The 67,062-nt window shown below is 39.5% G+C and overlaps 2 protein-coding genes across 4 annotated transcripts; one reads left to right on the top strand and one right to left on the bottom strand.

The window, feature by feature from the left end:
- Positions 1-6,811: 6,811 nt before the first annotated feature.
- WDR48 (WD repeat domain 48) lies at positions 6,812-35,505 on the top strand. The gene is made up of 19 exons (XM_055707852.1): positions 6,812-6,901; positions 14,833-14,973; positions 15,303-15,381; positions 15,661-15,743; positions 15,859-15,988; positions 19,335-19,423; positions 20,303-20,404; positions 20,757-20,981; positions 22,390-22,464; positions 22,793-22,895; positions 23,217-23,314; positions 25,154-25,261; positions 25,649-25,745; positions 26,268-26,363; positions 29,290-29,395; positions 30,970-31,057; positions 31,594-31,670; positions 32,705-32,897; positions 33,517-35,505. The coding sequence occupies exons 1-19, from the start codon at positions 6,854-6,856 to the stop codon at positions 33,610-33,612; spliced, it is 2,034 nt and encodes a 677-aa protein (XP_055563827.1). The 5' UTR covers positions 6,812-6,853; the 3' UTR covers positions 33,613-35,505.
- A 3,931-nt stretch (positions 35,506-39,436) lies between these two features.
- On the bottom strand, positions 39,437-50,199 carry GORASP1 (golgi reassembly stacking protein 1). 3 transcript variants are annotated; one of them, XM_055707853.1, is made up of 9 exons: positions 50,030-50,199; positions 47,362-47,442; positions 46,072-46,275; positions 45,315-45,401; positions 44,821-44,951; positions 44,118-44,259; positions 43,457-43,601; positions 42,944-43,099; positions 39,437-41,272 (listed from the first exon to the last, which is right to left on the bottom strand). In XM_055707853.1, the coding sequence occupies exons 1-9, from the start codon at positions 50,090-50,092 to the stop codon at positions 40,989-40,991; spliced, it is 1,293 nt and encodes a 430-aa protein (XP_055563828.1). In that variant the 5' UTR covers positions 50,093-50,199; the 3' UTR covers positions 39,437-40,988. The 3 variants fall into 3 exon arrangements, with proteins under 3 accessions (XP_055563828.1, XP_027665668.1, XP_027665667.1); XM_027809867.2 differs by lacking the exon at positions 50,030-50,199 and adding an exon at positions 49,386-49,754; XM_027809866.2 differs by lacking the exon at positions 50,030-50,199 and adding an exon at positions 47,533-47,807.
- Positions 50,200-67,062: the final 16,863 nt, after the last annotated feature.

Below are 67,062 nucleotides of genomic sequence, written 5' to 3'. Positions count from 1 at the left end.
AGAGTTGCACTCCTCCTGCCCTTTTTGCACACTGTAGTATCTACAATCAGAAAAGAGGAAGGCATGGAAAACATTTTTATCCATAGCTGTTAAAAGAAAACCTTAGGACTTGCAATTAAGAGCAAAACATTTACATAAGTCACTTTTCTTGTGTTACTACGTAAAATTTACTTTCTTCTATTAGGAAGGCTGTTTCTTAAAGCAAGGGGTAGGGGGACAGAAAACTATCTTCATACTAAGAACACTTTTTTCTTCCCAGTTCCATTTGTTATTCCTCAGTATAATGAAGAAAAAGAAAAAAAAAGGCAAAAAAAAAAAAAGCGCTGAAATTTAACAACAAAAAGATAATGTTCATTATAGAAACGACCAACTCTGTTAATTTAGTCACCATTTTCTTGACCTGGATCTGTCTCTTCCATTAACTGCAAACTACAGCACTCTTCTTTTTCCTTTTTATTGCCAGAGCACAGGAAAAATATTTTTCTTGGTAGCATAAGTACATCACCATTAGTCTAATGACTAAGAGTGTGCAGATGTCAGGAGCTGAAAAACCAGATTTTTGCATAATTGAACATATCTTGTGACTGTTTCGTAACTCTAAACACTAGATGCTGCTTTAAATTACTGATCAGATAAATATGGTCATTAGAGACACCAAGGTATTTGACAGTTCATGCACATTGCATGATCCTCAAATTCTATCCAGCTGCCTCATCTGCTAGCTTCTATCTACTGAGAAATATTCTGTGGTATAATCTTAGAAATCTCTGTCTCCTATATCCAGTGGGGTAACAGACACAATTTGTGCTCCCATCTTAGAGGGAGAAGGGTTCATAAAAGTTTTCTCTTCCTATTTCTCCCATTTATAGGAATGAGACTATCTAAGTTTCTAACAAAATCAGCATGATTTCGCTACGTGATTGGGACCTTCCCTCAATAGCTCACTGACCAGGGAATCCCTACTATATGTGAGAAGTCTGAAATTCAGATCACTGGAAACCTAATCCTTCTCACTACATCCCCCTTTAAAATAATCTGTATCTTTAAGATACTATGCTTATAATTGGCTAAAATTACAAGATGGACATAAGATACTACATGGATACAAGAGGGAATGGAACTTAAATTTCAAATAAATAAGTCACTATCAGCAACTACGTATCTGTAAATCTAATTCTGAAATTTGTCTAGCCTCTCTATGTATTATTCACACACTCTATGTATTATGCACAGAAAGTTTGAGTTTAAAGGTGTTTTAGAGAGAAAACACACCTTTATCAAAAACTCAATGGAAATATCAACATCACGTTACTTTCAGACTAAAAACATCGAGTAACTTCAACCATCATAATTGGAAATTACTCAAGCCTGAGAACAGTATTTCATCTTTTCAAGAAACAGATCCTGCAAAACAAAATCATACAATACATAACTAGATCACGTCATCCACTGATGAAGAATTCTATTGAATTTGATATAAAGTACCTTTTGACTGTTTGAACTTAGGTTAAAACTCTCACACAGACAAATTACGACACTTAATTACGGAGCTTACTGCATCTTCTGGTTGTGGTTCACTGCCCAATAGCTGACACTGACTAGAAGGGATTCTGAAACAAATAGTGATGCCGATGATCCTCCATTAGAACCAGGAAACGTAAACCACCAATTCACACAGAAAACCCCACAAAACACAGAAAATTCAACTGTGCACGTAACAGCAGATAGGTATGAACAGAGACATCAAAATAGTCACCTGAAGGCAAAATCTCCATCTCTGGAAAGCAGGAAATGGAAAACATGTCAGATGGAGCACAGGTATGATATATTTTTAGTTTCCTTAAAGATAGCAACACCATAGGAATAGAGGATATCTCTTTTCGGCATAATAAAAATAAACACAAATCATAAGCACGGCACAAAGCTGGTATTAACAGAAATCAGCTGTTATTTTTGCCTCCCTAGCACATAACGTGAAAGAAGTTTTCCAAGTAACTTCTGAGTTAAAAATAAACAGTTTCTCCTCATTAATGCAACTTTCTGAAATCTGGTAAGCCTGCATAAGTGATAGCATAACAGACCAAATTTCTCAATACAAAATCCCAGTTCTTCTACATTAAGAATCTGATTTTCTCTTAAGCCCTCAGATGTGCACATCGCCCTGGAGCAACAGTGCTACATACAAATGATCAGAGCACAAACCACATGGTACCTTTGCCTCTGCTTGAAACAGATTCATCACTGATCAGTGCCTGGGAAAACTGTTCTGCTTTTGGTGCAAAGGCCCTTCAGCCAGCCTTCTGTGGGACAGCCACGGGACAGCAGCACGGAACCCTCAGATATAAGTGCACAAGTACAGTCCCTCGATGAGCCCTGGCATTTGTTGAGGCACTGGTGCCAAATACAACAAAACCCAAAGTATACTTTCTGTTCTGTGTATAAATCTTGAGTCTTTTGGGGAAATAAGTTTGTGAGTTCAAAAGGAAGCCAAGCTAATCAAAACCGTCTTGCTTATGTCTTTCAGGTAAATATCTTTGAAAAATGTGGTACCGGATAAAACAGCAAATTCAGCAATGGTTTCCATCGCAGTCAGTCATTCAGATAAGGAGACCTGACTTGATCACATCATAAGGACTTACAGATGAATGAGAGCTTTATTAGTGGATGGCCCTTCAACAAACAAAAGCTGAAGCTGAAACAAATCAAATGTGGAATAAAAAGTGGCACACAAATTTAACAGGATGGACAATTAATTACTGAAACAATTTGTTAACACTTGTGGCCTTCTCAAATACTCAAAATCATGTGTTTGGTTACATCAGACCTTTCTTTTCTAATTCCCACCAAGCTCTATATACATACATACACGGTTTGAGAACTGGTAGCAGATTTTCATAGAACAATATTTCTTGGTAACATGCAATTGGAGAAGTAAACCAATTATTAACCCTGATGCTTACAGCTCATAAATGATATTTCTTACAAGTTTATGTAATGGAGGCAGTTCATTGCTCAGCAATAAAATTTCATACTCCTTGGTAATTCAAGCATTTGCATCAGATACACTTGCAAGGAAAATTATTTGCAGAGATTTCTGTTTACTACAGCTTCAACTTCAGAGAATTTGTGATTCTGCCTCCTACTTGTAACCTAAAGTGGCATACAAGGAGTGGCATGCCCACAATTTGGGAAACACTATAACCTCTGACATATCACATCAAGAGCTACCTCTAAATAATGCATACACGTTTATTATGATGCAAACCCAAATGCATCCTTCATGGGTTGAATTAATTTAGCTGCTAGCCAGAAGCTTCAGGATTCTCCTTAATTTCAAGACCTAGATGAGATTCCAGGAATATCTTCTAAAATATCATACCCCCAGAACATCGGTAACATGGGACAGCCAGCAAAAAGAAAAATAGTGGGGAAATACATCTTGTGTGTTACACTCGGAATGCAGAATAACTAAATATTACATATACAATAAAACCAAAACCAACACAGAGAGAAACTATTTTATTATACAAAACATCTAAAGGCATAAGACTGTCACAGAAAAAATGAGGAGCTCTGGCTAATAAGTATCTCCAAGATAAACTAAAGGTGTACCCCAATCTCCCTTAAAAAAGAATCTAACAGTGTCAAGTACATGATGTATTTATCAAGATAATAATTCATATCATTGCCATTTGCCTTTTTTATGCTGCACAATAAGAAATTACACGGACATGAAATTTGGTCTTGGGTAAATAGCTAATTGGCTTTACAGAATAACAGGAAATAGCTTTTATGGTAAGTACACATTAAACGCATTGTTACACAAAGTAGCTTTCGGCCTAATGACCTAATGTACACTGAGTAAGTCTGAAAATTAGCTCAGTGCCTGAAGTTCAAGTTACTCCATCTGTTTCTTCTTAGTATTCTGAAAAACAGTATTAGTACTTTTGAAGCACTTTATATTTCTCAAAGGTAAGATGCTAAGAGCATGCAAAATTTTGCTACTACATTCAATCCAAAACCTTCATATGCAGTGAATCCTAGTGCTTCACTATTCTCACTGCTAAAAAAAAGGTTTTTCTTCTGTTTCATCTGAATTTCTTGAACTGCAATCTCAGCCTGTTACTTCTTGTTTCACTCATCACAGGCATGAAAGTGAATTTGTTCCACATTTCTTCTTAGTTATTTGAAAACTGCTATCATGCTTTCTTTCATCTACTGTAGACAAAATCCATCTGAAATTTACATTGGAATTCACACTTCTCAGACTCTAAATCATTCTTAGAGTGTATTTCTAAATCCTTTTAACATTTTCTTTGAATGGTGTGACTATCAAACCTCACAAACATGGAATGGAGGAGCAGACAGGAAGCTGGGAAATTCTATAGTGTTCTTGAACCTACTATTATACAGGAAATATCTTTATGCTCTTATTACAATAATTATTCACCCAACGCTTACATTCTGGGCATTTCCATCCTTACTTCTCTCCTCTCAACATCCTGGCTTCACTCCTGAGACCTGATCGGTTCTCCACCACTTCCTTTTTGGCTCAACAGCTGTTCACTCATGCTAGTATTCTCAGAAATTCACAATTTAGCCAAAGATGATCAGATTTTCATGGCAATTGAAAAATAGCCTCTAGGCTCATACAGACATCATGTTCCTTCTCTTCCAAAACCAAAATCAAACAGCTAACATTATAAACTGGATCATCTTACCATTTCCCTAAAATGACACCTGATGAAAGGCTGAAAGGTTTATGCGTGACAAAGAAGATCTTACCTACAATATTTTTTGAATAATATTGGCTGTAGCTTAGGCTTGATATACATACACACAGAAACCAGAAAATCATCGCTGTTATAATACCCATACTTTTAGCAACCTTCAGTAAATACCGTCTTTGTTGGACTAGGCGATCTCCAGAGATCCCTTCCAACCACAATGATTCTGTGATACAAAAGGATCACTGTGCTTTTTTGCTCCTTAAAGTAATGAATTGTTGATATGAAAGGTTGAAGAGACCCAGTATTATATGAATAAAAGCAACTATCCACAAAAAGGGCTTTGATGCACAGAAAAAAAAAAGAGGAAAAGCAATTTTAAAATTGCATAATAATGTACAAATCAAAGGTTCTCTGTCCATAAACAAATTAAATTTTATATCAAATGTAATGTACAAAAGATGATGACTTCCCTGGAAGACACAATATTAATTTTACTAAATGATTAATCCATTGGTGATTATGGATAATGAAATGATGATTAGGGTTTACGAATTAAATTATGTCATTTTATCAAAGAATAACATTGAAGTAATATAGTAATTACAATATATTTAAGAGAAAACAAGAAAAGACTTTAAAGTATGCATGAAAATTATTGTGTTATGAAAATAAGTTGTCAACTTTTTATTGGACTAATGCACACTGAAATGTAGTGAGGCACTTTGCTCAGTATTTACGTATGGAGAAAACTTCATGCTGCCTCATTCTTCTCCAGTCCAGGAACCAATAAACGTTATGCATGACAGTATCTGAAGGACTTTGACAATTACCATTAGCCTGAAGGCAGTACACAACTAAACCATGAACAAAAAGGCCTTAATTTTCTTTTTAAAAATAAATGACATTTATTTAAGAAGAAACACATTTCACATTTGTCTTAGGAGATGCCTTAAATCATAGCTTCCCACTGCTGTAGCAAGATAAAATAGTAGAAATAGAGCAGTTAAGGAAGGGCTTTGGTGAAGGTGTATCTCATTTCAGAATCATACCCTTGACTTGCAATTCTGATGAGGACATTGTGCATTCAGCAGTGCTAGAAAACATGATCTGGATCAAAATCAGCAAAGTTTAAATTAGCCCAACTTGCCGTTATGTCTCATGGTTGCAGCCAGCATTGGAACAAGAATGTGAATACATAAATGTCTTTTTTTCTTATCCATTTACACTTCTTTTTTTCTCTCTCAGTATTTTTCCCCCACTAATTAACCATTAGCACCTTCTACCCTAATGAAGTAACCAGTGTAGGTGTGCCAAGATGACAGCACTGTTCACTGCTTCACACAGGTCCTCGGCCACAACACGGTCACTGTTGCAGCCAAACACTTTTTGCGTTCGCTGTTAAAAGTGCCAAAGAGATATTTCGGAGTTGCAGAGGGAAGCATCTCTGGGAAACAGTATTACATTTTAGGCCATCGTACGATCATTTTCAGGAATCCTTTTTCATTAGACAGAATAATACAACGTTCCCTGGGGAAGGCAGCAGAGCCGTTGCCACCTGCTCAGTGGGTCCTCAGACCGGGTCAAGGCAGGGTTGCTTTCCAGCACGTCCCCCACCACAGGCTCATAAAATAACGGTGGTGAACTTGGACACCCTAAAGGGCGTATGTAAAGCCCCCAGCCCCTCAGAAGCACTGCCTCCAGCACCTCACAGCCTTCGAGCTGGGGCGTCTCAGCGCTGGCGCGCAGCACCAGCCTTACGGGAACGCCTCAGCCCTTCGCGGAGCCCTCCAGAGCGGCCTCACCCCGCGGGTCTGGGGCCTCCCGCGGGACAACACAGCCCTCGAGGTACTGCAAGGACACCCGTGAGCTGTAATGCAGACAAGGAGACAGCCACAGCCCTTCAGTGAGAAGCCTACTGGCAACCCGCCCTGCCGACAACATGGCGGAGAGCAAGCACAAGGCGGAAGCGCTCGCCCCGCCCCCTCCGGCCGTTGTCCTGGCAACGCCCCGGACCGTGACGGTCCCCGCCCCGCCTCGCTGCGCGGGCTCGCAGCGGGAAGGGGGAGGGACTTCCGGGCCGGCTTGCCCTCCTCGGAAATGACATCAGAGTGTCAACATGCAAGATGGCGGCCCATCATCGGCAGAACACGGCGGGGCGGCGGAAAGTGCAGGTGAGGGCGAAATAGTGGCCCGGGGGGGGCTGCGGGGGGTGCGCGGCGGTGCTCCGGCAGGGCTGGACCGTGGCGCGGCCCGGCAGGAGGAGGACGGGTGGCGGCGGCGAGGCGGAGCGCGGCCCGGGAGAGGGGCGGTGGCGGGGGTGGGGTCAGCGGGTGGGGGTGGCGGGGTGCGGCGGGAGGGCGCCGGGCCAGGGTGGGCTCTTCTCAGGGACGCTGCCTCCCGGCTCCGGGGCGCTGTGGCAACGGCTGCTCTCGGCTGGGGTGGGGGCAGGTGTTGGGGGTTTCTATGGCAACACGGTCGCCGCCTTCCCTTTCCCAACAGCACTGAGGTGACGGGGAGACACCCCGCGCACCCCGGGTGGCGCTGCCCACCGCCGCTAACACCTGTGGCGGAGCGAGTGGCTGCCCTTGGCTCCGCCGCCCGGGGGGAAGAGGGGCTGCTCTCTGCCGAGCGGGGCCGGGCTCCCCAGACCGGAGGAGGCAGCGCTGAGCCACCCCGCCCGCCTGCCCCGTCCAGCTCCGGTCAGGGTTCCTCACGGGAAGGCCGTGGCCTGGACCGTCTGGTGGGTGTAAACCTTCGCAGCTCACCTGAGAGACCATCACGCTTCGTGGTGTGGGCTCATATGTAGCTATAAGTACGCGCTTGTGGCCTTGGCGGAGATTGGAATTATTGAAATGCATGTACGAAGTCAAGAGTCTTTACCAGTAAAAGTCATGCAGTGGTTTTATTATGGTCCTCAAATTTTTGTTCTTCTTTGTGATAGTACCAGCACATTTTTACAGGTTTCACTGTGGGAAAAGATTTAATGCTTTATCAACGTGCATGGCTTGCCTACCTCTAGTGGCAAGCGCAAGTTTTGGCTGTATCTATCCACTGTGAGCAAAAGAAATACTGATTAACCCTGTAATAGGACTAGTATCCTTCCAAACAGAGGTTGGTTCAGGTTTTGAACCTGTTTTTTGCATTTTATCACGCAGAGGAAATGTGCATTTCTTTGTAGCCTTTAGTGGGTTTCATGGTTAAGGTAAGCTCTCAAGCAGTACTGTATTAAGAATTCCTTTGCCCTACCAAAAAAAACCTCTGACACTCTTTAAAATACAAAGAATCCAAAATTTAATATCCCTTTATTGACTTCATTGCCTGTGCCATAAACAAGTTTTTGCAGGTTGCTCTCCTAAGGAGGGGGATTTTATCATAACTACATTTTTCTTTGATGTAGTCCTTTTTATTCATGAAGTATCATTTCCCTGACAGCAACATGCATCAAAGAGTACATTGTTTCCTTTTTTACTGCTACATTCCTTTTCCAAACATTACTTAGCTCAAAAGTTTGTTTTTACAGGTGGTTTTGTGCTGGTTAATGATGTTGTCTTTTCCACTTCCATTGTGTTACATGATCTTTGTTTTTGTTTTGGGTTTGTTTTTTTTTACTTCACTTACTGCTGCAATGGTCTGTGTCTCAGCCTGTACATTCTAAGTCTGTAGAGAACAGCTTTGGTTATAGTATAAGCATATCTAAACCTTGAGTAGAAGCTAGGTATTTTCTTGCACTCATACTATTTCACCTGTTTGGCCAGGGCCTGGATTTTGTTCATGTATTGGAATTCTAAATGGCTGTTTTATCTGTCAGCCGCTAATGGAAAGTTAAAACCACTAGTGATTTATTTTGCTTCCCAATGGCTGAGCATTTAGGGTGCTGCTACATGAAGCTTTTGGGGGGTTGGGGTGGGTGGAGAAATTTCTCTCAAAGCTATGAGGCTAGGAGAAGAAGCTTTTTAAAAAAATACCTCTCGGGCATGGAGGACCTTGATTCCTTACATGGCAGGAGAGCTGACTGAAGTTTATGGAAAACAGAACTGTTATTATCTTGGATGCACCTGTTTTACTGGTATGGAGAACTATCCAAAAAAGTCAGGTTAAGGTGCTTCTGCATATAATTGTATGTTTGTAAGGGTTTAATCAGATAGATGGTTTAGGCCTCAAAATAAATTCCATGCATAAAAAAAGGGAAGAAGTTTAATTATTTAAATGTAAGTCAGGCATTTGAAATGTCTAGTGGCAAGCTGTTGGTGTTTCTTAAGCTTACCTATGCCCGTCTGAAGGCTGCAGTAGTGAGGTTGTCTGTTTTGGGAAGGGAATGGGGATGCAAAGGTGTGTCAGATACTGCTGTGTGGTGAGGAACATTTGGCCATATGCTGTAGCTTTCCGATATGTTACTGTGAATTAAGGTAAGATGAAGCCAATTTTCAGCAGGTGGCTTAAAGTAGCTGCTCTTGAGGGGCTGCGCTGTATCTGCTCTCCCAGACTTGCTGCCTGGCCAGAATATATTCGCCCCCTCACTCAGAACATGGGAATTTTGCCAAAAATGATTTGGATCACCATCTTTCTTACAAAATTACTGACGGATTTTAAACTTTAAGTCTTGTACAGAATAAGATCTTTTTCCACTGGCTTTGTCATGTTTGTGCACTAACACTGCATTATGACAGCAAGTTTAAAGTGGTGGAACAAAAAACCTTTACATTTAGAAAATATTTCAGCTACTGATTTTGTTAATAGTACCATTTATTAAAAGCACACTAGATTTTGTTTGCAGTCACTTACTAGATTTTTATATCTGTCTAATTTTTGTATTTTATAACAAATATCTAATTTTTGTTTATAAATTGTATATATTTCATACATAATACATAAGCAAATGAATAGCTAGTAAGTTGATTCAACTGTAAAAGGATAAAACAAACTTTTTAATGCTTTCCATTGCTTTTATTGTAGGGCCTGGAGCACCTGATAAAAAATTCAAATATCAATATGTTCTTAATTTAAACTTATTTTAGGGGATATATCTGCACTATCAAGATACTAAGGCAGAAGTTTTTTTCTTGGTGGTTGACTGCTGCTTCTCTCACTTTTTTGATGCAATTCATGTCAGATCTCATAGAATCCTTGGAGTGATTTTGAGAAGTACCATTTTTTTAAATTGCTCACAGTAGTATTTGTGTCTTTGAAATTTTACAAACAAGGAACAAGCGCTGTCAGAACTTGGCTGTTCATTGTTTCTTCCACAATGGTGGTGAGGTGGTATTTTTAAAAGCAGATTCTACCCATCTATTAAGACAACATCTGTTACAAATGTCTAGTGTACAAGGGTAACAGGATTTCACATCAGCAGATATACTTATTCATGAGGGAAATACATTTCAGCACACAAAGCCAAGTGAATTTCTTACAGCATCTACAATGTATCTGTTGACAATAGCTTTATCTCTGGGGCTCTTAGTCATTAAAATTTTTAGTCCTGGTCCACTTAGGGTACTGAATCCCATAAATTCTTTATAAGGAGTGTTCACCAACTTGTAATGTTTGTGCACTGCTGCAGTGAAAGGTTCTTATTCATTATGGGAGTTTATAAAAGCTACAGCAGTATAAATGTAAAAGGCCTTGGTCATTATTAAAATATTTAATATCCCACAAATCTTGCCCTTCCCAGACCATCATGGCAAGAAAGTGACTATGATCTATATCATAGTCATTATTATCTTTGTGGTTTGCATCTGACGCTGTGAATCAACACAACCAACAAAACAGTAACATGCTCAGTCTTCCCTCTTTGAAGTGAATGCCAGTTGGTGCTTAGAGTCGTAACTTCCTTGTGACCTTCACAGTCTTTTCCAGGCAGAATACAATACCTTATCTAGAGTGATAAATACGTGTATGCTGTGGGTCAGAGTTTAATTTGATCACGGAAATTTATTCTCAGCCAAAAGCCTGTTGCTTTTGCGTTGTTTAGGTGTATGTGTGTACACACATACTTGAACATATACTTCATATTTTTATATTTGTTTGTATAGTTACTATATTTACTAATAGTTCTTACACTACTATGATCAGTGACACTCAAATGTAAAAAAACCAAGCAAACAAAAAACATTTTCTCCCCCAAAATAAGATTATAATGGAGAGCCACATGTGGATTATCAGCAATCTTCTTCTGTTCATTTTGGTGAAATACTTGGTTTAGTGAACTTGCCTGCTGTCCATCACTCGTACACAAGTGTCAGATCTTTTAAATTAAGTTGCTGTTGATTTTATTGGTCCATTTGAAGTTCCCTGTGTTGAGAGGCATTTCAATGCCCTTTCAACAGTTTTGTGGAACCCTTGATTTGTCCCTCTGTGTTAATATATAAGTAATGCATTTGAATACAAGCCTGGATGCTTCTGGTGTTATACCTCTCTAAAAGATGTGGTGTACAGCAAATGTCTTGTGAGGTTATTTTTAGTTCAGCCACATATTCTGTGTGTCTTGTTCTAGTTTTTTTAATATATATGTATTTCAGTCTGAGTGGCTGGTTTGCAAGAGTGGACCACTTAAAGTGTTTTTTGTTTGGGTGAGAAAATAAATGTATTAAATATATACAATGTAAGAAACTGACAGTTACTGGAATGTCATTAGGCCTCCAATAAGAGTTGGAGAGTCTGTTTTTGTGCCATAGTCGTCTTTTTCAGTTCATATTCTCTTCATGAAAAGTGGTTTGTCTTTTACTTACCTAGCTGCTTAAATAGCAGTATTCATTTGAAATGTTGGTGTGGTATCCAGTAAACTTGCTAATCACAAAGTAATTTTCTTTCATCTTAATTTTCTCCACTTGTGGTTTTAGTATTGGAAATAAAATAATAATAATAAAAAAAAGGATTATGGAGCACATGGTTAATTGATGTTTAATTGGATTAGAATCACCTTTGTTGTTGAAAAATGGCTGTCACAGTTTCTTCCCATGATGTGCAGAAAATTATCATTACCAATTCGTTATACAGTAGAGATTTCTTTTCTTCTTACTCTTGTATCTTAAATGTTAAGGCATTTTATCAGGAAAGGCATACTATTCCTTCTGTGGATGAAAAATAAAACTTTGTAGAATTATAAGTCTGAGGAAAGACAAAAGTAACTGGTTGAATTCTATGAACAGTAGCATTCACTGCTAGATAATTTTGTAAGTGTCAAGCTTTGTTGTTTTGTCATCTTTTTTTCCATCAAAGCAGTCATGTATTTACATGCACAAGAAAATGGAATAGTAAGAACGCTCTTAGATCTACCAGAGACTCATTAACCCTGAAACAATATAATTCCTCTCTTTTTCTCAGTTCTCTTAAAATGTAAACAGTACTTGCCAAGAGATGTTTGACTAAATTCATGTATGGAAGTTATTAAAAGGAATAAAGGGCAAATTAAATTTGGCCTTCATTTGAATATTTCATTACTGGTGGTAGTGGGAAAATGTTGTCAGTTTTTCCCCAGTCATGTCTTTGAATGATGGAGGAACAGCGCCCAGTTGAGCCGAAAGCCACAGTTTCAAGGTCTTCTAGATGGAAATGTAAGTTATGCAAATTCCATTCTAGAAAGAAGCGAAAATTAATTTACTACATATAATCTCTGTGAGCTTTTTTTGCTGCTAGTTTCTGTTGAAGAACAATATTTAGCAAGAAAATATTTTATCCATTACATTTTAAGATATTATGAAGCGACTAATTCTGTGAGGATTAGAGTAGAAATATGATGCTGATTCTGTAGTCCTATGAAAATATAAATCATACGTGAAAAGTACCTTATTTACTAGAGTAAGACAGCATTTGCTTTTTTGCATTTTTAAAATTATTATTTATGGCTCTTCATTTGAACTCCTCTAAATTAAAAAAGTAACATGATTATGAGCAAAAGCTCCTTAAAATGCTCTGGTGACTAATATAGCTTGACAGTCTTATTTATGAGTGGAGTAAAAAGCTCTATATTATATATAATATAATATATGGGAAATATAATAAATATGGGAGGTGACTGACAGAAGAAGAACAAACCCCAAAATTGAAGATTTCTTTAAAAATATCCTGCAGTTTGGAGAAGCAAGAGCTGAAGGGCCTCTGCTGACCTTGTCTGACACTATTTCAGGAAGAGATTGTTCTCCCTGGTAACTAAAATCAAATTTCATCCACTGACCTATAGATTTAGAATTCCTTTTTGTCTTACCTGCTCACATTTAGTATTTTCACCTGAGTATTTTCATTGGTTCTATTCAAGGAGTTTGAAAGCAGTGTGACTTTGATGGCCATCCCTTTACCTTGTGTTTTGTATCACACTGAACCTTGACTTTGTAACATTCCTTTACTCAAGTAGTGTGTGCGGGTCTTCTAGCAATGTAGACATGATATGATCAAGCCAAGGTGAGGAGCTGCACATACATCTTGCTCTCTGCACCACAAAAAAAATCCCACCCAACCCAAAACCTCAGGTATTGGAAGTGTTTTAACATAACAGTTATGTGTGTTTGATGGTGTCTTCTCTCAGTAACATCTTTGAAGCTGTGTGTAGGTGGAGACTTGAGCATGGATAGCAAGAATATTATGGATGAGTTTGGAATGGGTGAGAGAAGCCAAGAGTGCTGGAAAGTAAGACACAATCTGAAACTGGGAGGAAGAACTGCAAGGACTGTGAGTGGCTAACAAAGATAATGAGCAAGAAGTGCTTTAAGAGCATTGGGGCATAACATAATAAACGTAGTAAAGAACTTGTGGATTGGTAATGGAGAGTATTAAGCAGAAGGCTCTTATTTTATTAGGAGGGTTTTAATTTTGATCCTCCAGTGTTGGTCTGTAGAGCTGTGGCAGCTGTTTCTAAAACAGAAAACAGGACTGGATGTGTGCTTTCTAGAAGCATCAGTTCTCTTACTGTGCTCCACTAGGACGGCATAATTCAGTTGAAGTGTTGCTCACATTCACCAAATGGACCTGTCAGTTCTTGTGATATAGAATCTGAGATGCTGTAAAATGTTTCTTCAACGATAAGGACTGCTAAACATTTTGTTTAATTTGTTGTTTTTATTTTGTGTAACTGAGATCTGATCTGGAAAACATTTTCTTTATACTGCTATAATGTAGTTATTGGAGTGAAAAATTGCTTTCAGATCTCTAGCCCAAGACTACTCCTTGAAAGCATTTTCAAAACACTGGTACTTACGTATCCAAGCGATTCGTGCTGTGGGCAGATTGGATTATACCAAGCCTAAAATTTTACCTTGTTCTTATCATGTTTTACAGAATCTGGGAAGAGGCATAGCTGGCAGCTTCCTTTGCTCTTCTCTGTGTGGGCTTTCCTCATACTAATGCAAAAACCCTGTGTAAACCCTGTGATCAGGAGAGATGCAGCACAGTGTAACTGTGTTTACTGAACAGTAATAATGGAGAGTGCTGCAGCCTTTGCAGTATGTCTCCTTAAATCTCCATTTAGTGTTTCTGAACAAAAGAATGAAATAATCTGTACGTGCAGTACTGTCAAACATAGAAGGAAAAGAAACTAAAGGAATAATTTTTCTGAAAGAGCAGTAAATATTTTTGCTTCTTATTATATTAGAAAGTAGGTAGTTCTTAAAAAATTGGTCTCAAAATAATAGTGACATCTGAAATAGCTGGAATTTCTATTTGCAGTCTTTCAATGCTTTGTAGTCCTCAGTCACCATATCCTCTCCCTTGTGAGTCTGGGAAGTACTGTCATCCCAGCTATAGAAACTACGAAACCTACTTAGGAAGTGAGACTCAAACTCGGTGTGTTTGAGATCACCCAGAATATCTGTGCAGAGCCGGGAACTGAACTAAGGACACCCTGGGTCGAAGCTGGAGTTGTAGTGATTAAATTATTTTTGGGCTCCAGTTCTAGCACTGCTGATACCTTCTCTATGATTCTTCCCCATTTTCATGGGGGAGGAGTAATTGAGGTGGTACAGGTAACTCTCAAACTGACAGACTTCTTTAATGCTTATAAAGCTCTTAATATTTTCTACCTTTTCTACCTTACAGAGATGACATTAGTTGTTAGGATTTTATGGCCAAGTCAATATCTTCATACCGTAATTGGATTTGTGTAAATGTATTTTAGGTTTCTTATGTGATTAGAGATGAAGTGGAGAAGTATAACCGAAATGGGGTAAATGCACTTCAGCTGGATCCAGCATTAAATAGACTCTTCACAGCAGGTCGAGACTCTATTATAAGGATATGGAGTGTCAATCAGCACAAGGTAGGTAATGAGAGGATTCCTATGTCTAAACCTACTTTTTTCCAAGTTACCATGCTAGTAAGCTGCCTACGGGTGGGCATCTAATACTGTTTTTTAACAGCTGCCAATTATTACGATAAGATCATTTTGATATTGCTCATACTGTGATATCTTGCATAGCTATAGAGTTCTTTCACAAAAAGATTCTGGGATAGTGACTTCAAGCAACTCTGCTTTAGGCAATTTGTGATCCATTTGAAGGTTAAAAAAAATACCACAACAGGATCTGATAGTCACAATCTTTTCTATTTGTGATGAGATCTTACAAACTTTTTTTTTTTAATTTGCAGCAAGACCCTTATATAGCATCTATGGAACATCACACAGATTGGGTAAATGATATTGTGCTCTGCTGCAATGGGAAAACGTGTAAGTACTTAAATGTTTGAAAACTACAGTATTCAGAAATTGGGTATAAAAGTATATTGTCCGCTGCTTTAATTATTTACATCTTTTCTTAGCATGTAAAATTAATTTGTGATGTGTATTGTAAATTTGATGAATAGTGTGAGCAGATATTTTAATGAAAATTTAAATGTGTATATAAAGGATTCCTTTAATCTTTTGAAAAGCAAATTAGAGTAGTACCAATATGCTCTAAAGTAATATACAAGCCATTAATGTTTACTCTTTATTTTTCCAATTTAGTGATATCTGCTTCTTCGGATACTACTGTTAAAGTGTGGAATGCACATAAGGGATTTTGCATGTCAACACTAAGGACGCATAAGGTGAAAAACATTATCTATAAATACTGTGTGTTATCACTGACAGTCTTTTAAATATTAAGAACTAGACTTCAAATAGATAATACTGTTGATTAGTGTTATATTTACTTTATTGTAGGATTATGTGAAAGCCTTAGCATATGCAAAAGATAAAGAGCTGGTAGCATCTGCCGGGCTGGACAGACAGATATTCCTCTGGGATGTAAATACTCTAACAGCACTGACTGCCTCAAACAACACCGTAACAAGTAGGTACCAAGGGAGAGGAGGCAAATTCAATGCATTTTATTGAGTAGCATAATCTGTGAAATCAATTTAAAACTATAGGTACAGTTTCTGAATGTACATAAAAAATGTGCAAGTTTTTAAGGTGGTATTAGTGTGTAATCAGTCCATTTGTTGCATTATATAATAGCTGAAAATCTAGAGCAGCCAACAGTCATGGCATTTAGAATAAAGGACAGGTCTCTTTGAACATTTTCTCCTGAAATATAGTGTGCAGGTATTCTCTGAAACTTGACAGAGCTTTAGCTCAAGGAGCTTTTTGCTCCTCAACTTACCTGTTACAGAAATTTTTCCTTAGGTTAGTTGTCAGTGCAGTTTCTGTGTATTATAATTGGGCTTCTTTTTTTGTCTATACAGATGCTGAAAAAAAAAATGCAGTGTGACTCCTAAAGCAGGTCTTCATACACTTATCAAATCTATCTGTCAGAAGAATAAAGTTACTAGATATATTAGATTAAAAACCATGCAAAATAATACTAAGCACTAATTTACATGTAAGGGTAGCATACTAGTGGGATCTAACTCACTCAATATTAGAAGGCAAGTGGAAACTACTTATCAGGGTTAATCCTTAATGTTATCATCTTTTAGGAAGTCATCTGTTGTGCTTCTCTGTCCCAGTAAAGGCATTATGGTATATTATGAGTTCTTTTCCCATAGAGCAATTCCAACACTGCTTTCTTAGAACAGACAGGATAGAGCTGGTTAAGTTTCTCTTCTGGAAAGCATGACACCAATCTTCAGTTAGATTTGATTGCTCAAGTGAATAATATAAATCTGGGTCATCAGCATCCTGGTTTGTATTGGCTATTTTACAGTATATTTTTTCAAAAAGAGGTCTAGTTTGACCACAGTGTGTGTTGCTGATTGTAGGTAGGTTGCAAAAACAGTGTTCAAAGTGACTGATCTTTTTTGGTTTATATTAGTGTTTGATATATGTTTAAACAGTAGCAGAGTCTCAGGTGTACGCATTGGGAAAGAACATACTGTCTTGCTACACGGCCATACTTGAATTTTCTAAATAAGACTATGTGCTTCCTCATTCATAGGTTAGGAGTGACTCAAGAAAAATCTGCAAGACTGAAATTTGGAGCTGGCATGACATACTTTTAAGAAATTTCAGGAACATGTGATTCTGTAAATAAGAGGCAGGCATGTAGTTGTTTTGGTGTGGCTTTCTGTTTTGGCTAATTCTGAAGGGGGTGTTAATTTTATGGATTTGGTATCTTCTAGAACCAAGGATGCATCTGGTGGGCAGAACTGTCAGTTTTGTATTTGTTCTGTCTACTGGACTTTTTAATTCAAGTATGGCCTTATCTCTGTAGCCTTCAGAACAGAGATGGCTTCCAGTGAGCTGTGTTGCACTGTTGTGTCCCTGCCCACAGCAGGGTGTTAGGAATTAGATGATTTTTCGAGTTCCCTTCTGACCCAAACCATTCTGTGATTCTATGATAATAGTATTGAGATGGCACATGGCTGCATATAGCTAGATTTACCTTATATTTCCCAGAAGTTTTCTTTCACTGAAAGTAGAATTATTTCATCACCAAACTTTGCTGATAACTCTAAATTACGCTGTCTGGTTGAACAGGGATTGTTTTTTAAGGAAGAATTTATTTGCTGGCTTGAAGGAAGACTCTGTTGTGGGGGAAAATTTTTTTTTAATACCACAATAGTGATACAGAACCTAAATGATTCAAGTGAATCATAAATGGGAGACGGGGACTACTGAGGAGCTGATGCTTGTTTTGAGCCCCATATCAAATGGAAGTGGAGACATTACCTCTGAGATGACAGAAATAAGTTTGCATTTCTAGAGTTAGAACAGTAATGCTTCATAAGAGGGAGGAAGGGGAAGTTTTCCTTTCTGGTGCTCCCAACTAATAATATTTCTATTGGGAAGAACACAGTATGTGTCCTTAAAGCTGCTTTTCCTCAGTCCTTTCAAACAATATTGATTTTTTCAGAGTGCAAATGAAGATTGTTCTTGTACAATAGTTTCCTGTCCGATTACATGGAAGCGACGTACACAAGCCAGCAGTAAAAGGAAGCCTATTTTTAGAGTCTTTCAGTCAGCATAGACATAAATTTAAATTAAGTGGAGAGATTTTGCTTTTGAGAGGTAGCCCCTTCCAGAAGAGGGTGGAGTTAAGCTTTGCTTTTGTTCTGGCATAAATTTTGCCTCTGTACACTGAAGGCTCTCTCTTCCATTCCTGATCTCCAGCTTGTGATAACTGCAAATTATCCCTTCATAGATTATGGTTGTTGAACAGTGTGCTAACCTTCAAGACTTTCAGTTCTGCTTTTTGCCTTCAACTATCCTCTGAAGACAGTGGAAGACTGTCCCTTTATTTTGGCTATAAATAATAGATTTCATTTGAAAGTTTACATTTGGATAGCAATAGCTAGTGGTTAAGAGGACTCTGAAGTAAAGCTGCATAATTCTTCCACTGTGACAAAATGTTTGTGTGTTAGAAACTTATTTCCATAATATACATAAATCGTTATATAAAGTTTCACATTTTTGCTAGCGGTACAGCTTGTTGCTCTCCTCAGCCTTCTTGGCATGCTGATTGTATGGTTTGGGGGCTTGACGAAATGCCTAATGGTGCTCTCTAAATAGATGATTTTCATTTGCTGTGTCTGTTTCATTTGCTTTTCCTTGTTGAGGGATTGGTACTTTAACCTCTCCAAAAGTAGATTAGGCTAGAAGGCACAGAATTCCTCAACTCTGATGGTAGTTGTGATGCTAAGGAATTGCCATATGGTTTTCACAAACTCAGAGGTAGCATCCGTGCCCAAGTAACACATTTCAGCACTGCAGTGTAACTTCAGTGATGCATCTCTGCTGAACTAAGAGAAGAGCCTTTAATATATAACATAGAATTTTACTGCTACTTGTCTTGAAAAAAAAATCTCTGCACTTAAATCCAAATGCTCTGTGTTATAAGATATAGAATTGTTTAGGTTGGATCATTCTCTAATAGAATAGTTGAGAAGAGCAAGAGTACCTTGATGGTCCTGGCAATGAATGCCTAAAGGTCACTGAGATTGAAATGACCCGAAGTCTGAGGGGTTACTTTGTTTTTATGCAGCGGTAGGTTAACAACTGGGATGGGTTTTTTCTACCAGTATGCTGTCTATAGTCTTTCTTTTTTTTTTAAAGCAACTCTATATATGGGGTAGAGTGGCACTATTTTCATGGGTCAAAGGGTATTAAAATACCCTAAAATACAGGTTTTGAGTGAATATAGGTGTTTTTCAAATGACAGCATTAAAATTGAAAATGAAAATTTTATTTTGCAATAGCTTCTTCCCTGAGTGGGAACAAAGACTCTATCTACAGCCTTGCAATGAATCAAATGGGAACAGTTATTGTATCAGGGTCCACTGAAAAGGTAAGTAAAAGTCTGGTAAGGCTCATTCCACTTCAGTTTAAGGATTCATATGAAGAGACTGTTTTATTCATGTTCAGTGTTGTGGGTTTTGTGTTTTTAATAGTGAGGGTAGACAATTTTAAGTGGGAGTGTAAGTGTAGGATACAAATACCTACCTCAGTCTGAAGATGTGTATATATCCGTATAGCTTTAATACACAGAAGACACAATTGGAACATCTTGTGTAACCCTCTCTCTATCAGACATCATTACGTTTCACCACAAGAGCTCTGACTTTGAGGGTGTGTTACTCAGATGATTATGAAAACTGAAGCAGTTGCCACAGGTAAGAAAGAAGTGGTGCCAGCGATTTGTAAGTCCCCTACAGGAGGTGGGAAATGAACTCATGAAGTTCAAGTGTTACCAAGAGATAGCCCATGCTGTTTGTTGTAAAGGAAGATGAAACACCCTAAAGTCCCCTGCAAGTTGGGGTATTTTTACCTAATCTTACCTTGAGAGAATTTTATTTTCAAGTCAATATAAAAATGAAAATAGGATACATGAGCAAAATGCCTGAGAAGAGTCTCAGAATCATTTTTTTTTTTACCCACATCACACTATCCTGTTCCCAGTCACTTCCATTCCTTGATTTCTTAAGAAGACAGAAAAAGTCAGAACAAATGACATTAAAACCAAGCAAAGAAAATCATATCTGATTACTAGAGCTGCATAAGACGTAGTTCTGTCTGTCTTGTTCTGATGAGGTATGTTTTTGGTGGTGGATGTCTGTGTGCTTGGAATAAGGGTCAGTTTATTCAGAAAGGCTTAATTTTCTGTAAAGAAAATGCATTCTTGGGAAGAACAATGTTAATGCCAGTTATCCAATGTCTATTTATGTAGGTTCTAAGGGTGTGGGATCCGCGAACTTGTGCAAAATTAATGAAACTCAAAGGGCACACGGACAATGTAAAAGCTTTGTTGTTGAACAGAGATGGCACCCAGGTATGTGCTTTAACTCGAGACTAAGACATTTTACAGAATGCAGAAATGTCCTTAGTCTTTTTCAATATATTTCTTTTATACATAGATTACCGAAGGTAGCTTAACAAGTATTTTACAGGTATTTAGTGATTAAAAGAGGGAGGCTGGTGTGTGAAAGCTCTATGTTATTACAGGTCCATCTAGGTATGGAGGGGATGGTTTACATAAAATGTCTGGAAATTGTGGCTAGAGTTGTTAACTGATAGTCTTCATTTAGCACTGTCGTATTGGAATTGTGAAAGTTCTCTATGGAAAAAAATATTTTTAAAGACTTAAATCAAGCGGGTATTTAATTATGATGGTTGTTGCTCAGTGTCTTTCAGGCAGCTCTGATGGAACTATCCGCCTGTGGTCCCTTGGGCAGCAGAGATGTATAGCCACATATCGAGTCCATGATGAAGGGGTTTGGGCTCTGCAAGTCAATGAAGCCTTCACTCATGTTTATTCAGGAGGAAGAGACAGGAAGATTTATTGTACAGATTTACGAAATCCTGACATCCGTGTGCTTATCTGTGAAGAAAAGGCACCAGTGCTTAAGGTAATTGAGTTTAATTCAAAGAATCACAGAATGGTTGAGGTTGGAAGTGACCTCTGGAGGTCATCTGGCCCACCCACTCCCCGCTCAAGCAGGGCTACCTAGAGCCGATTGTCCAGGACCTGGTCCAGGTGGCTTTTGAATATCTCCAAGAACAGAGACTTTGCCACTTTTCTGGGCAACCTGTTCCAGTTCTCAGTCACCCTCGCAGTATAAAAGTGTAATTGTATTGCATGTTGTCTGATGAAATAGTGGCTTGAGGTATAAGTTGATAGAAGAACGTGTCTTGGGTAACAAGTGTTTATTACACCACATCTTCAGTATATTGGCTTTGTCTCCTAAATTATGTCTGAAACTTTATTGTCTGAAGAAGATAAATTCCTGGCAGCTACTTAAATATGCAAATTCAAATATTACTGAAATTGAATATGCTTCAGACATGAAAAGTTGTTTTTACCAGTCTCTAGTACAGTTTTAAGAAACTAAGCTGGCATTGTCAAGACAAAAGGACAAAAAAATGGATGTTTCTTAGCAGCAATAGATACACAGAGGGTTATCTTAGAATATGTTGCATACTCACAGGAACCAGGAGTGAAATTTGTGGGGTTTTTGAACACCTAAGCATGACGTTTTCTTAATGGGAGAAAATTGCGTGCACATGTCTGAGTCTTTTGAAGAACTGCTTTTTTGATAATTTTTTTTTTTACTGTCCAACTGTAGATGATGTGACCTAGAAACACGTAGGTGTAAAGGCAGTGAGCAATTGAAACAGATACCAGTATCTAAGCAATCTGGCTTTCCTTGTGAGTGAACTTTGGTTTAGTGTGTTCAGATAAAATCCTGGATATATTAACTGTATTTTTGAGAAAGTCAGAATCAGACTTTTCAGTTCAAAATGGAAAATGACAGCTATGATCAGCTGTACAAAGATCAGAAGGGGTCTCTAAGATCTTTGCTACAGTGATTCGTTATTGCCCAAGAAATGTAACAGCAAAGCCAAATGCATAACAGTCTGCTTTTTCATTAGTACAGAACTTTTTACGTTCTCTTTGTAATGATGTGAAGTATCTGAATACAGGGTAATTCAGAAAATACTGTATTTATCAAACTGTCAGACAAGATTGTGTCATGCTAGAAGCAACCTTATATACTGCTTGTTTAGATACGTTGCATCTACTGTTGCCCATGTCCAGAATCTATTTGTTGAATATTTGAAATAATTTCTCTGGAGTTTCAAAAATCACAGCTTAGTTAGTTTTCATTTAAACTTCGTATTCTTTAGTAAACTGAAAGTAGTGCTGTTTCTGAGATACATTCAAGTATGGGAGCAGGTCTACACAAGCAAATATTAATTGAATAAAGGAAAATTAAGTTAAACATGCCTGAAAGTATTTGTGGTTTCTTTGTTTAGATGGAACTTGACAGATCAGCTGATCCTCCTCCAGCACTTTGGGTTGCAACAACTAAATCCTCTGTGAATAAATGGGTAAGTGATGTATTTTACACTCTGTGAATTCAATTAAGCAGTCGTGGTGTTTGCACTCTTGGTTTGGGAGCTGTTGGACTGTTGTTTGCAACTTGACTGTGACTTGCTATGATCTATAAGCTTTCTTTAAAAAAATAATATGCTAATATTGAAACTGATCAAAAGACATTAAGCTTTGAATTGCTGTCTATTTATGCTGCTTTTAGAAATAAATTATCTTCCTCTGAACTGGACGGTTAACAAATAGCAGCATGAACTAAGCGTTGTTACAGATAGAAGCAGTTTATAGATTATTATGAATGTGTCATTATTTTATTTCTTTCTTTAGACTTTGAAGGGAATTCATAATTTTAGAGCATCTGGAGATTATGATAATGATTGTAGCAACCCTATACCACCCCTGTGTACACAGCCTGACCAAGTTATAAAAGGTAAACAGCTGTTTTTCAGACTGCCTTATAAAATCTGTTATCATTACCAGAAATGGTAGATGTTTACAACTAGCTCAAGTTTTTGGGTGCCTGATACTATGATTTCAACCAAACCAAAACAAAGACAATGTGGTTATCACCTATCTAGTGTTAGCTACGTTTAAAATATTGTTCAAACCTTGGTGATATCCAAGTCTTATATAAAATAGTGAAACCAAAGAACAATCACATGTGTCATGTTATACAGTTTAATTTAATGTAATATTAGGAAAAAAACCAACAACCAACACTGTAGTGACCTTAACTCTTTTTGTTTGCTAGGCGGTGCTAGTATTATTCAGTGCCACATTCTTAACGACAAGAGACACATATTAACCAAAGACACAAATAATAATGTGGCATACTGGGATGTCTTGAAGGTAAGTATATAATTTTGGATTAAGCGTCTGCTGTTGGATGTGTAATTATTTTGTACCTTTTTTATATAATATTTTTAGTGTGTAAGAGACCTACGGTAGAAAGTAAATTATCTTTCTGTCCCATGACTTAATGCAAAGATTGCTTTTTGAAAAGGGAGGGGGTATTTTTGAGCTTTTCTGTATCTTTGCCTGATGCGAGGCTGATGTATTCGTTCACCTGAAAGTCGGACCCTTGAATTCTGTCCTGAAAATAGTAATGTTTGTTTTGATTGGGTTTTGTTTCAAAGAGGGCTTGTAGAGGCCTCTGGTCATGTCTGCCCAATGCAGAACAGAGTAGCATAAGAAAGCTTAGCCCGCGAAAGGGAAACCTGTGCTTCAAGTCCTACTGCAAACCTACAGATCCCAAGCGAGCGTGCCAACTAGCAGTCTGTGGACTATTCTGGAATTTATCCTTGTTAGTTGGAAATATAGCAGGCAGCGAGGCAGGACTGGAAGGACAGTTAGCAGAAAGAAGCATAGCTCCTGCCTAGTGTTACTTACTCCTCTGAGGAGAGACTTGACGTGGCATTTCTTTTTTTTGCTTTACCCAGTGATTTGTCAGAGGAGAAGGAAAAGGGTGTGGAGAGAAAGGACTGGAATCCCAGATCAGTGAGGTGGCCAGCAGTTTCTTCCTTTGCAAAATCCTGTTTGAAATTCTAAATCTTGTTTTCATCTTGAACAATGTGGTGCTCCATCCAAGATTAAGTAACGAAGTGCAGCACGCCCAGCTAACCTACTGAGTTGCTGACTGAAGGGAGGAAGAAGGGAATTAAGTTGGAGAATTTAGATTTGTACTAGAAATTATCTAGATTACTTTTGTGGAAAAGTGAATAGCTTTTCTTTCTTTCAGTTTATGGTTGGTATATACTTAAATCAGTATTAGATCTCAGGACCAAAGTCAAATGCTAATGATAATTTGTACCTTCATTCAATTATTTTTTTCTCTTTTAAGGCTTTCAGAAGCATCTGTTAGATATGTTTAAATATGTATTTGCTTTAGAGATGAGGTTACTTGCCAGGTGGAAGTGTCATTGTATGTGTAGGATCACTGCACTCTAAAGCTGAGATTCTTTTTTGAATGCGCTGGAAGAAAATAGGGAAGTTTTCTTACCTGTAGCTACACCCTCCAGTCTTTGCTTCCTGTAACTTCCTAGATTTTGAGGAAATAAGTCTTGCAAGGTTATAATCCTTAGACTTTGCTTAAAGCATGTGTTTCAGGATGACTTTGTGAGTGGAATACAAGGATTTCGATGTTAACAGACTTGCTTAAGGAACTTTAAAAGTATAAATTAAAACAGATAAACTAAAACAGGAAAAAAAGAATCTGCACACAAATGCACTCACTGCTGTTCCCATTGCAGTAGTTGAGCTGAATTTGTTGCTAGATTGGCAACAAGTATTGGTGTTTGGTGTTTGATAGAGAGTTGTACTGAAATATTGATACTGATGGGGAGAAGAATGACAGAGGGTGATAGAAGACAGCTATCTACTCAGTGATAAGGAAAATGTTTTTTATTAATGGGAAGTAATACTTCCATACCATTCCAATGTCTTGATGCCACTACATCAGGTATAAATAATAAATAGCAAATAAAAATTATTTACCACATAAACTATTGTTTAATTTTTTTGAGAAAATGTTGAACCTTTAACTTGTGTGTCTCTGGACTACAGCACTCTTGGAGAAATCATAATTTGTAATCATTCCAAGTGTATATGAAAGTCAAGCAAATGATTGGAGGTGTTGATGTGACTCAATACTCAGAATTTAAAACCATGTGTATTTCATTTGGTGCACAGGCATGTAAAGTTGAAGACCTTGGGAAAGTAGATTTTGAAGAAGAAATTAAGAAGAGATTTAAGATGGTGTATGTGCCAAACTGGTTCTCAGTAGACTTGAAAACTGGGGTGAGATACAATTCCTAAGTCTGTTGTTCTTTCATACTTAATATATTTTCACATACTGTTTGTTCACAAAGGTTTTATTGTGTTACAAGTTTTGAATAAAAATCATCATTTATCTGATGGGCTAGATTTATTTTGAAGCAAACAAGCAAATTTTATCTCAGTTCTTAATAATTTGAAAAACTTTTTTTTTTCTCATGGTGTGGTCAGTTTAAATCCACCAACACTAATTATGGATTAATACAGTTTGGTAAACAAAAATATGCTATCATGCATTTAGAAATTCTTTGTTTTGTATTCCCAGTTAAGTATGAACAAAATAAATTTATAGACTTGCTTAATAAAAGACAACTATTGCATTCCTTTTCCTGGTGGTCTTTTTTCCAACAGATGTTGACAATTACTTTGGATGAAAGTGACTGCTTTGCAGCCTGGGTTTCAGCAAAGGATGCTGGATTTAGCAGTCCAGATGGTTCTGATCCAAAATGTAAGTTTTAACTAATACTAGTGTTTTATTGAGATGAAAAAGCAGAATAAATTCTAGTATTTATGTTTCAAAGTATTCCAATGTCACATATGTCAGTAGCTGGTTGGATTTTAGGGCTTATTTTCTTGAAACTAAATTTTGCAGAGAATCCTCCATTGAGAATGCTTGCTTTTTTCTGAAATGTTTGTCATGTTCAGGTTTTCTATTTAACTTGCTTTTAAACCTTCAAGAAGCAAAAGGGAAAAAGTAATATTCCTCAACTTGGATCTGTTTCCTAATCTAGGGATGTTGTAGCATGTGAGTGGTCCAACAGCAGCAATTCTAAAAGTAGCTTATTTTGAAAGATTGTAATTTGTAGCTCTGAGATTGTAATAAGAAGATTTCTGTGCCCATAAATAATTTGTTTTGGAAACAGAACTGCTTAATCTTCTGGGAAAGTTTTCAGCTGTGGATCAAATGTGGAATATAATGATGCCAATGGATTTTGCATAACTGAAGTCCTACCCTGCTATGTCTTGACAGTGAACCTTGGAGGGCTTCTGCTACAAGCACTTCTGGAGTATTGGCCTAGAACACATATCAATCCAATGGATGAAGAAGAAAATGAAATAAATCATGGTTAGTGTTTTAATATTTTCCTTTTTTAGGATTTGTTCATACATTCTGTTTATCTTTAAAAGTTTATACCTTGACTTGCTGTCATATATCTATCTCTGTATGCTTTATAGACTAATGTTTTTTAATGCTTTGAAATTGGCTTTACACCAAAACTTGCTAAGTAGCATTCTTCTGAAAGTATCAGCAAAAATCTTAAGAACTCAAAAATAAATAATGTAGGTGAATAGGTGATTCTGAAGTTACAGAAATATGATGCCTTGATGAAAAACATTACTGGCAAAACTAAGGCTTGACGTGGAAAAGAAACAGCCTAGATAATGACAGCAAAGAGCAATAGTTCAGTTATTCACATTATCCAACATTCTCTTGACATGATTCCAATTTGATGCTAGATATTATGAACCATATAAAATAAAAGAAAGATATATTGTGAAAAATCTATCAAATGGATATTAGAATAATACATGGAGTAGGTCTATACAAAACCAGCTCAGAGTGGTGTTTTAAGGTAAATGCTAAGTCTAATCAGTCATAAGATAAAAAGCACAGCTATGTAAAGTTTAAGGTAGTGGCTGAATTTGGCAGAATTGACAGAAGAGACTGTATAACTTCTAAGTTTGAAATTAATTTGACCCAGATCAGAGTTGACTGAAAAGTCTTTGGTGATTAAGAGATTAGTTTCTACAGATAATGCCATTAAGAAAGCTGTAAGTTCAGCAGTATCTTGCCATTTTGTGACAAAGATTGTGCCAAGAGTTGGCTAGTTTCTTCTTTCAGAAATGATCTCCATGGAGGGTTACAGCACTTGGAAGGCTTTTCTGGATAAAGTTGCTGATTTTCATACTTCTGTGTATTGGCAGCCTGCAGCTTGAGAGCCAGACGTGTATAAGAAGTATAACTCACAGATTTTTGTATTGTTGGAACACTGATGCTGCACTACTGATCTCTGTGAATAGCTGTGGATTGGTGGAATGTTCAGGATGCTCACTACTACAGAGTCAGTCTTCATTTTCCTTTTCAAAAGTAACAATTAAGAAACTGACACTGAACTTAAGAAGATAAAGTGTAACTGTTGGACACTGAAGTTGGTGTAAATTTGATACACCTGGAGGCTGTGCTGCCATTCAGTGACACCTGGACAGGCTAGAGAGGAAACTACTGAAGTTCAACAAATGCAAGTGTAGGGTCCTGCACGTGGGGAGGAACAGCCCCACGCAGCAGCACAGGCTGCGGTTGACCTGCTGGGGGGCAGCTCTGTGGAGAAAAGGACCCGGGAGTTCTGGTGGACAGCAAATTGTCTGTGGGCCAACAGTGTGCCCTCATGGCCAAGAGGGCAATGGTGCCCTGGGGTACATTAGGAGGAGCGTGGCCGGCAGGTCAAGTGAGGTAATCCTCCCCCTGTGCCCTGGTGAAACCACATCTGGAGTGCTGTGTCCAGTGCTTCCCAGTTCAAGAGAGACAGGGAGCTACTGGAGAGGGTCTGGTGGAGGCTGCAAAGATGATGAAGGGACTGAAGCATCTCCCTGATGAGGAAAGGCTGAGAGAGCTGGGCCTGTTCAGTTTGGAGAAGAGAAGACTAAGAGGGGATCTTATCAATGTCTACAAGTATCTTAAGGGTGAGTGTCAGGAGGCTGGGGCCAGGCTCTTTTGAGTGGTGCTCAGCGACAGGAGAAGGGGCAACAGGCACAAACTAAAACACAGGAAGTTCTGTCTGAATATGAGGAAAAACTTCTTTGCTTTGAGGGTGATGGAGCCCTGGCACAGGCTGCCCAGAGAGGCTGTGGGGTCTCCTTCCCTGGAGACATTCAAAACCCACCTGGATGCGATCCTGTGCAACCTGCTCTAGGTGAACCTGCTTTAGCAGGGGGCTGGACTAGGTGATCTCCAGAGGTGCCTTCCAACCCCAACCATCCTGTGACTCTGTAAATAGACAAGAACATAAATATATATATATATATATGTGTATGTGCAGTATTGTTCCTCTCAATTGTTAACAGAAGTGTTGTGAAGAATTTTTTCAAACTAGGATTTCTCACTTGCTCTAGCTTAAATATCCTGTTCATCCCTCCTAATAGGGAATATTTTCTTTTTTTGTTTCTTTGCTTGATACAATTTTTGACCTTCCTTTCCCTACATCCATTGCTGGTCAGAAAGCTAAATAATTATGCATCTTGTGAGACTATGCCATTTAAATTTCTTAGGATGCTTGAACTGAACATCGTGTTCAAATAGGTTAATTAGATGCTGCAGTGTAATCAAGATGATCTAGTGAAAGGAAGGCATCTATTGTGTTTCAAGATACCTGACTGATGAGAAGCTGTGCTGTTCAAGAGGTGCATAAATAATGCTGATTTTTCTTTAATCTTATCCTGTCCATCTGATGTGGAATCAGATTCTTGAGTGTTTGAAGACCATACTGCTATAACCGACTAAAAATAAATTGAATTTAGAATGCTACAACTTCAAGGAAATATGAGTCCAAGTTTTGCTAGTACACTGTTTTGACATCTGGCGAATCCAGGTAGAAAAGCAAAGCTAACATCCTTCAGAGTTCTCTGCTGTCAGCGTAGAGGGGAGAAACAGTCTTGTCTCAGCAGAATCTCTTTGTTTGATTTCTAATATTAGTATTGTTCAGTCTGACAAATTCTCAAGAGTTCTCTTAAGGAACGGGAGAAAACTAGTAACAGAGTTTTGGCTCACGAGCTCTGTTTCCTTTTCCTAAAAGGCTTTTGAAATAGGCCTTCCACAAACCTGTGTTGGTCTAGTTATTCTCTAGTGTTCCTTTTTTTTATATACTTCCTGTGTGTTGGAAATGGGCATTTTCTTGTTTTTTATTAAGCTTATTTTTATATTAGCTGGGGGGTCTATGTATACCCAATTTTAAGGCCTAGTCCAGTCTCACCGTTGTGTGTATTTTTTCCAACAGTGAATGGTGAGCAGGAGAACAGAGTCCAGAAAGGAAATGGATACTTTCAAGTGCCACCACATACACCAGTTATTTTTGGTGAGGCTGGAGGACGCACTTTGTTCAGGTATGAAAATTCAAGAGTGTAAAAATTCAGCGGCTAAATAATCACTTCCTTTGTTGCAAGCAGAAATGCTATCAGAACATAATACTTGCCTCCATTCTGTACTGTACATTGAAGACATGCCCGTGACAGGAAGATGGGCAGCCGTTAATAATTTTGCATTGTACAACTGAGTATGTGAGTCTGAAAATCAGCAAGGTGTGGGGTTTTACAGCGGTAAGAGTTGTATATTGTTCCTGGTTGGATGTCACAGTTTTGAGACCTTTATGGGTGCCCTCCTCCTGCAAACTGATTAACTGAACTTTATTTTAGAATGGAATTGTGCTGCTTTAGATGCTTGTAGAACTTCTTTTACTGGCCTGTTGTGCTGGTCTTTGACCATTAATGACTCAGACAGGAGATCCTACTCACTAGAGAATTAATTTCCGCTTCCAAAATTGTAGTTGATGACCCATTACAAGATGCTAAGCCCTGGCAGGTAGGAGCACAAATTTTGTATTATAATATATATACATACTGATTATCCTTCTGGTTTTTTTCATCCTATGTTGAAAAGCCTAACTGTGATATATGATATGTCAGAGACAGTTTAATAGTGCTGTGAAACAAACGCCAAGCTTTCAAATACCATGAAGCATTTAATAGTAACTGACACAGTGGATTTTAAATTTGAGGAGTGGGAGATGTTTGATTTGTTGGTTTTGTGTCATTTTAACATTGTGTGTTTCAATTATTATTTAACAATTTATTTTAACACTTAACAGTTTCTATTATAATTTAACAATGTTTACTATTTTAACAATAAACAAAAATTTTTGTTGTTTAGTGTTAAAATAAATTTCAGTCCATGAATTGGTCAGTAAAACAGGGTAGCCTTTTGCAGCTTTGAGAACTGATTATTTTTTCTGCATTATCAATGTATTGTAGCTGGGGCTTAATATTTGCATCCATTCTGTACTTGTGGATCTTACATCTTATACAACTTGTTCTCAAGAGAACACTGAAAAGACAACATTGGTGGGAACAAGCTATGCTTATTGAACCTAAATGGTGGCTGTATGTCTCTGACAAAATACTTAATTGGAATTTATAAATTTTTATGTTGCTTCATTTCACCATTTTATGTGCATGTTTCTTAAAATTGGTTTTATTCTTTCCATTTAGTGAGGGCTTAGCAGACACTTTACATGCAAAGCTAATTTTTTTCTAAGCAGAAAAGAATTGCTTTATGCCAGGTGTCTTTCCCCTTCTCCTGACAGTTTTGTACTTCAAGACACAAAAATATGCAATCCCTGAGCAAAGTAGTTTTTTAAATTTCTCTGTGCTGTAGCCTGTGGTCTGTTGAGTTACTTCTCCCTGTTTCTGCTCCAGGGACCTGTTGTCTTCCTGCAGTTACTTTTGTTGGTCTTAACAGAAGGTAACGTGATCACTTCCCCAATGAGTGTGATGACGTGAAGGGCCAGCTAACCAAATTCAAGCTCCCTGCCCATTAAAAGCGCAGGTCCTTCCCTGAAAGCTTTTTAATGCACATTACAGTAATTGTTTTCATTCACAAACACTGTTTCTCTCTGTCTTAGGTTATTATGTCGGGATTCAGGTGGTGAAACTGAATCTATGCTTCTTAATGAAACTGTGCCACAATGGGTAATTGACATCACTGTGGATGTAAGTATTACCTGTATAGATTTTGGGGTTTGGTGGTTATTCTTTTTAAAATTTTTTTAACTGTACCAGATCTGAAATGACATTTTAAATTTTTGCTGAGTTTTTATTTTAAATAAGTTATCTCGATTCATTATTTTTTTATATGTCCAGTTAAGGGTTTTTTTGCTTACTTTCTTTTGACAGAAATTCTTAGAAAAATTATTCAAAGCACTGTGCATAATTGGTATCCTTTTCAAGTGTGGACTTCAGAACAGAGAATGCTCTTCATATTGCCGCAGTCTTTTGATTCTGTCTAGTTTCCTTTGAAATAAATGATAATTTATATGCAAAAGCTAGATGATACATGCATTATCCAAATTGAAGCATCTCAGGAGTATGAGTAATTTAGAAGTTGGCTGTGGTGGTTATGTTGATTAAGAATCTCTCTTGGTTTTTGATAATTAGGAGCTGAATATACTTCACATACCAGCTGGTGGAAATAGGAACTGATAACAGTTCATCCTAAATTAACAGTTTTCAAATTTGTTTCCTTCTAGAAAAATATGCCCAAATTCAATAAGATCCCCTTCTACCTCCAACCTCATTCATCATCAGGGGCAAAAACTCTAAAAAAGTAAGTAATGCATATTTAACTCTCAGAACTGCAGAAAGAGAATTGCAAACTAAAAAAATAAAAAAATGCCAGAAAATCATGTTGTGCTTGATGAATTTATAGAAGTTTCTAGTCAATTAAGCAGCATCACTCTGAAGCATTAAATTGTATCAGAATATTTGAAAGAACTGTAGGTTTCTCTTGGGTTGAATGGGCAGTTGCTTAAGATTATGGAAAGAAATGTCCAAGAACTAACTACTGAAATCAGACTTTGTCTTTTGTAGTATTTAGTCAGAAAATTGAGGAACTTAGAGATTGTTACGCTGTTCGGTTCTATATTGTGTTTCCTCTTGCTAACAATGATGAGTAATAGCTCTTTAAAAGGGAAAGGTACAAAACCTGACAGCAGGGAAAGCAGGATAGGCAGGCTATCACATTAGCTGTAACTGGGAGCTGTATAGGTTAGAAGTCAATGCAGGTCCTCAGGTTTGAAGTCAAATATCGTAGATGGCATGCCCACCATTTATGTGCAACAGTTTGTGGTATTTTCCACAAATGCCAAGTTTCTTAAATCTCACTGAAGTCTTCACATCGGAGACAATTTGTGAAAGAGGAACTTCACAGGCTGTTTGTGGCCTTTGTGGAAAAGCTGCTGCTGCTTATTACTTTAGAAATTCCCCTCTGTTAATGTGGTAGGTTGAGCAGCATATTCTGGCTGACCTCTATTACTATTCCATATCTTCTGTCCTTCTCTTACTAATCCCTTTTCTATTGAAAGATGGCTCCTGTATACAAAATTCACCTGAAGTTTGGTTTTAATTCTGTCTCTTGCATATCTTACCATTTTGTGAGTCCCTTTTGCCATGTGAGTCTTTGGATAAATAGCTGTTATGATCATGGTATTCTGGATGATCCTGATAATTTACTATTAGGCTTATAATATAAAGAGTTTATCTGTGTACTTGCATATTTTGCTACAGATAAGTATTGTGAAGATGAGAAATAGAGTTTCTCAAGTTTTTTTCCTGCCAAACTTATACCTTACCTTTATATAGAGACCGACTGTCAGCAAGTGATATGCTTCAGGTGAGAAAAGTGATGGAACATGTGTATGAGAAAATCATAAACTTGGATAATGAGTCTCAGACAACTAGCTCTTCCAATAACGAAAAAACAGGAGAACAAGAAAAAGAGGAAGACATCGCTGTGCTAGCAGAGGAGAAGATTGAACTTCTGTGCCAGGACCAGGTAAGTTCCTTGAGCATTCTAGCCTGTGAGCAAAACCAGTGTTTAGCAATGAATCAGTTGTGAATTTCTGAATACTGAGCTTGCAATACACTCTAGGTTGTCTGTTACCTTTAAAACTAAGGAAATGTTTTGACATCATGATAGCTTACTGCTGACATAAGTTCAGACAGCTGCAGATAGATCAAAGAATTTATATAGTATGCCTGTTCCGTTTAGGCTGAATAGTGGCCTTTATAGGATTACTCACTCATACTCAACAAATGGACTTAATACAGTTCCATAGAGTTCCATTTCTAGCATTTTTGGAACGTTTTGAATTCTACATTTCTACTGAAGTTTAAAATTGGCCCAGAATTATGAATTGTCTAGTAATGGTAATAAGCGCGCAAAGATTAAATATTGAGGATGTGGTTTTAATATGAAGTTATTTGTTACATTGCTAAAATCTTTCAGTAATGCATTAGGTTTACTTGCTAGTTGAAAAATCTGAGGCTTTGCATGGTTTCTCTTTGACGCCAGATCACCCGTAGGATTGTTTTGCCCAACCAGAGTGTTTCATCCTTGAATTTTTGAGAGTCTGGCAGATTTGTGGAATAAAAGATAAATTTCTACTGTTTAGGTTTTGGATCCCAATATGGACCTTCGAACTGTAAAGCACTTCATTTGGAAGAGTGGTGGTGATCTGACACTTCATTATCGCCAGAAATCAACGTGAAGGCAGTGGTGTGGACCCAGATGGTTCCTTATTTACATGACCATACTGTACTGGTTCCAAGAGTAGTACTATAGAAGCCCACTGAACCCCTAAGGTAGATGAGACTTCTAATGACTCGGTATGGATGGGAAGTATACATTTAATTGAAGTGACTAATAGATCTGTAATATAGAGGAAAAAAAATCTATATGACTTAAACTAAAGTCTGTCCTAGTCTCAGCCATTGAGATGGGAAGTCGCTGAGTGGTTCGTGTTGTGTGAGGTGTACAGAGAAAGGATGATAGTCCAGTGCAGACTTTTGCTTCCTCCTTTTTGCTTTTGTTTTTCCAGAACATAATATCCTCGTCTGCTCATGCTTGATATGAAACCATTTTGGCCATATTAGTTGCTGTGTTCAGAACTGCTCACAAGGTATTTTTAGTACATTCCATTCATAAAGTTCCTACAGTGATTTCTCACCGGTTACTCAAACATGTCTACCACTTAAAGAAATTTGGAAAAGAAAAACAACAGAAAATACGTATTGTATACTTGAAAGAATTGGCCCATTTAATTGTAAATGTTTAGAGTTGTTTCAATACTGCAACTCCATGGTTGCTTTAAAGGACTGTTGACATGCAGAATAAGAACACTAGGTAAATATTGTAGCAAGGTCAGTCCAGTGATGCTGTGCATCATAGTAGGGTGAACATGCTTTGCAGCAATTTATTTTTTTTTTTAAATATATATAACTACTTCCTGCACTGTGTTCTGGGTGTTCTGAAGACACGCTAGTCTAATTTTTGGTAACTGTGCTCCAAAACTATGTGACATTTTGTTAAAACTTCAGACCATTCTGAAAATAACTTCATATGTTTAATGTTAAACTTCAGCAACTTCTCAGCAGATTTCATATTCATGATATAAAAATACTTATTCTTCTTTTCCAAAATTTTATATGCAGTTGTTCTTTCGTTATAGATTTATGCAGATCTTCTTTTCACTGTTATTTCTAAAAATCTGTGACTGTCATAGACTCATAGTAGTCTTTTATAGAGTTTAACTTATTGGGGGGAGGGGGTAAAGGCATTTCAGCTTTTTGGTGAGAGAATGTGGGGCTGTCCCAGAAAACCATTTGTAGCCAGAACAAATTACAAATCCTCATAAAGAAATTGTGTAAAAATTACTCTTGTCTGAAGCAGAAGCACAAGTGCCTTCAAAGGGCAGTATATTATTTGAGTTTCTTCAGGAGACATATGCTCTTGCCCTTCCTGTATCTTGCTGTCAAGATTTAGGTTGAGGCCTAAAGAAAGTCCCAATAAATTCTATTACTGGGATTGTACTGGTCAAACAAAAAGTTAAATATTTTTCATCGTACTTTATTTGAAAAAATAGTCAAATCATTACCTTCTGCAATCTTAACCTAGGTAAACAAACTCATTGCTTAAACAAAAAATATGGTTCAGACCTAAGCTAGCATGTCTTTTTCCCTGTCTTTTGAGAGTCAGTTTCAGTTTTTAATCCCCATTTCTGTGTATGCTCAGTTTGACACCATTGTGCTATGACTGCACATTTTTAGTGATATTTGTGAATTAAATGGTTAAACAGAATTGTAACTTTTTTCTGATAAATTTTCCTGACTTGTATTTATTAATAGCAAGGATCTACGCTTGTCCCAATAGGCACTGTTTGGGTTTGGGTTTTTTTTATGGTTGTCTTCCTGTCCTGTTGTATACACTGAAATTGCTCCCAGTAATTTTGTTTGAAATCAGCCAAGATTGTAATTTTTCTTCTTTTTTTCTTTGTAACCATTGCGAAACACAGTTTCAGGAAAGATTGACAGAACAGTCTGCAATGCCAGAAGGGTAAATGATGTTTCATAGTTGTATAGAATAAAAGGCTTTAGTTAAAATATTTTCAAGTTGTTTTGTTATTGGATTGATTATGCGATTGTAGAACTCGGACCGTTGCTATTTAATGTTTTATTATTAGGGACTTCAAAATCCTTTGAAGCCTCAGGTAATGGAATGGCTAAAGAAATGGCAGTGCCTTACCCTTCAAGATGATCTTGTAATATGGTTGGGTATAAGAATTTAGCAGACATGCAAGCTTTGAGGTCCTGTTGAGGTGGAGAACCTGCTCGAGCAATGCTGTTTGCATGGGCAGTGCATGCTTTTGTGCTAGGAAAGTTATTTTGTGCTAATACCTATGTAGTGCATAAGGAAAGACAGCCATGCTACAAGTAATTCGTGGCAGTTGTCACTGAGTTTTCTGGATGTGGGAAGGTTTTAGCCCTGTGAGAGGCAGGTGGGAAACCAAGACTGGGTTTCCTGATGCTGAAAATGCCAGTACAGAATGCTCAAAGCATTTGCTGCGGGGACTGTCAGCTGGGCTGCTTTTGGAGGGGACACTAATTCAGTGGCCAAATGTGTTCCCAGAGGCTCCCAGCATCCATCCTAGATGGAGTGTCAAGTTAGAGTGTTTTTTGCTACTCCCTTTTAATTTCTGTCACCGTTTCTGGAATTGTGCTGTCTTCAAGAGTCCTGAAGGCAAGAGCAGGAGAGGCCCCTGCGTGGCGTTAAGGAGTTAATATGAGAATCACGAGAATCACAGCTCACTGGAACAACAGAGGGAGTTCTAGTTTGCCAGAATCACAGGAAAGGCTGCTGATTTGTAGAAGTGAGGGTTTTTTAATTTCCAAGTTGGTAATGGACAGTTGTAACTCTAGTTTTTCTGGGAGACAGGTTACACTGCTAAATACATTTGTCTATGACAGGCAACACTTTCTTCACTTCAGGTGGGGTAGTGTTGAGGACAGGAGAGCTGGGCTCAGCTGTTGCAGCTGAAGTGCAAGTATCATTTCAGGAGGAGAACAACTACCTGAAGGATTTAGCATTAACTTTTAGAAAGACTAAAAAAATACTCAAAATAAGCCCTAGGCAGGAGATAATGTAGTTCCACCTGATTGCCAAGTGGTGGGAAAATAAGAGACTTGGGATTTATTAGTTCGATTGTCTGTATTCCATGGGAGAGGGGCAGCCGGGGACTGGTGGTGTGCTGCTCCGGGCGGTCTTGGTCAGAGCAGCTCTCCCGTGGTTTAGATCATGCAAGCTGAAGTGTTGATCTGAGAGTTGCTGACTCGGGAGAGAGGAAAGTTTGCCGAGGTGAGTTACGGTGGAGGTGCCTGGGAAGGGGAGAGAATGTGTTTGTCAAAGGTGAAGGCACAGAGTGACTGTTAACGCATGAATCCAGTTACAGCATTCCAAATTTAGACCTGTACATCACAGCAAGGTACTACTTCCTCATTCACAGAGGTCCCACTTGATTCAAATTTTATCCCCAGAAAATTTCTGAACTTGATGTTTAGCATCAATCGTTAAGCACATGCTCTTACGCTTGTAGGCGTGCTGATGGCTCCCCAGCAGAGCCAGGTGGAGTTACCGCCCACCTAGATAACAGAACTGTTAAAAGCACACGCACATGTAAAGATCAAGAAAGCGATTGACTAAAATAAGTTTCCTGTGCTATGTGGTGGCGGTTTTTTCCATAAGCAGCCGAACAAATATCATGCAGACCAGAGGTACCGATTAGAGACTGGGTGGGACAGGCCCAATCTCTCTCTGAGGATATGGGGACGTTGTTTCAGCCATCTTTTTCATGGGACTGAGAATGCTCAATTACTTTTTGCAGCTTAGAAATGTAACTTAAACCAAACAATCGCCTTGAAATTGCTGCTACAGGAGAACCAATGCGAATTAGTGTTTGCTTAAGGCAAAAGCAAAGAGGGAGGCTGTGTGGACATTTGTGGCAATGCCCAGGAAATTGAAGAGATTAACACAGTCAAAGGAAATGCAGTGAGTAACTTGTAGCTGCCTTCACTCAACAGCCAGAGGCAGCCGCGCCTAGTTCTTTCATAATGCTTGGAAGTGAAACTATGCCCAGGTACAGGGGAAGAGGGAGAATAGTAAGGGTGCTGTGAGGAATGCTGAATTCGAAGCTTCTCCCTGGGAGGCTGCCTCTGCTGCTGCCCATTTCTGTCAATTTCACGGTGCAGCAGCAAGCAGACAGAAATGGGTAACTCAAGCCTGTCGGTGCACGAGTGCTGTGATCTCTGCTCAGTGCTGCAGCCTGTCTTCCTCCATTTCTCAGGTACAGCCAAGTTCAATCAGGTGTGGCAACTTGGATGAGCAGCTTCTGAACATAGCCTAGAGTAGCACAGCAGAAGTCAGTCAGTTGTCAAGCCTGCTGTGAATGTTTAAGAGGGAAAATAAAGTCATCACTGCCTGAATTTGGTATTTCAACAGTTCTTTCCAGTAGTTGTTCATCTTAAAAGACACTAAGTGCATTCAGTCACACATTCAAGTTCAGCTAGAATTAGTTCAGCATCCATATTGCTGTTAATAATAAGATTTGCATGTTTATCTCTAGGATGCTTAGTTCCTTATGATGCTGGGGAGTTATGATCATTGCTAGTACTGGGTTATGCTGCCCAAAGTTGCCATGAATGAAGTAATTTACTTCAGAATGGAAGAATGCTTGGTCCAGCCTGCTGAAGTTAGCCTTGATGAAGTTGCTCCGGCCTTTTTTGAGCAGAGCTGTGGGTGTCTGTGGTTGGAGGTCCCAGTGCTGCTGAGCACCCATCCCCTGTCCAGCCACCAGCTGCCCTGACTCATTCAGGTGAGCAGAGGCACTTGGCTCAGCGGGGATGAGCTCTGCATAATCCTTGCTGTAACACTTGAGCTCCTGGTAGCCTCTTTGGATTTAACGTCTGCTAGACTCATGTCCTCAGGCTTAACTATTAATACTAGAGAGCACCTCGGGTCTGGAAGCTTATCCTGTTGTGTCTGGCCGTATCAAACCATCCTACACAACCATGGCATCAAGCTCTGAAGTTAGTACCAAGCCTGCTAAAGCCCCATCTTCCTTTGTTTTGACATCCTTGTGATACTGCTGAGACAGTGTTATGTGTCTGCAAAGGAATTAGCGCTGTGGGGTTTACGGATGCCCTCCCAGCGCAGGGTGGCAGCCAGCCCTCCTGCTTACCTGGAAACAGCAGCTTTCTGGGACAGCACCTGACTGATGGTGGTTTGTTTGGAGTTCTTTTGTTTCCCATCCCAAAAGCAGGCCGTTCAAGCCCTTTCACTCAAAGATAGCTCTGTCTTCCACAGCCATTCTACTTGTTTCAGACCAACATAAAATACTACCTGTACTATTTCAGATCTGGCCTTAGGAGGGGCATTGCTTTCAGTAGTACCTGGGCAATCCTTTCCTGAATTTGTCTCAAATTAAGGTGGCAGCAGCAGCAGCGGGATCATCACAAATGCTCCAGCTTGGCCTACAGCGCACAGGCTGTCGGAGGGGAGACGCTTCTGCTCTTAACACTTGCAGCAACAGCAGGAGGGCAAGGCAGGTGGCCTGTGCCCCCAGGAGAACTGGATCCCCTCTGAATCCAGCCATGCAGAAGCTTCTGCCACTTTTTTAGAATTTCTTGGTTTCCAAATAAAACCTAATTTCCAAATAAAACCTTCTGCACTCACAAGAATACTGCCTACTTCTCTTTGTTTCAGTGGGGAGGGCCTTGGGCATCTTAAAAAGTAGTTCCAAGTTGTCAAAAGGAGTCTGATGAGGAAGTTAAACTCTTCATTTAGCATTGAAATTATAAAGTTAATAGGTGAGTACAGTGTACTACTGCTAGAGGTTTAACTCAGTTTGGTCTGCTAAATGGGTGCTAGACCAGCATGCACTTGAATGTTACAAAAAAAGAATCAAGTCCTTATAAATACATGGAAGGCTACCCAGCTTCCCCTCCAAGAGCCAATTAACAAACAATTAAACAGACTGCCAGCAGTGTTAAGCCATTTATTACTGTGCCATTTGAAATTCAGTATGAGTTTTGACATTCCCTGCTTTTAAATTTCTAAGGGGTGCTTAGGGTACAGCATCACTTAAAATGAGCTACCACCAGCTTTAAAACAGCTTTGACAAAGGTGTAAGATTAGAAACAGTCCTAAATAAACAGCAACAGAAAACCAAATAGAGCCCAGAGGTGTCTTCAGTCATCACGCTCTGAGTGTCACCCTGGCTTCCCACCCTGCACTGCTACCAGATTGTGGCATGACAGTCACCTCACTCCTCAGGGGACAGGACAGAGAAAAGGGAATTGCACAGTATTTCTAAGTAAGTATACTCCAGTTTATAGCTTAAACGCACACCTAACCTTGTACCCCATTCTCTTAATTTCTGAAGGATTTTCACCCTGCTAACTGTACCAGCTGCAGTGAAATTTATGCCCAATCAACAGCTTTAAAATTCCATAATAAATCACTGCCCTGAGGGGTATAAAACCTCCTAATTTCTTTCACTGTTCATTTCATGTTTGCTATTACATTCAGAAGCTATTTGAAGGTAAGTGCAAACAAAACAAAATCTACAAAAAACAATAGATGTTGCTGCACTAACATATTATATCTCCATACCCTAAACTTTGAATGATTTGTATAAAATAGAAATGAGTAAATAGAAAAGCACAACTAAAGAAAAACTGTTTCTCCATCACTACAGAAACCCAAGACATACTCAGCTCTGCTTAAAGTGTTAATCACCCTGAAAACACAGGGCCTGACTTAAATCATCTTTGGCTTCACTTTGTTTCAAATATCCAGCATAATTTCCTACTGTCGCCACAGCCCCCCCCCCCCCTTTTTTTAACTGCAAGACCACCATGTGATCCATGGAGGAGCAGAAGCAAACAGGCAAGACCCACCAACATGATTTTGTACTACCTACGTGCTGCAGCTCCAAACCATATGGTACTTCCCTTCCCGCAGAAGTAGTTGTAGGCAAGGTATATGAATAACAGTTACAGAGACAGGGCTCTAAAACAAGAAAAATAACAGTTTGCAGAGTAGTAAGTAGGAATAAAGATATCTTGGGGTAGGAAATGCTTTGAAAGTCAGGATAACTGTTTAATTGAGATGTACCATTGGTTAACCTTTCTAGAAAGAATATTTTTTTTAATGCCATTTTCAGTATCTTTTTTTTTTTAATGCCATCAGTCATACTGAGAAAGTAATCATCATTGCTGTTCCAGCAGAGTGCCTTCATAAAAACATTCAGGAACATTTGTAGGCAAACATGACATTTTGCCAGTCTCCAGCTTGTTTCTGCATTAATTTCTCCATTAATTTGATTTTGCACAGCATTCAAAGGTTGAACACAGATCAATCCATTAAACAGTCACTGGAAAAGACAGTATGATATGTATTTCATATGATTTCTTTTATAATATTGTCTACACTAACAAAATAGAATTACTGTAATTCTTTCAAGATCAGAAAAATAGTCCAAGCTGTAGTATCACAGCATACGGCAGTCTGTAAACTACAGCAGCATTCGTTTCACTCACAAGCTTCTGCAGCTGCTGCTTCTTTCTGTTCACACGCTGCTTCATCATCTGGTTTCACCAGCGTAGTGGTTAATGAGCTCTCAGTACTGTTTAAGAGCAACTTTGTTTCTTTGTTATCAGGATCAGTTCCTAGTGTTGTTTTTGAAGAAATTTCATTAGGAAGAGCAAAAGAAGGTAAAGATGGAACTGAAGGCAGTGGGTCGTCTATCTCGGGCTGCTTGACTGAGCCTTCAGAATACATGGTTACATCTTCAGGGTCCAAAGCTGTGGCATTTTCTGGGAAATGGAAATAGTTTGTTAAAATTCAAAACCTGTCAGGCTAACAGACAGTGATGTGGTTACCACACGTCTAGAAAAACCGGCCTGAATGAGATACATCACACAGCCACGTAACCACATTCACAACTGTCAAATACACAGGCTGTGTTTACTCAGTTCTCCCCAAATCCAGAAAATCTGATGGTGCAAACAGGTTTTTAAGAAACCACGAACCATTTGGTCTGCTGTATTCTTATGCTACAGATACTTGGTGTTACAACTCAGTCACCCAACCTTTTAAAAAGGGAAGGCATCCATAATGTGAAGATTTTTTTTTTTTTTTAAATAGAGAAGGGTATTGGGTTTGCATGGCAAGGTTTTGGTAGCGGGGAGGCTTCTGTGAGAAGCTGCTAGAAGCTTCCCCAATGTCTGATAAGAGCTGATGCCAGCTGGCTCCAAGATGGACCCACTGCTGGCCAAGGCTGAGCCTGTCAGTGATGGTGGCAGCGCCTCTGGGATAATGCATCTAGGAGTGGGGCAAAAGGCGGGGGAGCAACTGCAGCAGAGAGAGAAGTGAGCATGTGTGAGAGCAGCAGCCCTGCAGCCCCCGGGTCAGTGCAGGAGGAGGCAGGGGGGGGCTGCAGGTGATGGAGCAGAGGTTCCCCGACAGCCTGTGGTGAAGCCCATGGTGAGGCAGGCTGTTCCCTCAGCCCATGGAGGTCCACGGTGGAGCAGATCCCACCTGCAGACCCACCCACGCCAGGGCAGGGGGTGCCCGAGGGAGGCCGTGACCCGCAGGCAGTGGTGCTGGGGCAGCTGCGGGCAGGGCCTGTGGCCCCGCGGGGAGAGGGGCCCCCTGGGGCAGGCTGGCCCTGAGGGACGGCACCCGTGGGGGGGACCCCCCCTGGGGCAGGGCAGGGGGGGAGCCCTGTCCCTGCGGAGGAAGGGGCGGCAGAGACAAGGTGTGATGGACTGACCGCAGCCTCCACGCCCTGGCCCCCTGCACTGCTGAGGCAGGGAGGAGGTAGAAGAATTGGGAGTGAAGTTGAGCCTGGAGGAAGGCAGGGTGGGGGGAAGGTGTTTTTAAGATTTGGGTTTATTTCTCATTATCCTACTCCAATTAGATTAGTAACAAATTAAACTAATTTCCCCAAGTTGAGTCTGTTTTGCCTGTAACGGTAATTGGTGAGTGATCTCCCTGTCTGTATCTCAACCTACAAGCCTTTCATTACATTTTCTCTCCCCTGTCCAGCTGAGAAGGGGAGTAATGGAGTGGCTTTGGTGGGCTCCTGCCATCCAGCCAGGGTCAACCCACCATAAAAAGTCACTACTAAGATGACTACAATTTTATTTTTACTTTACAACTATGAAGACAAGCCTATGGTATAAAAATTCATTCATACTGATTTTAGAAATACCTACATTTAAGGTCAGTTTCATTTGGACCATCAACATTTCCATGTACAGAAAAAGGCACATATTATGTAATGTTATAAAAAAGCCTATTAGGAGAAGTGGCAGAAATCAAGAGTAGAAGTGCACAAAAACTATTTTAGCAAATCCCCTTTCTGATTTTTTTTTTTATATAATTGGCTTATTTCCAAAAAGCATGATACTGTTGACAGGCATGAGTTGGTGTCATTCCAGAAATGAGGTCAGAGGCCTAAAGGAAATCTTGAATACACTTACCAAAATAAGCAGAAGCATCATTTTTCAACACTAACTTTTCAGTGCCTACTACAGCATCTGCTGCCAGCATGTTGAAGGAGGCAGATGAAGACATGTTGGACACTTTTTCCAAGTTAGTGAGTTCAGGAAATGAAGTACCAGACATATCTAGAAATCCTGAAAGAGAAAGCAAATACTACAGTATTTTGTAGGTGTAACACACAATTCTACATTCAAAAAGACATACTATATCCAGACTGAAGTCAGTGAAGTCCCCTCCCCATTAAATGCAAATAAATTTAACCTAAATGTTAGCTGACATCAGTGGAAAGACTTCTGCAGAATGTTAACCTCAGTCAAGCTCACAGTACCCAGATTCTACAGCTCTGAAATCCAGTGAAGTCAAAAACTTCAAGGAAAACAACCACCAGTGATCACAGTTCTGCATTTAAGTCTCAAACTTGTTTAAGACCTTGTTAGTTTACTTGGGTGTCCTCCAAAGAATTGCTGAAAAAAGCACCTAAGAAAACATACCTGGATCCATAACGCGCTGGAGAGGGGGAGGAGGAGAAAGCGAGCTTTCTTGTGAATAACCACTCATTTCCTGATCTGTGGAATGATCCAAGTTCATAACTATTTCAGAGCTGTCACTCTGAGAAGCAGGTGCCAATAATGGGGTCTGGAACAACACAGTAAGAAGGGAAAGCATCTTTTTATACTGAAAGCTTCACCTGGAGACAACCTTCCTATGAAAGCATTCTGCCTCAGCCTCCAAGTTCTTCTATTCAGAGAGAACCTGTGATGCTGAAACTGAAAGTCAGGTCACCAATCAGGACACATTCCCATGCAGCCTTTTAAAGTCCATATGTTCTTAGAAGAACAGTCCATACTTAATTCTTGTAGGTATATTTCATTTCCTAGTGAGCAGGGTATTCTTCTAATGTGATTCTCATTGAGTAATACAGCTGTAGTAAGCAAGTCTTCAAACCAGGAAGAAAATATCAGGCAAAAATTCACATCAGCTAATACTGGTGATCTGTCATGTGCTCAGCATCATCAGCCCTCACTTTCCCTTCACCTAACTCCATGTCATTCAAGCAAAATTGTATAGTGTACCCAGATACACCGTATTACGAATATTCCAACAAGCAGAAAATTTTGAAATGCTAGAGATACGAACTTATTTCTTGCATACCTCTGTGTAACCATTAGTAGATGGTCCAGGAGTTCCAGCTTCTGGTAAGGGTGAAGGTGATTTGCTTTCTGGCTTTTTCTTTGACATTACAGACTGTGTCGGAATTCTGTGCAAATACCCATATCCAATACCACATCCTAAACTGTACAAGAAAAGTAAAACAAGACATGAAAAAAAAAGTGTTCTTAAATTGGTTTTGTTTTAGAGTCAAAATTTAAAACACTTACTAGCTTTGTTGAGTCCTCAACGTATAGCAAGAAATACCTACCTGCAAGAATCATCTCACTTACTCATAGCACTCAAGGAGCACACTGCACTTGGCATTTAGATACAAGTTTACATATTTTGGAAAGATATAATTGACGGAAAGTTATCTGACCTGATGTGGATTTTGTTCTTGCTGTAATAACTGAATGTTTGACTACAAGAACGTAGCTAGTTAAACTGCTACCAGAGAAGTCAACAGAGGTTTTGCCACCGGTTTCAACTCAAACAGAATTAGACACAGAACATGCTGAATTCCTAGTTCTAAGCTAGGGTTTTTTTATGGAAAGATGAGCAGTTTTGTGTAACGAGTGTAAGGAAACAAGGCTTAACTTGAAAACAACAAGCTGTAATTAATAGTAATAATAATCTTAACAGGAGCTCATTTACAGTGAGTATGTAACCTGTGACCAGCCAGTGACTGTCCGGGAATCAGTACCTTCCTTCTCCACCCCAAGCTCCATTGGGAGTCACAACTACCTCTCGAATGGAATCTGCTTCAGTGTTATAAACCATCAGCTTCAGCGGCTTCCCCTCATGGGATTCAATCAGTGAAAAGAAATCCTCTGACTAAGAAAAAAAGAAAGTAATTAAACTCCAGTATGCAAGACAAGGAACTGGAAGCAAGTTAGCATTTTATGTAGTTATTTACTTCAACGTGAGATATTAAAAACCCAGAGACAGACTAAAACTCACTACTGTAGTTTGATCTTTAGGTGCAACTTTTTTTTTTTATTATCACACACACACACAAAAAAAATGTTTATCTGAACCATAAGGCATCTGTCAAACATCAGCCTCCCAAAATCCCCAAATACTATCCCCATTAATTTGATGTACATGCAACTGGATTCATAAAAAAATCCACCCCAAACCCTACAACATATATTTGGCAGGCACAAAGACAATTACCTGAAGGAACATGTGCCCTACCTCTTGAAGAATCTGATCAGACCCAACAATGTAGTCGGCGTACGGCTGGAGACCAGCTAGAGCTGCAGGAGATGCAGGTTCAACATCCTGGAAAGAATGATATGTGTCACCTGCATTTGCAGCAGGATAAAATACTCCAAGGTGAAAAAGGAAAGCTAACTCCAAAAATAGGGAAAAAAAGAACATTTATGGGACAAAATGTAAGTCCTTGAACAGTCTACATCTACGTTTGACATCTTGTAAAACATGCTGAATAAGACAGCCCAAGATACTACCAATTTAACATGAGATACTCTGAAGATGTTGAGAAGTTGCATTTAAACGCCAGAAACATGACAGTCTTTACTATTCAGTTCTACTCTTTCAGCTGTCCTTTGCTATTTAAAATATTTTTTTTGTACTTTTTCTATCATTAATATTAATTTAATGAAGTTTAGCCAACACAGGACACCACTCAGGCCAGAATCTTTTTGCTTTTTACCATTGATTCTTCAACATCAGACAAAAAAAACTTCTCCCCATCACACGCTGTTTGGTTCAGGTGGGATGGAGTTACTTTTCTTCACAGTGAGAGGCAACGCTGTAACAGTCACCCACTGCTTGTCCCTATTCAAATAGCTCAGACAAATCTTCAAGACTGTTCCCTTCTTCTGTGCAATTTCAGCATTGTACTTCTACATACAAGCTACTCCTAAACATTACACTTTTAAATAAGGTTGTATGAACACAAACAAGGCACCAGAGAATTCCATCTTACCAAAACATGCCACACGTGTTCATTAGCTCCCTGGAAACTGCAGAACCTCACACTGGCTCCAAGAAGACCTTGTCCTCCCCACATGTTGCTGGGGATCACCTCTACCTCTCTTATTTTCATTGTTTTGATGTTATACACCTCCAGCTTCACTGCTTTTTCAACATTGGCCTTCAGCAGATCTTTCAACATATTGTTTTCTTTATTCTGTAGAGCACAGAAAGAAATACATGATTAACGTGATTTCTAGTCGCACATGTAAGGTAGATGTCAACACCTGTGGCAGAATTTGAATACAAAGAACCAAAACAGTCAAAGTTTAGGCTCTGTGTTCCACCAACTGTCCCAGCAGTCCAATTTTGTTTTATTAGAAAGAAGTCAGTACCATCAGCTCATGTTCCCTTACCTAAATACTTACTTTTAATCTGTTTCATCACTTACATTCCTGTTCTTCACAACCACTATTAAATAATATCAGCAATATTAGATCTCAGCTACACAGTCTAACAATAAGCAGCAATATTTTACTTCCTGTCTCTGATCCCAGTCCTTATTCAGTAACTATTCATTCAAAGTCATTGCAGATTGACTACGAAAGGACAGACTATTTGGAAGCAGCTTAGAACTATCCTTGTTTCTGTCACGTTAAAAGATTAAGTGATTTCCCACCAAAATCGACCATTATAACCATAACTTCCAGAAAGACACCTCCACTAAGAAAAGCACGGCAAACAATGAGTTCAGCTTGTATGTAGCTAGAGTGAAGCATAAAGCCAAGCCTGTGAGCCTTTTAAACAAAACAAACAAAAAACAACAACAAAAGAAACCCAGAACCCAAACCAAACCAAAATTCAACCCTTCTCTCATAAGTCAACCTACAGGAACTCTGTTCCCAGCAGTACATCAGACAGGCTATTATTCTGTTCATCGTTTTATCAAATGTTGAAACAAGTTTGTTTAAACAAATGTTAAGCTCTTACCATCGACTCATCAGTTCAATATTCACCTTGTGGCAGATAACATTCATGAATGAGTAATATTATAAACATTGTGTTAATGTGTTAAGAAAGTTAAGGTGACTAAAGGCATAAATAAGACACTTTCCTCAAATATCAATCCAGCCAGAGAGGAGACTTTGAATACCACCAAATTTTACTTTACCTTTTAAAGCCATATACAGTGATCAATGTGAAAAGCTTTCCTTCCTGTGACAGCTTTGGCTTTTATCATTACAATACCCATATTTCATGCAGGAGAAAACAAAGCAAAACAATAAAATAATTTGAAGCTTACAAGCCTAGTGTGTCCTATGGCAATGATGAAATCAAAAAAAGGTTCCAGTCCTCCTCGTTGAGCTGGGGAGTTTTCTTGAACCTGCAAAACATACACTTTATTTTTTAAAAACATCGATCTCTAGTTACATTAAGTGACAGCATTAATCTTTACACTTGAGTCAATATTTACTTTTGAGTTAGCTGAACCAGAGATGAGATACCAAATGACAGACCTCAGGAAGCAGTCCACAGTTGTGAACTTCTTTTTCTAAAACTGAAAAACAGGTGTCCAAATTAAGCTGTAAAAAACAGGTTTTGAACCTATATAAGACAAGTACTGTGATTTAGAATGCACAGCATGTAATTATTAAATACTGAAAACTTTGGAGAAGGGCTTAGTTTTGAAAGTGCTGCTTCAGGTTTTTCTTCCGTGCTACTAACAGCCTGAACACACTGAGAGTCCCGAGTTACATAACAGCCTTTTTTTTTGTTGCTGTTTTTTTTGGTTTTTTTTTTAACATAAACACAATTTACAGTTAGGATGCCACAATTCACAGCACAGTAGAATAGGAACACTTAAAAGAGTACTTTACAAATGCATTGCTAACAAGTACTGGTCAAGAAGATTGCCATCACTCTTACAAAAGATTCGTAAGAAAAAAAAAAAAGAGTTCCAACATCCAACATTTCATTGTAATCAAGTTATTGTAAAACACATGTAATAAAGAAATACAGAGAATACCTATGAAAATACATTCACACTAGGATAAAACCCATCAAGAGTCACACAGAACTTGATATATACAGAGTATATCCACTTCAAAGTATACTAACAAAGGAACATGATATTAAGGCAATCACAGCAAAAATGCTAACAGTTGGCACTGTTTTTAACTTCACTTCTCATAACTCAGCAGCACAGACCTTAACCTGCAATATATTTCACTCCTGAAAGCCACCCTACAATTTAAGTGCTAAGTTACAACCCACGCACCATCTAAACTAAAAAGTTCATTGCTATCAAAGTTAAAACTGCTATATCTTACATTTGATCTTCTGTTACCAAACTGGGTTTTTTATTTTTTAAAGAGATGAAGTCATATCAGTATAGGCTTTTTTTTTTTTTTTGGCAATAACTGTCCATGCAAGTTATAAAATATACTTAAATAATAGCATAGTTACTTCATCAAAAACTTTAAAGAAAAAAAAAGTAATCATGCTTCATTATTTAGCAGTCAAGACTGACACTGCAACCACAATTAGAGCAAGTATTAACTTTCACCACAACCCTAAACAGCATCAAACACGAACAGCCAGCTTATACCGAACCAAGGGTTAAAAAGGTTAAAAAAAGCCTACTCTACATCCGAGTTCTAAATAATGTGCAAGAAGCCTTATGATGAAACTATCACATAACACAATACCAAGGATGAAAATGTATACAAAAAGCAGTACATGGAACTTATGACAAAGCTCATGCCACTGTTGTTCAGCTGTGTAAAAGCCATACAGATTCCCACAGAAAGCTGCAAGCAAAAATTCCTGCAGTATTTGGTTTTCAAATGACATGTTAAAAGCCGCATGAATTCCTGGGGGGTGGGGGTGGTACCAAAATCCAAAAAAACCCACCCAAAACTTTGTCTCCTGCATACTGTAGGTCATGAAAATCATCCTCCACCCTGGCAGTGCCCAAGGCCAGGCTGCATGGACTTGAGGCAACCTGGCCTAGTGGCAGGGGGCTGGAGCTAGATGACCTTTAAGGTCCCTTCCAACCCCAACCCTGCTATGATTCTATGAAAACCGAGCAGTATTCTGCACTTAACATAAGAGGAGGAGGCACTCTGTGACCAGCAGTCATTTCTGATGGAGTCAGAGCTCAGTTAGGGAGACTCACAAAAGCCGATCATGTAACACTACCCCCTAAACACATCTTGTAATCCTGAGAAATAAACTGTGGATGAGGGGGAAAGCAGCATGTGGCAACAACGCTTCCACTCTTACTTCAGGGTAGAAGACCACCAACTAAATGAACCGGTAACTTACGCAACAGGAGTTACCAGCGCTCTTTCAGCTCCAACACAGAAGTTTAAACGCCAAGATAGGCGTTTAAAGCAACATGCGTGCAATTTGCCAGAGAGAGGGGTTATACAAGTTTGCACCTACATACAGTCCCTGTGAGACGCAGCCGCCTAGGAAACCACCCGGGCCGGGCCCGGAATTATCCCCCAGCCAAGATGCCGTAAAGATCCGAGGAAAAATCAGCCAAGTCGTCAGCCAAGGGAATGCGGATGGGGCAGGGAGGCAGAGCTACGCTACTCTTCAACTATGCCGGACTCCTCCGAAGCAGCACGGAGGGCTCCCCCCGGCAGCCAGGCCACGGCAGGCCGAGGCCCGGGCCCGGGGAAGCCGCCGGGGCGGTGTGAGGTGGCACCGGGCGGGCACCCACCGCCCCCGGGCGCCGCGCGGCCGCTCCTCCCCTGCCGCCGTGGCAGTTCCCCGGAGGGAGCCAACAGGTGGGGGCGGGCAGCCCGAAGCCGCCAGGCCTGCCGCCCTCCCCGGTGCCGGACTCGGAGCTCGGCCCGCCTGAGCCCCCACGGGCAGGACGGGGGAAGCGGGACCCCACCACAGCCCCGCCGCCCCTCAGGGCCCTCCCTCCTGCCCGCTCCCCCCCGCGGGCCCGGCCTCACCCCGTGTACGTGGAAGCCCGCGGCGCCGCCGTCGGGGACCTCGGAGCTGGAGCCCAGCCCCATGGCCCCGCTGCGGGACCGCGCCGGCCGCTCAGGCGGCGGCACCGAGCGTCGCCCCCACGCCGCTCCCGCACGGAGGGCGCCGCTAGGCCCGAGCAAGCGAGCACCGAGCGCAGCGCCCGCGCACGGCGGGGGGAGGCGGGAGCTCGGCTCCGCTCTGCTGCCTGCCGGGGCGCGCCACGCGGCGACGCCCTTAGCGACGGGGGAGGGGGCGGGGCAAGCGAGGCGTTGCTGCGGGGGGGCCGGCGCTCGGGGGCCGCGCTGAGGAGGGCCCGGGCCCGGGCCCGGCTGGAGGCGGGAGCCAGCGAGTCACAGCCCCGAGCCGAGCTGCGGCTCCCCCCGCCCGGGCTCCTCGCAGGGAGGCAGAGGCACCGCTGCCGGGGCGGGCGGGCCCTCGCTGTACCCCCGGCCTGCCCCCCGGCTGGAGCCGAGAGCCGGGGCAGCTCTCCACTGTTCGGGTCTCGGACCTTTTGGGTTTTTTTTTCTTCTACAGAAACAGATTCACTTACAAATTATTTTTTTTTTGGCCACATATATTTTTTACAAATCTCAAAAAAAAAAAAGCAGTTGACTATTGTTCTCCTTCTAACAGCCTTTTAGACATTACGCTTCTGTTAATACAATTCAGAAGGCGATGATTAATTATTTCCCAGGATTTACTTCGCACATTTCCAAGGAGCAAGCGCTGTGGCTCGGTGCCTCCTGCAGGCATCTCTCACGTCTTGTGCTCGCGAAAAGCATTTCCAGCAGCGGACCCACTGCAGCGGTGGGGCTGGAGGAGCACATCGATGGGCTGGTGTTGCTATTGTGCAAGATGTGAGGAGCCTTGTCTTTAGGGAATTGTTAAGAAGCGGCGACACTTCCATTCCCCTGAAATTTCTGCTCCACGCTTTTACTTTGGATGAGTTACTCTGATTCTGCCTTTTAACGTGTTAATGGAAAAGTTCTGAGAGTTTTCAAAGTAGTAGTAATAATCTGAAGCATCATTATGTTAATATGGTTAAAGTGCCAGTTGTATTTCGTGCGTGAGTACTTTCATTCCAGTATAAAAGCATCCATTTCAGTAAAAGTCCTTGGTAGTTACTGCTCTCATCTCTGAGATGTCATTTTTCCAAACGATCCATCCACATAAATCCTGATTTCTGTGAAGCGTGATGCATAAAGACTGAAAAAAAAAAAGCTGCTTTCTCCATCCTCTGCCTTTGCTTCCAAATGAAACTCTTCACTTTACTGTCACCACAACAGCTATTTGTGCTTGAAAGCTTCATACACTGGCTCACTTTTCTGTGAAGCCAGCCCAGGATATTCTCAGGAGCCTTTTTAAGGAACAGTATTATCTCAAAGCTGTGATTGCAGATCTGCGCATCACAATCATCGAGCAACCTCCTTCTCTGAAGACATTCAAAACCCACTGGGATATGACAGTGTGACCTGCTCGAGCAGGGGGTTGGACTAGATGATCTCCAGAGGGGCCTTCCAACCCCAAATATTCTGTGATATGATAAAAGTACATGAAAGTATTCAGAAAAAATGAAGTCGTGCCAAATATTAGTGTTGTTTCCTGCTACATATATTTGGGAACCATATCACATTTAAAAAAATACTAAAATATATAATAAAATAGTTATTTTTTCTATAATTCCTTTTATTAATAATATCTTTTGTAATAGTAGTGCCAATGAAGAACTGCATTTGTACTTCTACAAATAACAGAAATAAGAAATCTTTCTTCAGACGTACCAAAAGTAGATGCCAGAGAAAAGAGTCTGATCCCAGTATAAAATGAGTATCTAGGAAACGAAGTCTACAGGAGTTACTTGCATCTGTGTTCACCATGGAAGATTTCTTTGTAGGGAGGGACTCATCACAATATCTGTCTTATACCAAGGCGGAGGTCAAAGAGCCTATGAACAGACAAAGTGAACAATAACTACCTGCAGGAGTGTGTGGTCCTTACCCAGTCTCTGCACAGGAACTCAGGAATGAGACTGCACGCCTACAAGTAGTTGTATCAAACTCCTTGTTTAAAAGCACTTTGGCTGCAGGGAACTGGAAAGTACTAAATACCTTATTTAAAAAAAAATTTATATATTCTAGTAGAGATCTGTAGGGGAGGCCAGTAAGCCTCCTTTGCAGCAAAGCCTGTCAACAAAGCAACAGAAACTATCATATATAATTTCAGTGGGTACCTGAGTGTTATATTCTCAGGAAGAGACAACATGACTGTGATGAAGAGACGTCCTATCTCACACATCCATCAAAACTGCTGCTGCTGGTGAGAGTGGGCTAGATATAGCTGTGGCTTGACCAAACACAGCTGTTCTTAATGCTCGGAGCTCATTACTTCTTCCAGGTTGTTTACAAAGCTCTTGTAGCAACATACATGTACAGAGAACAGCTTGTGGTGATAGGCTGTGCAAATGAAACAAACTACCTAGTTAGACTGTGGCTCCAAGTTTGTTTATACAAATAACTTTTAAAGTAATTGCTAATAATAATAAACAACCAACCATCCACCTGCAACTCTGCTGGTCAAATACAAGGTGTATCTTACAGTTAGGAAAAGCCAGGCAGAACCTTCTGATATGTCATCATGTTGTCTTTTGGAATTCTTTTGTGCACAGAAAAGGTGTAAAAATATAGGTTCTGCCTATATTATATATATATATGTATATATGGGTTATTTTTCACCCTCATGCTTCTTTCAACAGTCAGAAACTTGGCAATACATGAGTTCAGTGTTTCATCCACTTATCCAAGTCAAATTAGGAGTTGTAGAATGAAAGAAATTTAGAGGTGATTTGGTAAATGTAGGTATGTTTTAAGTAATATTTTGTCTAATTTGCTAAACAGTAGCAAAAAAAAAGTGCTGCTATCACTAGAAGTGCCAAAACAATCTGCTCTGCACCACTCTTTTGCAACACATTTTTGTTTATTTAGAAAAATATTTTAGCTTGTGTTTATTCAACACTTAAACAGTACTTGCATATTCAATTTGTCAACTTATATGAAGCTCAGAGACCTGAATAAATTATTAAACAACAGCAGTCCGTGGCAGAATTTGTAGTGATCACATTATGGTATTCTCATGAAGAGAAATCCAGTTTTATTTTCAGGTAGCTGCCTTGAAAAGGATTCTCTGCAACATTAAAGATTTATATTGGCTAGTTGCATGGGTGTTTCCAGAACGTCAGCACAAGAGCGTTTCAAACACTAGAAGAGAACACTAACTGGTACCTATTCCTTCTATTAGAGGTAATACATATTAGGAATACAAGTATTCTGTCCTGAAAGACACAACGTTTGCAGCTCACATGGGGGAGATTTACATTCTGTATCAGTGGAGAACTCTATGTTATTTTTCAGCTTGTGCAAAAATAATTCATTTTTAAAAGATGTAATTTCTAAAGGGGAAGAGCTTACTAATTTACTTTCCAACCTGGCAAATGCTGAGCAATTTTGATTTCAGTAACACAATCTGAGAAGCTACCTACATGTGTGTTTCAAGGATTGGGAGGCTTGTTTCATATGACTGTTTTTGTCATTAAATGGCTTTTCAAATTTTAACACATTTAGCACATTTTTCTTTAAATGTTGGGGTTTTTTTCAGATTATGAAGCTGGTTTAGAGATGGAAAACAGAGAGAATGCAGGGACTAATTAATCATATTAGGCAGAAATATTTTTATGGCTAATGGATAAATATGACTTCACAGAATGCCAAAAATGTCTCCTGAACCTAGAGAGGTAATGTATAAATGGTATTTCATATATATAAATGGTATGGAGTATATAAAGAGGTATTTCATCCATAACAAGACAGAAGTTCTAGCTATTTAAAAAGTAGAAAGAGATCATCAGACTTTTAGCCAAATATAAGAAAATTTTAACATGCAAAACCTAATGTATACTGTACCTAAGATTATAATTATCTAGATTATATTTATTGTTTACTATAAAATCTGGTAAAATTAATTGGGTCTTTTTAGTGGCTATTTCTGCATTAATCAAAAACTACTTCGGATGAGGAAGAATGTTTATTCTTTTTCTACAGTGTAAAAACAAAGTAATGTTTGAGAGTACAACTGATTCGTCAGGTCTACTTACATTTGGTTGTAACTTGGGAATTGCTGTGATGTAATTATATGCCAGAGGCAAGGAGCTGGGAATTAAAAGGCTTCCTGAGCAGGTTTTACAGACTTCTCCACTAATAGGCAAATCCTGGCCTACTGAGAAAAAGGTACAAAGAGTTTAAGAGGAATTTCAAGCCTCTTCTGCCTGTGTTTCTTGTTTGATTCTCTGATTCTTCAGGAATTGTTTACAGAGGAGATAGTCTGCATTTAAAAGAGCTTCTGAAAATACACAAAGAGGACTGTCTGATTATAGCTGTGACACCGGACAAAGGTTACCTGCCTGCATATTGATGCCATCAAAACTGGCTACTCCGTAACTGATGGATGAAAATTGTTGTCAACTTTCTTAGTAAATACTTTTTGAAATGTTACTTTAAAATTGTTATTCTGTTAATTCTGTATTAGACAGTGAAAATAGGATTGTGTTATAGTTAGTAAATTGCTAAGAGTTATGTTTTAGGCATTCTCCAAAATATTTGGTCAACAGAGGATTTTCCTTTCATAATAAAGTCAGTACATGATACAAAAACAGCTATTTGGTAATGCAAGGTTAAAAACATAACAATTGGCAGGCCATTAAAAATATAATCTGATTGTTATAGGGCTTTAAGCCGCTAGAAATAGTGCAGTTATGGCATTTTCACACAGTGATATCTAGATGTCTTTGCTTTTGCATATACTGAATTTTGAAAGAAATGTCATTTATCATTCATGGTAATGGAACTACAACAATGTAATATGGAACTGACAGATTTTGCGGAGTACCGTAAACTTTAAATGCTTATTTTTCAAAGCTCTTTGTATGCTTAGCAGTTACAGCTTGCTTGCAATATCAGTCTTTTCTAAAGGTTCCTATGTAAATGAAAGTTGATACGTGAAATGTGTGCTGACTCTTCTAAAATACATTTAGATACGAACATATAGTGTAAAAAGCTGCAGCTGAGTTAGTCATAGGTTCCTTTTTTTGCAATCAGTAGAGAAAAGTAGGCACTTCTCTTGGCTGTAGCTCTTATAATTAAGGATTTGTCATCCCTATTGTACAAGTAATTGTTCAGCATGGCAGAAGAATTGTGTAGTGTGAACAAAGATCTTTGGCCTCTTTCAGAACTCATCAGAAATTACAAAGGAGTAAACATTCAAATTCAAAATTTCAAAGGAGTAAATGGTTTCAAATATTAACCGTCTGAACTCAGTAAGTTTCAGAAGGAAGCTTGCAGTTTAGAGGAAATTCTGTGAATGAGTTTAGCTAAAAAATCAAGCATGATGAAAAATGTCAATGGAAGATTAGTTCTTTGCTCATTATCAGTACAAAATATTTGTATAGTAATATGCCTAGAAGTAATTTTAAGATGATCAAGAAATTGCCCCTGAATAAGCAATAATGTTTTGGTCAAAATAATTGGGAACAGGAACTTAAGCATTACTGAGGGCAGATTACAGAAATTCATTATTCAAAAATAAGAGGAAGAGCATCTAATAGATTAAACCTGTTTAAACTGCATTTTGTTAAGGAGATTAATTTAATCTCAAACTTGTGCAGATGATTTACAGGACCTTTATTGTCCTAAACAAGTGGGTTTGTCTATCTTAAAGGTGCTGAACTTAATTGAAAAAGGCATTTTATTGCTGATCTATTTTGAAAATAGTGAACTTGACATTGAGTTGGAAGCTACTTGATGGCAGTATTATTGTCCTTGGTGGAACGGTGCTTATTAGGGTGATGTTCAGGTCAACATTAAGATGTCTCTATAATGCCTACAGTCCTAATTCCTTTGCTTAAAGACAGGTTTTCCGTGCCAGCTGAGATGCTTTATGGTACCTGAGAAATCTGAGCAAGACTGTTCATTGTCACACAGAGGTGACTGGGTACCAGCACCTTGCTGGAACACTACCTGAAAGCGAGGTGAGATACTGTGTGGCATCTCAGATGGTACAAGACAGCTACGTGCAGGTGGATGACTTGAGCCTTTGGTGTCAAAGCTCCCGCTGTAGTCAGTGGAGGTCTAGCAAGTGGTGAATTGTTCAGCTCACCTCAAGCAGACACCGACATTAACTCCGACCAACAGCACTGTGGGCTCCGTTGACTGTCCTGGCTAGAGGTTGGTTCGCCTGCCCGCACTGCACAGCTGCTGCAGCTTGTGGCGGGCTGGCGTGTTGGCCATCAGCAGGGTGTCGGGGCCTGAGCACATCCCTCTTCTAGCTGGCTAAGCCAACAAGTGCAGACCAGGGCCACAGTCCCGGAGCAGGCACAGGGCTGCTGCGCTGTTGCAGTGCAGCGCAGGCTGGGGCTGGTGGTAGGGCCTCGCTGTAAAAGCAGCTCCCAAGGGAATGGGGAGGCAAGTCCTCACTTAGATACTTTTGGGGATCTCTAAGGACACTGGATGCCAATGTGTGAGCAACTGAATTTAGTTGTGAATGATTATATATCCAACAGGTTTATCCACTTCACTGGCAAGTACTGATAAACCTGTGAAGATCTTTGGTCCTATTTGTTTATACCTCTTTGAAGACATGGACAGGATGCTCATGAGCAGGAATTCTGGAGGCAGTTGTCTCTGTAACAATGATAAGACAGCATTTTCATATATCCACAAAAAAGTTAAATTATCATCACCTTGTTAACAGTATCACCTCTTCAGAACTTGTAAAGAATTGAATCTTGCAGCCCTGGAGAAGCACAAGTAAAGATATTTCTATACATAAAACCTGCCAGACAGATGCAAGGTTTCAGCTGCATCCAGTGTTGTAGATTTTGTTGTACTAGTGTCTTTCAAGCTCCCACTTGTATTCACAAGAGAGAATTTCCATTTAATATAAATAACACATTGATGTTCACAGGTAAAGAAAGTTCTGTTGTTTCCAAAGCTCTAGAGTGCAACTAGATTTATTATAGCCATACAGCATAACAAGTGTTTAATAGTCTTATTTTTCTTACTACTGAGACTTGCAGAGTGTCAGCAATTCATTCTTTTGTCTCCATTCCTGGACCAGTGTGCCACTGCCAGCACAACTGCTCGGGCTGGCAGGCAAAAGAATGTCCTGTACAAACACAGCTCCTGGCAATGTCCCAGCATTTAAGTGGCGCTGCTTGTTGAAGGAGCAGTCTCAGAAGCAGACACCCTGCCCTGGCTCCTCTTGGGGCTGTCACAGGTGAGCTGTTAGCTCCTGGGGCTGGGGGTGAAGCCTGTCAGCCAGAGTCAACAGGGAAGGTTCTGCAGAGCATCGCTAGATGAAGTGGGATTGCTTCCTGGGGGATATGGGACATGTAATGGGATGCAGGGGAAGAGCGTTTGGGGATTTTGCAAGACTCAGCAAGAGATGTTAAGTGGAGGAAGCACATGGTGGGGAAAGGGAGGGACCAAGGTGGTTTGGGGGGGAACCAGCATGGGAAAGTGGAAGTGTAAGGAGTTAAAAGGGGTTGGTCACCTGTAAACAGGCTGCCGATCAGCGCACTCATCCAGCCATGCCCCGTGTCTCATCAGCACAGTCTCATTAAACTCAATTTCTAGCGATCCTCCTGGAGAAGGGGCTCCCTGCGATGTCTCGGTGGAGTTCTATGTGCCAGCAACTGGGATGGGGTTGGGGGGTTGTAAGGACTTGCGTGTCTGTGGTGCCAGCAGCTGGAGCGAGCCAGGGTGCGTGTGTCAGCGTGTGGTGCATATTAAGTCACATCAGTGCTCGAGTAGGATAAGTGGTGTAGAAGCCAGATATAGATGCAAATGTTTCTGTGAGTGAGTGCCTGATTTCATATGAGAAATACATTTGTGAATCCATCAAGGATAGAGTAGTCATTTCAATGCAAACATGGTTCTTATAATGCAGGTCACCTGCCTGCAGGGACAGCACCATTCCAGACACTACTGAAGTCCTTACTGTGGCAAACTGAAAATGGGTAAATTTTAGATGTTGAGTATTATCCCTTGATTAAAAGCAGTGCTAAAATCAGGATGTATTCACTGCTGTGGTAGAATTCATAGCTGCATCTACCCCCAGGAGTCTCCCCATATGCTGCATTGGAGGACTGAAGCATTTTAAGAAAAGAGTTAATTGAAGTGAACTTAAGAGAGGAAAGGGTCAAGCCAGGAGATGGGAAGAACCGTCTATCCACTAGGAAAGGCATATTTCAACAGAAGGTTAGTTATTTAAGAAAAAAAATGCTGATATCCTAGCCCAGCAGCCATGCCCTCCCCACAGGCACAGGCCAGGCTGCACAAGCCTAGTTAATATGGTATTTATGCAAAATGGAAGAGCTTTAGTGGGCAGTGACTGAAAGAGATTTATCTTTTCATTCCAGTCTGGTTTTTAGGACACAAATCTGGTGGTAGGAGAGTCAATTTGAATTCTCTGGTTTGGACCAGGAAAAAGCGATTTAAAGGCAGGTGCCTGCTCCTCAGGTGGATGCCCACACAACACACAGACACGAAGGAACGGCTCTGAAAAACTGTCAGAAATGGGTGCAATTATTATTTCAGTTTCATGCATCTCTCTTAGGTGGTTCATTATTGCTACAAGCTTTTGAAAAACAGCAAAGACTGAAACGTGTCCCTTTGGAGCAGCCAGGATCAATTACTTCTCAGAAGAAGCTGGCAGCACTGAAAAACGTCCTGCACTATCTGAGTCAGAAGGACTGTGTACGAGCTACTGAAAGCTATAAAAATACATTAACATATACTCCAATAGATAGTGAAGAAACTACCTCTTTATATAAAATATCTTGTATATATATTCACATAAAATCAACATCTCATTCATGGTATCTATACACAGTCAGTGAGATAAATTGTTGTTATTGTCGTGTCCTCAAACATATAGAAAAGGAAATATTTATTGATTTTTTAAAACCATAGAATTACCATGGGTGAATTCTTAAATCATATTTCTGACATTTGAATGGAAGAAGAACCAAAAAGAAACACAAACACAAAAAGAAAATACAGTCATGTTGGCCATTTTGTCATTTATTTATCCATAAAGGTATAATAAATATACATTATATAATAAAATGTGTCAAATTGAAAAATATTTTACAATTCATGTATAAAACAGTAAATCAACAGAAGAGAGTATCCTATTAGAAATGTAAAAATCAGGTCACACTTACAACAAGATATGATTTTCTACTTGCTGTAAAAGCTGGTTCTTAAAGCCCATAAAGTATTGGTTTGGAAAAACTCGCATTTACATTTGTGAATGCTTGATTCTCAGGGCCATTAACTGGCAGAAAATAGCACTGAATTTGATATGAACTCCATCTACTCTTTTACTGAGAAGTAATTATATGCAACATATTGCAGGCTTTAACATCTAGCAAGCACATGCAGTTTCATTTAACCAGAACTGCTAATAACATTTTCCAGGCTTACACTGATTTTCAAAGAGTGGCGATCTTATTATTATTTATATTTGACTTCCTCCATGTTTCCTCTACTTGTTTATTCAAGATAGAAATAACGTTAGCCCTGTCACTTCAGATAATTAATGACGCACAAGAAAAATCAGTAAAGAATATCCTTTGCTGATTATTCATAATTACTTGGGTACTGCTATAGTTCTAATGGGGAAATCTATCTTTGATTTAATTATAAAAGTAGATTGAAATTGCATTGGAAAAAAATGATCTACTCTGTTTCTGTCTTCTGTGATGGAACACAGTAGGGAGAAAATAAGAGGCTCTTGACACTTATTAAAATTGTTATCTAAATACTTCATTTTTAATTACTTCTAATTTTCTCTGATAATACTGAAATTGGCTTATTTTAATTTGGATGATGGATTGTCAAGATGCAACAACTGTGTTCCCAGTCTGCACACCAGCACACTGTTTTTACATGAAAGTATTAATAATGAAATTGCTGGCATGGTAGGTTGGCATCACTAATTTTTTTGCAGAAAAAGTCATAGAAAAGGGGTGAAGTGATGGAATGATGAAAATTAGAGGTCTGTGTCCCCCAAATACAGTCTTTGTAGGATGGAAAAAATATTCACTCTGTGCACAACATATGAAAATAGAAGAAATATTTGCTTTTTGTGGGTAACTGTATGCCAACGTGGTGGCACTGACCCATCCATTACGGTTTGGACCTCTTTCTTCCTAAAAAGCAGAAATGTCCCGCATGCTTTTTGGTATGGTAATTATTACTTCTTTTACTATGTATTCTGATAATATTTAAAAGAACTAAATTTAGAACATTGTTTAATGCCAGTTCATATGTCGGGCTTTTTATTTGTGCATGTCCTTTTATTTTTACAAGTTTTTATCTTGTAGGTGATGGCAGGACTCACCTTGAGGAAACATAAGTATGAACAAACTAAATCTTTACCAGAATGTTGTGGAAAAATCACCAGGCATGTTACATTAAGTAAGTTTGAAGATGGTGTGTTTGTTCAGAGTTCTGCTCTAAGTTTTGAAAAACTAACTCATGAAAATGTAAAAAATCCATCTTCTTCATTTCACTTACAAAATTTTCTTCTTCTGAATAAACCCCAGGATTTCTCAGGACTTTCTGTAGTGTCACGTATAGAGTATGAATAGATCTGAAATTTTCTGGAAGAGTTTTCTATTTTCTACTTCAAGAAGCTGGAAATCTTGGTGGCATCTGAATTCTTTTTGGCTTTGTCATTATTTCTTTTAAAAACCATACCCTCTTCCTAAGACATAAGCAGTATTGCTGTGTCTTTTTAATTACAGCTGCCCCCCCCCCCCAAAAAAAAAAAAAACACCACACCAAACAAAGAAACCAGCCAAACCAAATCTGCACAATTCAAGTAAATAGTTAAATATTGCCAGATTTGAAAGCATCTGAGTAATTATAAGATAGACCTAAAATGTACTTTATTGCTTTATAATTTGCTGAGAAGTGGTAACCTTGATAAAACTACATTTTTATTTGAAATGGTGAAGAAACATGATTATTTTTGGAACCTGGATATAACTACTGCCAAGGTCTCTACTGCTGGTAAGGCATGCAAAGGAATATTGGTGGATTTTGGATTTTCAGAGCCGAACCTCTGTGCTGTTTAGGCTTTAAGGCTCAGTTTGTTTAGTGTTATTTCTTCATGTGCACAGAAATGAAACTAGGGGTTTCAGATTTGCTTACAAGGTAAGGCTGGTAAAAATATAAACTTCTTAATAGGTCAAGACTTCTTTTGGGAAGTACTGGAGCATGAAGATGAGGAAAGCTGTATGTATAGTGAAATAGGGTAATCCAAATAGAAGTAGGTTGGTTTGAATCTATCAGCTGCAGATACTTAACACAAGAGCTTTGATTGTAAATAGTCCTCCATCTGCAAACATTAGGAGACAAATCTTAGCTTAAATAATTTCAGTGAGCTAGGATTCTGCCCAAGAGGTTTTTCTATAATGTAGTCAGTAAGAGAATTCAAATAAGTCCTGTAACATACTGTAAAAGATACCTGTTAATTTTGGAGATCTCAGATTATTCTCTCTACATTTGTGTTACACACATGACCTCTATATTCTACAAATGTGGGGTTTTACCCATTTTCCAGTTGTATATATAAGTCCAGGTAGTTCTTAGTGGACTTCTTGGCTTTAGACGTTTTTGGCATTTGACTTCAAAAAGAAAAATTATACTTACAGGGTTTCACATCTAATATGTATCTGGAAATGATATATCAAAATACAATTAAACAAAACTAATTTGGGCTATAGAATCAATCTGATAGTGAGAAGTTTTCTTTTATACTGCATAATGCAGAATATACAAGCCCAGATTGTAACTGGAATCTGTTTAACTTATATCTTTAGTGATTGCTTGATTGCTCACAGTAGTTCTCCACAGGCATAAGCGACTGGGATGCATTAAATATGTGAAGACACAATAGAGAGTATATAGCACAGCTCTTTCAGCCTGCACTGGGCTTTCTTTGCAGCACTGAATGAAAAACATAATAAAATGTTCATTATGTAGATGTACATTGTGTGGATGTGCAATTTTTTTTACTTGTGAACATGGATGTCTAACTACGTGGTACAAATTCAAGTCCCTGAAGAACTTGCTGTGCTGGAATGGGAAGGTCCTGCTCTTCCTCCTGCCTTGCTTCATGCCACATGGTCTCACCTGCCTCTTTGCTCCAAAAATCATTCAATTGTGTACCTGCCTGATTCAGCGTTCTAAAATGGCAGAGAAATAATGAGCAAAAATATGAATATATTTTCCCTGGGTTATTGAATCAAACCATTTTACTATGGGAGAGGAAAAGTTCCAGAGCTCAAGGCAAGGGAGGACCTTGTTGCCAGGAACAGAGTGATAACAAGTCACTTTTTTATTGCAACAACCTGTTAGAACAGCTTCGCTGTACACGTACCGTTACCCTTGGCGCAGCTGATGGAGCTCGCCTGATCATCAGCTTTGAACTCTGTACGTGCCTATAGCTGGATAGGGCGTGAGCCAATACCCTAATGCTGGATGCTGCTCTAAGAAATTACCCTTGCCAGCTGCTTGAGGGGGTTCCTTCCAGAGCGCCGTCGTTAAAGGAAATGCTGTTCTTTATCAATATTGCTCTTCCCTCTGTTATTTATCATCATCACCATAGTACAGGTGTATCTTTGTGAATTGCGTTGAACGACCTGGTTAACATCTGGCACGACCCATCTATTCTCTTGTTCTTTGTTTCACAAAGGGAACGTTGTGCATTTAGCAGAGCTCACGCTTTTGCTAGGATTTCAGGATGAGAGTGAAAGCATCAGCTTTGAGGTTTAAGGTAGAAGAGTGGAGAAATGTAGGTACCTGTGTCCCTGAGAGAGGTTTGACTTGGCAGGTTTCCAGCAACCCATACCATCGACAGGGTTTAAATTCATTCAGTAGCCAAACAGAAGTACTTCATTAATTGCAGAAGCACTCCCTGGCTAAGAATATAAGCAGAAACTGGGTACTTAAGCAGTCATGATTCAGTGCAAGAGTTGTGGTACATGGAGGAAAGCAAACAAACCCATTCTCCTCCAGGGCTAACTTTGTCCTTCCTTGGCAGAGTTTGCGTGGTTGGTGCCTGATTTCTCTTCATTTTAATGGGTTGATTTTGCATTAATCTGTGCATCAGAACTGGCAAACACATGTTCTGTAAAACTGTTAGAACTGTGAAGCTATAGATGGAAAGATGGCATATGTATGAGAAAACCTGTACATCTCTCAATAGATTATAAAATGAGATAAATATCTACCTGAAAACATTCATACCCTTAGTGTTTATAAGTTTGTATACAGATATATGCTTACTGCAAATATTTCAAACTTCCCTTTTTCTAAAAAGACTTTTCGTTTTCATGGTGCTTTATGTAGATAAATATGGAAACTTCATACTGAGACAATTGATTGCCCTCTGGTCTTTTCAAACAGGCAGATGGGACAATCTAATCCAACTCTGAGGTAACATACCAAAGCTAGAAAGGACAGGGACTGGGGCCAGAGAGCAATCAATGGTATGGTTCAGATTTGTCTAAATCCCCTTGGACCTTGGCTCTTCATGTGCCACAGGACCACAACTTCTCTGACAGACTGTTTATAACTTATGGAAGTGATTTTTCTGCTCTGGTGAGCTTAGCCGTTCCTTCCATTGTTTGGGTTAAGACTACATTCCTGAGCAATGCTTCGTCTCTATCAAATCCGAGACTTCTACTTGTAGACATGTCTGTAAAGTAGCTTGGCTGTTGTCTTGAGGTTTTCCTGTGCATTTTCATTCATTTGCCAAGTCCAGCACCCTTTTCTAGAGTCCTTTTTCCATGCTGAAACCAAGCTGTTGCACTCTGCAAAAGACTGATTTGATTCACCGCTTCCAACGAGTCACCCCATTATTCTCCAGGGAGGGAACGATGTACTGGTTACTTCAGCTCCTTCAAAGCTCACAGTGTTCTCTCACCTTCAGTCCCTGCAAACTCTTCAAGAACAGCATGAACCTGTTAGAAGCTGGCAGTACTGACAGTAGTGCTGTGCTTTCTGCTGGAGGACCCTGGTGCAGCCTTTAGCACCAAAACAAGCATGTTGAGTTCTGGTTCAAGATATGAAAGCCATCTTCTCTTTCTGTTCCCATCTTCCTACATCAGCACATGCTCAATGAGAAGCAGTCGGGTCTGTTACTCCAGACAAGTAGGTGTTCAGCATCATATCCTGAAGTCACACGGTTCAGTTCAAGCCTCCGTTCTCCTGCAGTCCTTTTCTTGGAATTTCTCAGGGCAGAAAGGAGATTCCAATTAGAACCTGCTTCTGCTGCAGGTGAACATCTTACTTGGAAATACCAAAATCCATTTAAAAATGAGATCAAGAGCAAGGTTCCTAGTAGCTATTTGCTGGTATTAAAGAGTAGAGGAGACTGGGAAACCTCTGAGGATTTGAGGAACTGGAACAGAGCAATTCAGAAACTGTTATTAAAATTTGTCATTGGTAATCCGCCTTAGAATCACCTTCTTGTCTCAGTCTGGTTGAATGATGTTTCTTCACCATGGGTCAGAACTGCATCCAGTAGAAAGCTCTAGTGCTTTGTAGGGTCCAGGCTGATCAAAAAGTTGATATTGCTTGTCACAAACCTGAGGGTGAAAAGATTAATTGCTTCACTTTGCATCAGCAGCAGGCTTGCAAAGGAGGCATCTGGACAGAGTTTTGGAGAACAAAAAAATTTCATTCTGAGTCTATTAGTAAATCAAACGGGTGGTGCACATTCTTTATTCCTGAGTCCAACTGGCAAGACACATCTCATGCTCATGTGATTAAACTCTTTCGTCTCTAAACCAGAGTCTGTGCAGCCCAATTGCCTATTGGAATCGTTCCTGGCCATATTATGCACTAAAATGTGACAAAGTGTGGGGGGTTTTTTTGAGACTGTGGTGGCTGACGTGGGGCAAAGCTACACCAGGAATTGTGCAAACAATTCCACAGTATAGACAGCAGAAGCAAATGCCAAGCCTTTAGCTCTGGTGTAATTTAGTTCTCTGTGTAGAAGGAGCTTGTGGTCTGAAGATAAATGTAGGAAAGTTCCCTTGGAACCAACTAAACCTCCGGAGTTCTGGCTTTGACTTGGGCTTTGACTTGGGCTCAGTGATATGGAAGGTGCAGAGCACGAAGCTGGTCAGTGTACCTGCTCTCCTGGTCACTTGATCAGTTGATCAGCATGACGATGCCACTTCTGTAGAAAGTCCATGGTTTTCTTATCAATGGCAACTGTGGAGAAGGATATATCAGAATGCCTTTCAAATTATCATTGCTACCCTAGTCAACAGTCACGGTTGCCTCCTTGTCTGGTTGGAAGGTTCATTCCAGTGATCTGAAAGCTCAGTTTGTCATGCTTGGGAATATCCCAAAGCCCGACGTGAAGATCCATCACCCACATATAGTAACAGTTAATATCACTGCTATAATATCAATGAATAAGGTACCGCAAGGTTCTCATCTTCTTTACTAGCAAGCATTTAGCATCAAGTTATTGGTAAGTGACTTGCCAAGAGCTCAAGCAAGGACCAAGAGCAAGGGCCTGAGCATGAGGTATGGCCCCAGATGAGGTTTCTGAGTTGTTTCTTTTCCTCTCATTTAGCATTTCCCCACGATGCAGCGGTTTCCACAGAAGTCTGATCCAAGGTTGCAGCTCCACTATATCAGAGCTGACCCTGAACACAGGCAGCTGAACACCCAGGGGGGGTGAGGACAGGACTGCAGCACCTGCTGGTGCACTCAAGAGCCTTGCCAAGAGGGGTTTGCCGGCAGAGATTCAGCTGATCCTAGTTTGGCCAAGGACCTTCTTCTGGTTTGAGGGTATCCAATGAGTCCAAGAGCCCTTCCCTTCCTTCCAGATCTTCTCGTACTTGATTCAGGCCAGACTTGCCATCCCAGGCTCTGCCATCCCTGTTTAATGATGGTGGTGGTGGTTGTCCTTCTGGATGAAGCCGCACCTGCAGCTTCTCAACAAGAGAAATTCTGATCCTCAGTCCAAAAATTGCTTCGCTGTGCATCCAAATTCACATGTTCTTCAACTGCTGTCCACTCAGATGTTTTGTCAGTTTGGCTGAAGTACCCAGCACTGCAAAAACGGTTGACTGAAGCTAAACTGGATGGGCATCTCCACCAAGCAGTTTTGAACTCTTAGCCACCACCTCGACATCCACCAGTGGAGATGCTCAGCCTTTTGCTGCTCTTTATGCTGAGTTTCCTCAAACTGGCTGAAATTCTGTTCTTTGAGATACGTTTTTGTATGTATATTCCTACATTTCTTGCTTTGAAGCCACAAGTATTTTTCCAGAAATTTGGCCATTGAGAGAATCAGGCATTGTAGGGTGTGTGCCTTTCTTTTTATACCAGCATGAATGACACGAGAAAGAAGGGAGGGAAAATAGAGGAGGGTATGTTGTACGTATCCCCTGTGCATACTACTGACATAAAAAATTGTCAGTCTTTAGTGTGTGAATATACATACAGGAAAAGCATAAGTGTACCTATTGACAACACAATTAGCAACAGGTATAGAATATTAATATCTCACCATTCTTTTTTTAATGTATTTTCATTTTAAAAATAAAGGAAAATGTAGCACTTCCAGAAACATCCATGCTTGCAAGACCTGGAGTAGGATGAAATTAGCTGTAGAAGAGGTATACGAATAGTAGCAGTTTAATTTCTAGTCTGAGCAACTGTGATTTATGAGATATTTAGAAAAACAAATGCATGACCACTCTGTTTACATACGGGGTAGTTAGAATTTATAGACAAAGATACATATTGCTTTATATTAGTCACTATTTGAGAAACTAGGAAATACCATATAGAATGTAATGTGACAGTAATTTAGATCAGAAGTGGCACAACAGGGTGTAAGAACAGGAGAAAAATTGCTAAAGGAG

This window comes from Falco cherrug, chromosome 4 (genome assembly GCF_023634085.1).
Source record: "Falco cherrug isolate bFalChe1 chromosome 4, bFalChe1.pri, whole genome shotgun sequence".
Taxonomy (NCBI): domain Eukaryota; kingdom Metazoa; phylum Chordata; class Aves; order Falconiformes; family Falconidae; genus Falco; species Falco cherrug.
The sequence above is the reverse complement of the archived record's forward strand: the minus strand, read 5'-3'. Positions and strand labels throughout refer to the sequence as shown.

Coding starts and splice junctions, on each gene's coding strand:
- WDR48 (XM_055707852.1), top strand. CDS start 6,854: ATGGCGGCCCATCATCGGCAGAACACGGCGGGGCGGCGGAAAGTGCAG. Junction 14,974..15,302: donor GGAGTGTCAATCAGCACAAG/GTAGGTAATGAG, acceptor TTTAATTTGCAG/CAAGACCCTTATATAGCATC. Junction 15,382..15,660: donor CTGCTGCAATGGGAAAACGT/GTAAGTACTTAA, acceptor TTTCCAATTTAG/TGATATCTGCTTCTTCGGAT.
- GORASP1 (XM_055707853.1), bottom strand. CDS start 50,092: ATGGGGCTGGGCTCCAGCTCCGAGGTCCCCGACGGCGGCGCCGCGGGC. Junction 47,443..50,029: donor CGGGCTTCCACGTACACGGG/GTGAGGCCGGGC, acceptor TATGTTTTGCAG/GTTCAAGAAAACTCCCCAGC. Junction 43,602..44,117: donor CTACTAATGGTTACACAGAG/GTATGCAAGAAA, acceptor GTGTTGTTCCAG/ACCCCATTATTGGCACCTGC.